This window comes from Pongo abelii, chromosome 7 (genome assembly GCF_028885655.2).
Source record: "Pongo abelii isolate AG06213 chromosome 7, NHGRI_mPonAbe1-v2.0_pri, whole genome shotgun sequence".
Lineage (NCBI taxonomy): Eukaryota > Metazoa > Chordata > Mammalia > Primates > Hominidae > Pongo > Pongo abelii.
In genome coordinates, this window is record NC_071992.2 from 55,467,296 (window position 1) to 55,539,384 (window position 72,089).

At 39.8% G+C, this 72,089-nt stretch overlaps 1 protein-coding gene across 1 annotated transcript; it reads left to right on the plus strand.

Annotated features, from left to right (window-relative positions):
• The first annotated feature begins 4,941 nt into the window (after positions 1 to 4,941).
• LOC134761850 (carbonic anhydrase 13-like) lies at positions 4,942 to 40,299 on the plus strand. Its single transcript, XM_063726454.1, has 7 exons — positions 4,942 to 4,978; positions 9,636 to 9,831; positions 18,250 to 18,370; positions 25,773 to 25,868; positions 27,069 to 27,131; positions 27,641 to 27,796; positions 39,933 to 40,299. Exons 1-7 carry the CDS (start codon positions 4,942 to 4,944, stop codon positions 40,050 to 40,052), a joined length of 789 nt encoding a protein of 262 aa, XP_063582524.1. The 3' UTR covers positions 40,053 to 40,299.
• Positions 40,300 to 72,089: the final 31,790 nt, after the last annotated feature.

Genomic DNA, 72,089 nt, shown 5'->3' on the forward strand with positions numbered 1-72,089 from the left:
CAGCCTAGGTGACAGAATAAGACCCTGTCTCAAAAAACCAACCAAACAAAAAATCTCCAGTCACTCATTTAGCTGGCTCTGTTGCAATTCCCCTGTCTTGATCAATAATTAGTTCTGCCTAGGCAATGGGCAAGATGAACCCATTGGGCAGTTTCAGTGTCTCATAGCAAGGGGTAGATTCAGATTTGTAGAGCCTGAAGCTACTATAATTTTGGGACTTTTTTTTTTTTAAAGAAAAGGAACGTAAAGTTACAAATATAAAATTAGTATATGGCTTTAGAAGTGGTTCCTCAGTGAAGGGCAATAGATTTTAAGGTTTATTAGCTTCATTATTATTGGGATATTATTGTTTTGGGGATCTTTCAGTGAAGAGAGTGTTCAAATGCAACACCACAGGTTTATTACTTAGCTTCTGTCATTTCCTATTTTTGTATAAACCAGAATGAAAATCATGCTTCCAGAGATTATCAATATATTTGTTCATTTGCTCTATCTTATGATTTTTACACAAGTGGTTTCCAGCCAGGCACAATGGCTCATGCCTGTAATCCCAGCACTTTGGGAGGCTGAAGTTGGTGGATCACTTGTCAGGAGTTCCAGACCAGCCTGGCCAACATGGTTAAGCCCCATCTCCACTAAAAACACAAAATTACCAGGGCAGGAGGGCGGGCGCCTGTAATCCCAGCTATTTGGGAGGCTGAGGCAGGAGAATCGCTTGAACTGGGAGGTGGAGTTTGCAGTGAGCCAAGGTCACACCATTGCACACCAGCCTGGGTGGCAGAGCGAAACAACATCTCAACAAACAAACAAACAAACCAATAAAAAATGGTTTCAGAAGCATAACACCAATATCCTACCAAAAATAAACCTACTAGTAATGTTCAAGATTTTCTTGCATTTCTTCTTAATATGTTATATGTCCTAGTAAGGATATACAGCAAAAGTACTATCTTCGAATGCTATTTAACTTTTTCTTTATGGTTACATTATCAATTCAATATACAATTGATTTTAATTGTTTCTGTTTGAATTCAATTTCAGGGTTTGATTTTTTATTCTCTTTGATTTAATTTTATTTTTTTAAAATGCAGAACAATGTTAAAAGAAAAATCTTAGCCAAATTAAATTGAAAAGAGTTTAATTGTGCAAAGAACAATTTGCAAATTGGGCAGCATCTCCAATCAGAATAGGTTCAGAGAGACTCCTGCCCTTCTGTGTGGTTAGATTGATGGACAGAGAAAGGAAAGTGATGGACAGAAAATGGAAGTCAGGTACAGACAGCTGGTTTGGTTACAGCTTAAAGTTTACCTCAGTTGAACAGGGTTTGAACAGTTGGCTGCCATTGATTAGCCAACACTCAGTGAATAGCACAAGAGTGGGCTGCAGTCTATTTACACATCTAGTTAGGTTAGAGTTCACTATATACAGAGAAAACTTTAAGCTGAACTAAAATATGTAAGGAGGCAGCTTTAGGCTAAAGTTAATTTAACAGCATTTATGATTAAAAGTCAAAAAGATACACTGAGAAGTTTCACTCATCCCTATCCCTCTGTTATTGGAAAGAGGTCCCAATCCAGACCCCAAGAGAGGGTTCTTGGATCTCATGCAAGAAAGAATTTGGGTCGATTCCAAAGAATAAAGTAAAGGCAGGTTTATTAGAGAAGTAAAGAAACAAAAGGGGCCGGTGGCTCACACCTGTAATCCCAGCATTTTGGGAGGCCGAGGTGGGCAGATCACAAGGTCAAGAGTTCGAGACCAGCCTGGCCAACATGGTGAAACCCCATCTCTACTAAAAATACAAAAATTAGCCGGGCGTGGTGGTGTGCACCTATAGTCCCAGCTACTCAGGAGGCTGAGGCAGAAAAATCGCTTGAACCTAGGAGGCGGAGGTTGCAGTGAGCTGAGATCATGCCACTCCTCTCCAGAGACTCCATCTCAAAAAAAAAAAAAAAAAGAAATAAAAGAATGGCTATTCCATCGACAGAGTGGCCCTAAGGGCAACTGGTTGTCTACTTTTATGGTTATTTCTTGATTACATGCTAAACAAGGGGTGGATTATTCATGAGTTTTCTGGGAAATGGGTGGGGATTTCCTAGAACTGAGGGCTCCTCCCACTTTTAGATCATATAGGGTAATTTCCAAATGTTGTCATGGTATTTGTAAACTGTCATAGGGCTGGTGGGAGTGTCTTTTAGCATGTGAATGCATTATAATTAGCATATAATAAGGTTTGAATGGAGTTGCTGTGGTTCCATTGCCTCTGACACTTCCAGTCCATTCACACTCATCCTCTACAAGGAACTATTTTTATTAATTTATGGCTTATTCTCTACTTTTTTGGTAAAAATCTGAAAATATGTGTGCAGGTTCTTATTTCTATTTTTTTCTTAAACATGCAGTCTATTATATACATTCTTTTGTTCTTTTGCTTCCCCCACCCCCACAACCTCAATACATCCCAGGACTCACTTTACATCTGCTCTGCTCATGGAGATCTTCATTCTTTTTATAAATGGACAATAGTGCGCACCGCTGGGTGCGGTGGCTCACATCTGTAATCCCAGCACTTTGGGAGGTCGAGGCCGGTGGATCACCTCAGGTCAGGAGTTGGAGACCAGCCTGACCAACATGGTGAAACCCCATCTCTACTAAAAATACAAAAATTAGCCAGGAGTAGTAATGCATGCTTGTAATCCCAGCTTCTCTGGAGGCTGAGGCAGGAGAATCGCTTGAACCCAGGAGGTGGAGGTTGCAGTAAGCCGAGATCGCACCATTGCACTCCAGCCTGGGCAACAAGAGTGAAATTCCATCTCAAAAAAAAAAAAAGAAGTCCATTGAATGATGGATGCTCTACAGGTGATCTGACTAGTTTCCTATGAAAGGTAATTTGATTGTGCCAATACTTACGTTGCTGTTTTAGAAAATTTTATAGACTGCGCTATGAATTTAAACAAGAAGGAACTTGAAACCACTACTGCAAAATTATAATTGAGACAGTGAAAGAGATCAGACCTAACCAATTCCATCTTATTTCTAACTTCCAAGCTGTCCTTATTCATTCCTAGGCATAGGCTGAACTAACTTTGAGGAGGAACATAGTTTATAGTTTAGAACAAAGACAATAACAGCCCTTTCCCAAAACAAACCTTCTTGCCAGGGGACTAGACCGCCTTTGTAGGACTAAAAATTTAGTCAAAAGATTAGAAATTATGGTTTAGGATTTACACAGCTGAAGGCTGTATGATTCTGACCCTCCCCAAATTGCTCCTGGGAATAACATCACTATTGTAAAGCCTAAGACCAGTGCTTGAGATATGTTGCAGACCCTGCACTTGATGGATCAGCAGGCACCACCCAGCTCGATAAACTGGCTCATCTGATCCCATGGCCCCCACCCAGGAACTGACTTAGTGCAAGACAGCTTTGACTCCCTGTGATTTCACCTCTGACCCAAACAATCAGGTCTCCTGACTTGCTAGCTCTCCCCCACCCACCAAATTGTCCTTAAAAACTTTGATCCCCAATGCTTGCAGAGACTGATTTGTGTAATAATAAAACTCCAGTCTTCTGCACAGCCGGCTCTACATGAATTACCCTTCATGTATTGCAATTCCCCTGTCTTGATAAATCAGCTGTGTCTTGACAGCAGGCAAGGTAAACCCATTGGGTGTTTACAAACTGTGTATCCAAGCAATAAAAGTAACAATTTGGGAAGTATTTGAAAACCACCGACCAAAATTTCTTTAACAATTTTGATCTATTCAGTCATTCATCCATTCATGTAACCACTATTATTGGGTATCGAGAACTAATATTTACTTAGAACGTTAAGAACATTATTCATCTTGACATACCAAATCATCCAAGTTACTGAAAATGGGTTTACTAGGTTCCTTACAAAGAGGTTGCTTGGATTTATAAAATATGAGGTAGTTGACCCGAGACAAGGAGGTAGAAAGTGGTTCATGTACCTGATTTTTATTTTTCACTTTGAACCCAGAACACTCACTACTCCAGGCCAGAAATTCAAGGCTCTGCGGCTAGTTCTGACTCCAGTCCTTGGGTAACAAGCCCACCAAGCATCCAGGAAAGATGTCCTGAAAACCTTTCTTGCGGGGTCAGGAAGGCAGCACAATTTTGGGACCAAATCTCAACAGCTGGTTTTGGTTTCCTCACTCACCAAGCCACAAGCCTGCAGAGTGAGAGGAAGAGGCAAGGAAAGGATGAATGGGTAATGGAGGCAGCCCAGGACGGGGAGCCGGTCCTCTCTAACAGCGACCCCGCCCGCTTTAGCTGTGCGACCTGGGGCAGGTTACCTAGTGTCTCTTAAGCCACGTGTTTCTCGAGGAAATGCTGAGAGGATCTAATGGGAAGACGTGGGTAAAAGTCTTAGCTAAGACCCTCGCCCACGATAAGCCCTTAATAAGTAGTTATTTTTCAATGGTGGTGATTACCATCGTCATTATTGTTTTGTACTTGTAATCACCACTGCCACGACCATCACCGACCTCGTCTGCGCCTCCACCGGGATCCCCACCTCCCAGCCTGGCAGTTCCAGGATCTGGTGACTCATTTACTTCCTGGAAGCCCTCTAGGCGACACTTTCCTCTCCCGAGTGACTCCTTCTCAGAAGGCAGGAGATTCCCCCCGGAAACCTTTCTCTCTCCGTCTCTCTCTCTAACTCAAATATCTCATTACCGAGTCCAAACTATGAACAACTCGCGCCCAGGACTCAGCCAGCGGCGCGGGCGCCTTCCCCGCACCCCTCTGCCTCCTGGAGGACGCAGGCGGGAGCGCCCCTGGCCGGGTTCACGGTCTCCCACTCCGGCCGCCGGCGCCCCGCTGTCCCGCCCCAGCAGGCTCCCTCCCGGGCCCCTCCCCGCTCCCTCCGCTCTCTCGCTGCTCAGTCACATCTTCCCCTGCCTTCCACCCCGAGGGACGATGTTGAGGCTCAGCTGGGGATACCGCGAGCACAACGGTGAGAGCCTTTTCCTGATCCAAGGCGGGCTTTGTGCGGGGGGCGAGAGGACTAGCGCGACGCCCCTGCGCTCGCCGACCACACACTGGGCTCGCACATTGAGAAACTTTTCGGTTCCTCTTTAAACTAAGCAGCACAACTCGGAGCCCAGTGCAGGCAGCGGAGAGCAGTCTTGTCAGGGTAGACGGGTTGTTGGTAGTGGATGTGAGCGATGGTGTGTGTTATCTCTATCAGGATTCCCCAAACTCCCAAGTGTTCATACGTGTGCGTTCACCTTCATCTGAAAAGCCAAGGACTTTGCCTAGTAACAGCCACTTATCAATTACAGGCTTGGAGATTAGAAGTCTGATGACACACTTTAATGAAATAAGGACAAGTTCGCTTTCAGTCTTTTAAGCTCACTATTCACTTAGGAGAAACAAATCATAGAAAATCTTTGAAAATATATTTAGGAAATCTTAGCTTGCATTGTGACACTGAAGATTAAGTTGGCTTCGTGGCAAACAAAATACTGCATGTTTCCTAATAGCTGTTACTGTAAATATTCCCACAGCAATTTGCAGTTGGCTGACTACTACTGGGGACTTTAGTAAGGGTTCAGGTTCTCGCTGGGAAATGAAGTTACATTGTGGGCTACTTCTCCACTCTTCCTCTCTTTCCACGCTCATCCTTGCAGGGTGAGCAAAGGATTACTGAAATTATAATTCATTGATAGAAATGTATTAATAGGATAAATAATAATGACATACACCTTTCTTCTTGTATATCACACATTATCAAAAGTAAAACATTTTTTCTTGTTCCTACGTTAAACTGAACTGATTGTTTAAATAATCATTATTTGAAATAATCGCAGTGACAATAATACTTTCCTTCTATTAGCATGTACATGATTAAACAGTATAGAATGGTCAAATTTTATAGAAAGTTTAATTTCACAAACTAACAGAAAAATTCCATTTCTAATTGTAGCCTGTTTAATTTCTAATTGTAGCCTGTTTTTAAACATGCTAGTTTAAAAATGGCAGCAGGTGACATTTATAACTTTAATAATAAAAGGTATATAGTCAGATTTCTTCTTGATTAAGGCCATAATTATAATCTTACATTTTGCTAATTTCCAGTGAATGTTTAGGGGGAAAATATGACAAATCTTTTTTCATTTCCCTCTCTGCTGAAGTCGTTTTTATTAGAGTTATTTAATAGTCATTGAGTCCCAACTGCGCCTTTATGGTAGTTAGGAAGAAGAAGGGTATTTCAATCAATGGATATTGATTACTCTTTAGTAGGTTAGAAATTATTCACCTGAATGAAGCTTATTTCAGGAATTTTAAAAATTCATCTTAGCAAAGCCATTAATAAGGAGTGATTTTGTATTTCTGTTAGGAATTGTTCTGTTAGGAATTAGCCATTCCCTTCTTTTAGATGCAATCTCTCTCTGAATACAACATCCTTACTAAAAGGTGTGGTCTTCACAGAAAGATTGGGAAAATCCTATTGGAAATGTATTATCTACTAACTAGGCAAGTTTTTTGTTTGTTTGTTTATTGTTTTTGAGACGAGTCTTGCCCTGTTGCCCAGGCTGGAGTGCAGTGGCACTATCTTGGCTCACTGCCATCTCCATCTCCTGGGTTCAAGCAATTCTCCAGCCTCAGCCCCACCAAGTAGCTGGGATTATAGGCACGAGCCACCATGCCTGGCTAATTTTTGACTTTTTAGTAGAGACAAGGTTTCGTCATGTTGGCCTGGCTGGTCTAGAACTCCAGACATCAAGTGATCCACCTGCCTTGGCCTCCCAAAGTACTGGAATTACAGGCATGAGCCACAAACATTGGTAAAACCGGTGACTGAGCAGATAAAAGGAAACTTAAGCTGGGAATAGCAACACTGATAAAATGAAACATCAAGACTTGAAGCCCTGAAAGGGTACTGCCTTCACAAATAACTTAGGATTCTTCCCCTAACCTTTGACTACTTTATTATGTTTAGTTTAGGGAATGTGACATCACTGAAAAGTGTATATCACTGTAGGTATTTAAAAGTTCCTAAATCAGTTGAGCAACCACCACATATCTCTAATTAAGAATTATGCTGGCCGGGTGCGGTGGCTCATACCTGTAATCCCAGCAATTTGGGAGGCCAAGGTGGGTGGATCACCTGAGATTGGAAGTTCAAGGCCAGCCTGACCAACATGGAGAAATCTCGTTTCTACTAAAAATACAAAATTAGCTGGGCGTGGTGGCGCATGCCTGTAATCCCAGCTACTTGGGGGGCTGAGGCAGGAGAATTGCTTGAACCTGGGAGGCAGAGGTTGCAGTGAGCCGAGATCACGCCATTGCGCTCCAGCCTGGGCAACAAGAGCGAAACTCCATCTCAAAAAAAAAATAAATAAATAAAAGAATTCTGGTGGCTTCCACCTGTAATCCTAGCTACCCAAAAGACTCAGATGGGAGGATTGCCTGAGGCCAGGAGTTCCAGACTAGCCTGCAGGGTCATGGGGGGGACAAGGAGGAGGAGGAGGAGGAGGAAATTTTTTTTGGAAAGATTGAAAAAGGGGACCTATTTAAGAGGCAGGGTACTGAACTGACTATGTTAGTTAGTAGATAATATTGGGAATGTGATACAAAGTATTATTACTTTTATTTTATTTTGGTTTGACTTCTTTTAAAAATAGTTCTGTTTATAAATGACTGGAAATAGGAGAGCAAAGCAATTAGGAGAAGAAAGCAACTCTATTGATTGGAAGAATGTCACCTGCATGTTGTGACACATGCATTGCGTATTTGAAATTGAATTTTTGTTAGGTTAACTCTTACTTGGTGGCAGTGAAATAGAAGGCTTTTTCTGAATTAAGGGGGAAAAAAGATCTAGGTTATATATAGAAAAAGTACTCAGAAAGATGGTAAAAGTATTGAATAAACAAGGCTTTTTCTGTAATACATTCTAAGCAAGGACTTTTGATGCTCAAGTGGCTTTGAAGTCCAGTTTGTCAGATGACATCTTTTAAGCTGAGTGTGTAGTTATATATTTATGCTATGACTTTTTGTGCCTGAAGGATATATGAAAGAATGTATGTATGTGTGAGTTCTCTTTTGCAAAAATGAGGCATAGTAAGCAGTATTAGATTTAGAGTTTGGGCCAGGCGTGGTGGCTCATGCCTGTAATCCCAACACTTCAGGAAGCTGAGACATGCAGGTCACTTGAGCCCATGAGTTTGAGACCAGCCTATAGTGAGACTTTCAACAAAAAAAGTTTTTTATAAAAGTAGCTGGGTGTGGTGGTGCACACCTGTACTCTTAGCTACTTGGGAGGCTGAGGTGGAAGGATTGTTTGAGTCTTTGAAGTTGAGGCTGCAGTGAGCTGAGATCACACCTCTGCATTCCAGCCTGGGCAACAGAGCAAGAACCTGTCTCAAAAAAAAATAAAAAACATTTAGAATTTTATGCTTTAAAGTTTGTTGATGATTGTGATATATTGCATTTCTTTAAATATCACTCTAAATTTTATCATTTTAAAATGTTTTTGGTTGTATTAGTAACATGTTTAATTAATTGTCATGCTATGATGTTTTAATTAGTACTTAATTTTTAGTGAAAGATTGGTTAGCAAAGTAGGTGGGTAAACCTTAGTCAGTAGCCCAGTGTAGGTGGTGATAGCTGTATAAATTTCAGGAATAGTAGAGAGAATAAGAACCTATAACCTATAAAGTGACTCACATCTATAGAATGACGTGGAACTTACATGAAACTACAGTTTTGCTGCTGATTTTGAGAGGCAAGACTTTATAGAGTCTTCCAAAGAAGTGAAGAGGATTGAAAAGGGAACTGTCAGCTGATTGGCTCGTTTCAATTTCCCTAACATGTCTGATTTGTGAAATTGATACGATTTTGACGTTTTGAATAGAGGACCAGGATGACACCTTTCTCTTGTGTTGAAATTCAAATGTAACATTGGCAAAATAACCATAGAAGAACCTTCTGAAATGAAGAAACAGAGAAATAAATTACAATCTGACTCCACTGCAGATAATCAACAATATTACATTTCCTGACACGGTGCAGCCATTTTATTTGGATTATCCTAGGTGAAAAATTTGTATGTTTCCTTGGTATGCCTGTTGCACATCACAAATAATTGAGTGGAGGCCTGAGTGACACTAGAAGATAGCACTGAGTGATAGAAGGAAGAATAAAGAAGTAAGCACAGCATCTTTAAGAATGACAACCTTTCTTTGCTTTATGGCTTTCCCAGATTTTTTTGACTCTTCCAGTCTGCAAACTTGAACTCTGGAGCAACAGCTCATTCTTGGAGCTGAGACTGAATGTCATTGTTTTCAATGATGAATTGTATTATTGTTTTTAGTTTGGTAGAAGGTTACCTTTGGAGAGTACTTTATAAAATTTACAGACTCTTTTGTCTACAAGCGTTACATTAATTCTGAACATGACTTAAGGCACACCAAGAGTTTCCCACATCTATAATAAAAACAACTAATCTTGTAAAAAAAACAATTAGATGCCAAGGTCCTGAAGACAAGAATCTCATTTTATTAATCTTTGTGTTTTCTTCAATTTCAAGCACAGTGTGTTATACTCAATGTATGTTTGTTGAAGAAATAACTAATTTAATCCTTTTCTTTTGGTCCTATGTATTTAAGGTCGTATTCACTGGAAGGAATTTTTCCCTATTGCTGATGGTGATCAGCAATCTCCGATTGAGACTAAAACCAAAGAAGTGAAATATGACTCTTCCCTCCGACCACTTAGTATCAAGTATGACCCAAGGTCAGCTAAAATCATCAGCAACAGCGGCCATTCCTTCAATATTGACTTTGATGACACAGAGAACAAATCAGGATGGCTTTTCTTTTTTGTGTGTGTGTGGTGGTGGGTGAAGGGTTTGAATGATTAGACTACACCGTTTTTTTTTTTTCTTTTTTTGAGACGGAGGCTCGCTCTGTCGCCAGGCTGAAGTGTAGTGGCGCGATCTCGGCTTATTGCAACCTCCGCCTCCTAAGTTCAAGCGATTCTCCTGCCTCAGCCTCCCGAGTAACTGGGATTACAGGCGCACGCCACTATACCCAGCTACTTTTTTTGTATTTTTAGTAGAGACAGGGTTTCACCATGTTGGCCAGGATGGTCTTGATCTCCTGACCTCGTGATCTGCCTGCCTCGGCCTCCCAAAGTGCTGGGATTACAGGCGTGAGCCACCGCGCCCAGAATACACTCTCTAATCTTTCATGTTTTGTTTTTGCTAGACCTGGAATTTGTCAAATTGAAGCATATTTTTTCTTCGTGTGAATTAAGATATCTTGTTATATATTTGAACCTTCAGATAATCTTACCTTAAAATAATAAAGAGTATTTGGAAAAGGATATGTTGCATGATAATTTAAAATTGACCTTAGCTTGTTATGATAACTTCACTTAGCATTTACCATTATAAAAATATTGAAGTTTAATAGTTTTTATAGATATTTCATGATTTGTTTCTGCAAAGTTTTAGCCATAATTATTTTAGCATTATTTGCAAACCTATAATGCCATTTAGTACATGCTTTAATAGAAAAAGGTTAGTTTAAAAAAAATCTTATTCTGTTACTTTAATTGCCAAAGTAATATCCACTCATAGTAAATAAAACAATATGGGAACATATGACAAATATTAATGTCTCTTTCTTCCCACAATCTCTCCTGAAGTAACTAATGTTATTTCTTCCATAATATTTCGGTGCTTAGTTATGTATACATACATGTGTATCATCCTTGTTTTGCATTTTCTTATTAAAAATACATTTGGAATAATGCTATATAACTCTGAAATTTTTTCCCGTTGAAAAATATTTTATAGACATCTTTCCAGATTAAAATATATCTTGTTTAAAAAGCTAAACTGCAGCCGGGTGTGGTGGCTCACATGTATAATCCCAGCACTTTGAGAGGCTGAGGTGGGAGGATTGCTTATGTCCAGGAGTTCAAGACCAGCTTGGGCAACATAGTGAGAACTTATCTCTACAAAAAATAAAACATTAATCAGGCATGGTGGGGTGTGCCTGTAGTCCCAGCTACTCTGGAGGCTGAGGCAGGAGGATTGCTTGACTTCAGAAGGTCAAGCCTGCAATGAGCCATGATAGCACCACTGGACTCAGCCTGGGTGACAGAGCAAGATCCTGTCTCCAAAGATAAAAATAAAAATAAAATAATTTTAAAAGTTGAATTGTATTAGCTATGCTTGTATCATAATTTATGTACCATTCTGCTAACAATGGACATTGAAGGGAGGGAAAGTAGAAGCTTAATTTTTTAAAAAAATAAATGCATGAAACTTTTTTACTGTATATTCCCTATTAGTACTTTTTTCTAGAACATGTAATCATTTCGTTTAATGATTAGTTCTTGGGATAGTGTCTTTCACACCATGAATAAATAATGGACTCATAGATTATTTCTTAATTTATTAAGTAAGTGATGAAAAAACATTTCCTTGATATGAATGTTTAATCCTTCTTCAGACTATCTACTGCCCAAGCAGAGATTCTGCCCAAGGTACCAAGTTTAAATGTAAGATGAGATAAAGTATTAGAGAGAATCATATTTGGAAACACTTTTTAGGGCCTCTGACAGATTGTTTTTATTTTTAATCTAAGATCAGGATGATGCTGTATTTGCTATATTAATGAAAAAATATAGTTAATTTTTAAAAATCCTTAATTGAAAGAAAGTTTTTACTTATTAATTGAACCTAGATTTAGATTAGTAGTAATATCTTGTATTTATGTAAAGCCTTATTGTTAGTAAAAATTATAAGCCCAACCACATTTCTTCTTCATATTTGTCAAATTCATAAAAGTGGTAAGATTTTTTTCTTTTTTTTTGAGATGGAGTTTCACTCTTGTTGCCCAGGCTGGAGTGCAATGGCACAATCTTGGCTCATCGCAACCTGTGCCTTCCGGGTTCAAGCAATTCTCCTGCCTCCGCCCCCCAAGTAGCTGGGATTACAGGCATGTGCCACCATGCCCAGCCAATTTTGTGTTTTTAGTAGAGACGTGGTTTCTCCATGTTAATCAGGCTGGTCTCGAACTCCTGACCTCAGGTGATTCGCCAGCCTCGGCCTCCCAAAGTGCTGGGATTACAGGTGTGAGCCACTGCGCCCGGCCTTTTTTTTCTTATTTATTTATTTTTTTTTTTTTGGGACAACGTCTCACTCTGCTGCCTAGGCTGGAGTGCAGTGGTGCAATCATGGCTCACTGCAGCCTTGACCTCCTGGGCTCAAGCAATCCTCCTGCCTCAGCCTCCTGAGTAGCTGGGACCACAGGCAAGTGCTCCCGTGCCCAGCTAATTTTTGTATTTTTCATAGAGAAAAGGTTTTGCCATATTGCCCAGGCTGATCTTGAACTCAGGGGCTCAACGGATCCGCCCGCCTCAGTCTCCCAAAGTGCTGGGAGCCACTACACTGGCCTAAGTAGTACATTTTCATCAAAGCATTGTAAAAAATGCATAAAGACAAATAAATAGATGGTATTTTCAACTTTTTGGAGGAAATGCCAAGTAAGGAGGGACCTGGCCTTTTATATACATGTTCAACTATATTTCTTTCAACCCCTCGGTTTTGTGAATCTATGTTAATAAAAGTGGTTAAGTCAGGCATGCTGACACACACTGGTAGACCCCACTACTGAGGAAGGAGGATGATTAGTTAGGCCCAGGAGTTTGAGGGCAGCTGGGCAACATAGGGAGACCCCATCTCTTGTGGTTAATGTAATAGATATATTGTAAAGGTGTCCAAGTCTTCTAAATACAAAGTTTATACCACCCATAAGTGTAGTTTGTTACTGTTTACAATATGTCAAACATTTAAAAAGTGAAGCTGTCTCAGAAAATAAAAAGATAAATAAATTAAAAAATAAGGCCTCGTGTGGTGGCTCACATCTGTAATCCCAGCACTTTCGGAGGCCGAGGTGGGCAGATCACCTGAGGTCAAGAGTTCGAGACCAGCCTGGCCAACATGGTGAAACCCTGTCTCTACTAAAATACAAAAATTAGCCAGGAGTGGTGACACACACCTGTAATCCCAGATACTCAGGAGGCTGAGGTAGGAGAATGGCTGGAACCCAGGAGGTGCAGATTGCAGTGAGCCAAGATCATGCCACTGCACTCCAGCCTGGGCAACAGAGCAAGATTCCATCTCAAAAAAAAAAAAGTAAAGCTACTCATTCCTCATTTTAGAATAAGAAATGATGACATTTTACTTCATCTAAAACTTTAAGTATATTTTTTATAAATGCAGACATTCATAGTGTAAAAATTTTCTACTCTACTTTGCTCTGTGAGAACCCAGGTTTCTCTCTCTCTCTTCTGTTTTTCTCTTCCTGTCATTTTCCTTCTACTTCGGGTTAATCAGTGAAATCAATTTATGTTTCCAGATTTGACACTTAGTCATCAGTAGTGTGTGCTCTTTCTTTTAAATGAAGATCCTTTTCCTATCTAGTTCACAATAAAATTACCAGGATTAATTGAAAATATCCATAAAGTACTTTGTAGTCCTCTGAGACAGTAGCTATGTAAATATGGGTCATGATTCTTATTCTTCTTTTCTCAAGATAAACCAAAAGAGATTGTTTCATGGTGACTTGGGAGATTAAATCAATTAAAAAGAAGAAATCACCATAGTTAAACAAGTTTTTGCTGGTTTTTTTTTTTTTTTTTATTTTTGGTAAACTATAAAAAACACAAAGATACTTTCTGTAGCAAACCACATTAATTTGAATAAAACAGTTTCCATTTTGTAAAGAAGCCATTTTTGACCAGGATTAACCCTGAATCCCACCTCAGGCATGTCAATAAACCACAGGCATGAAATCTTCCTCATAGTCCTTGGAGGGCGTGTTTGGCTGGACACATCCATGCTCCGTAGTTAAACCTTTAGAGTACTACCCAAAAATCCTTTCAAAAGGGAGCAAAAGGGAGGAGGTGGATGTGAAATTTTTCCCTTCCTTCCTCCTTCCCTCCTTCCTCCTCCTTCTGCTTCTCTCTCTCTCTCTTTCTTTTCTTCACTTGCTTTGTTCCCAGGCTGGAATGCAGCTGCCCAGCCATAACTCACTGAAGCCCAGAACTCCTGGGCTCCACTGCTTCTCCCCACTCGGTCGCACACTACCATGCCTAGCTCATGAATTTTTTTTTTTTTTTTTTTTTTTAAGACAAGGTCTCACTCTGTCACCCAGGCTAGAGTGCAGTGGTGCAATCTCAGCTCACTACAACCTCTGCCTCCTGGGTTCAAGTGATTCTCCCACCTCAGCCTCCTGAGTAGCTGGGATTACAGGCGCATGTCACCATGCCCAACTAATTTTTTGTATTTTTAGTAGAGACAGGGTTTCACCATGTTGGTCAAGCTGGTCTCGAACTCCTGGCATTTTTCGTAGAGACAGGGTTTCGCCATGTTGGTCAAGTTGGTCTGAAACTCCTGGCCTCAAGTAATCCACCTGCGTTGGCCTTCCAAAGTGCTGGGATTATAGGCATGAGTCACTGTGCCATGCCTGGATCATGAAATTCTTCAGGAAGACTTCCAGTTGGCTGTAATATACAGGGGAAATAGTAGTTTGAAGAAGAAAGACAAGGCTGTTCTCACCTGAGCTCCTGGTCTTCCTGGACTCAAACAGTATCTCGCTGCTTTGGGAACCTCACCTGATGCCCTAACACCCTTGCTATGGCTCCCAGGGCATCCTGGAGTTTTCCTAACACAGAACTCTCCACATTATGTTGTAACTGCTAGTTGGCTTCTCTGTCTTTCCATTTAGCTAAAGCTCTCTATGAGCAACAACTATGTCTTACTTACCTACCTAGCATGGTGCCTGGCACATGGTAGGTGCTCAATACATGTGTGTTTAAGTTACAAAAAAAAAAAAACAACACTTGTATGATGGAAAGACATGGAAAATACCATGACATAGCATTAGGGTACCTTAGCATACATAGATTAACTCTCAATAAAGTTACAAACCACCAGAAATCAATTAATATTTACCATTTACCACTTAAATAGTTAAGCATTATTCATTGTTGGAACCTTTATTTTTAAAAAATATGTGGTACTAATTTTTGTATTTTATAAATGAAATAGTTCTTGGATTATAGTAGGCGCTCAATAACAATGAGTAACTACTACTACTAACAATAATGGTGTGTGTTCTTTTTGTGGATAAAACACGTGTGCTGAAATTTTAAAAAGATATCAAAAAGAAAGTTGTATTCTGATTAAGAAAGTCCTGTTAGGAAGAGCAGTAACTTGATGAATTCAGTGATTGTTCTTTAATTTTTATCTCTAGAAAATGCCAATTTCTCAGTCATGCTTCCATTATCTAGTTCTAGGTAACTGCCTGAAGTCAAACAAATTATTCCCAAGATCTTACGCTATATATTCTTAAAACAAAAACAAAAACAAAAACAAACAACAAACAGAAAAAGATTTAGTAGGTGGACATACCATAGGTGTATAATCCCCCCAGGAGCCAAGATAGCTAGGAAATGAATTGGTAACCTATGACAATGTGACAATTATATAAAGCTCTATTATGATTATTTGTTTCCTTCACTAGACTAAGTTTCTTAAGGATAAGGAGAAACTTGTTTATCATTGAATATTTAGTATTGAATAATTGCTAGCCCATCGTAAGCTCTTAATAATTGTTGAATGAGAGAGTAGCTTGGTGTGTATATGCTCTGAGTAAAATAAGCCAGATTTAATGAAGGTTCTTCTGACTCCCTAAATAATACAAGGTCGTACTGAGTGGGAACATCTATGTCCTTTGGTTTCTCTCTCTCTCTCTCCCTCTCTGTCTTTCTCTCGGTGTAATCCTGGCAGATTTGTGCTCTTGGCTCTTGTTTCTCTAGATTCCAAGCAAATTGCAGATGTGCTGTTCATGTATCTTTACTTCAGAGAACAAGTTTACCATAAAGTGATTATTCTCAGGTTCACTAGTCCTAAGAACTTAGTTTTTAGTGATTCCCAGGTAACTTCAGTAGCATCCCTACAAACTAAAGTTTGTGGAAGAGTGCTTTAACAGGTGACGTCTCTTATTTTATCGTGGTAATATTAATTGATTCAAGTACTCTCTGGGCACTGGAGATACAGGGGACCAAAACAGTTTCTGCCTTAAAGGAATTTGTATCCTAATTGGCAGAGAGTAAATGCGTGAGCAAACAGATCCTGTTGCCAGCTTGCTTGTCATTCAAGACAGCTGACTACAGTGTAGTTTAGGAAAATGGCTAGGGTTAGCAAATTACCAAAATTTTTAAACAGTCAAATTTAAGGCTGGTATGGTGGCTCACACCTGTAATCCCAGCAATTTGCGAGGCTGAGGCAGGAGGATCACTTGAGACCAGGAGTTTGAGACCAGCCTGGGCAATATGATGAAACCCCATCACTGCAAAAAAAAAAAATACAACTAGCTGGACGTAGCTGTGTGCGCCTGTAGTCCCAGCCGCTAGGGAGGCTGATGTGGGAGGATTAATTGAGGCTGCGAGTTTGAGCCCCACTGTACTCCAGCCTGGGCAACAGAGAGAGACCTTGTCTCAAAAAAAAAAAATACCAAATCCCAAAACACTGCAACCTCTGCTTTCTGGGTTCAAGTGAGCACTTTTGGTTAATTTTTGTATTTTTTTTTTCTTTTTGTAGAGACAGGGTTTCACCGTGTTGGCCAGGCTGGTCTCAGACCCCTGACCTCAAGTGATCCACCTGCCTCAGCCTCCCAAAGTGCTGGGATTACAGGTGTGAACCACCACACCCAGCTAAAAAAAATATATATAATATTTCTATATACAGATATTAAATATCAAAGATATATATTTATATTAAATATATACATATTAAATGTATATAAATATAAATATATATTTAAATAATAAGATGGGGTCTTGCTATGTTGCCCAGGCTGGTCTTGAACTCCTGGGCTCAAGCGATCCTCCCTCCTTGGCTTCCCAAATTACTGGGATTACAGGTGTGAGCCACCATGCCAAGACTGTTCATGGAAATTTAATAATGCTTACGGTATATTTAGCTTCCAGTGCTTCCTGATTCTCCCATATGCTTTAAACATGCCCAATAAAGATTAATTAGGATGAGACAATTTAGGACTATGTTTTCTATTAAGAAGCTTTTCTATATACTTAAGATATGATTTATTGTCATAGTTTTAGAGATCATATTTACTGAGGAAATTACTCAAATGTACTTTGTCAAAGTGACAAAGATATGACAGATTTTTGAAAAATTATTTTTGTCCTATATTTCACATTTCCCCAAGAATATAGAATTTAAGGACAAAAGGTATGCTTGCTTTGCCTGTTTTTACAGTAAAAAAAACTGTGTTGATTGTGTTGACTGTGTGTCAGGTAGTAATAAGTGCTTTGTGTTCAATTTTTCTTCTGTTTTAATGACAGCATTAAGAGGAGATCCTATTACTATCTTGTTGTTACACTTGGAAGATAAAGCTTAGAAGTTAGGGTTTGTGGCCAGGTGTGGTAGCTCATGCCTGTAATCATAGCACTTTGGGAGGATCGCTTGAGGCCAGGAGTTTGAGACCAGCCTGGATAACATAGTGAGACCCTGTCTCTACAAAAAAAACTAAAAACAAAAACAAAAAAAAAATTAGCTGGGTGTAGTGGTGCACACCTGTAGTTCTAGCTACTCGGGAGGCTAAAGTGGGAGGACGAATTGAGCCCAGAAGTTAGAGGTTGCAATGAGCCGTGATTGCATCAGCTTGGGCAACAGGGCGAGACCTTGTCTCAAGAAAAAAAAAAAGAAGTTAGAGTTTGTTCAAGATCACATAATTAGGAAAAGGCAGCATGAGTGTAGGCCTTCTAATTGCTGAAGGCTGTGCCCTAACCACAATGCTGCACTGCTCTACCAAGCTCAAACTGGACCGTTCTGCATGTCACATCCTTATTCAGACAGGCTGATGTATCCTCAGGTAAACACAAGCATTCTTTACCTTTCAGAAGTCCTAATTTCTATGCCTTTCTAACCAGCATGTCTGTTATGATTTCCCAGGTGTTCCATAAAAATCTGTATTGTGGATGCTTTAAGCTTTTAAAAATGTTCTATTTTCAATCTACACATATTTAAAAGTGGTATTCTTGTCAGCAAAGCAAATGACACATTTGTAAAAAATTCCTTGGAGGACATGAATGTATGGAGTAATTCAGGGAGATGTTGTGGTTTGAGCAGCTTATTTAAATATTTTTTTCTTGCTAACAATGTAAAACATGTTGTTGTTTAGTTCTGCGTGGTGGTCCTCTCACTGGAAGCTACAGGTTACGGCAGTTTCACCTTCACTGTGGGTCTGCTGATGATCATGGCTCCGAGCACATAGTAGATGGAGTGAGCTATGCTGCAGAGGTAAGCCATCAGACATATCTGTGATTCACAGTTTTCCTACATGGTGGGATTTAAGGGGTACAGAGACAACTTTACTGATTCCAAATAGATCCTGAGCCAATTAGGTATCTTAGTGTCTGAAATTGCTTTAATCATTCAATATGAGAGTTTATGAATATGAGAGTTTCAAATGTTGCCCTCCTAAGCCTTAAACCAACCCTGAGAGCTTAGGGTTATATGTTCCCATTTTAGAAATGAGTAAACTGGTTGCTGGAGAGATTGAGTAATTTATCCAGCTAGGAAGCATTGAGACAGGTTTAAATCTAGATCTGTCTGATAGCAAATTACAAATTGCTTCTATCTACTGAAAGGCCAGTGAGAAGAGAGAGAAAGAAACATTTGTCTTATGTCCAAATGTGGTCATATTTCATCCAGATACAAATATCCACTAATATGTAAAGACCACATTAAATAGGTAATATTTAAATAGGTAAATGGCAAAGTTTCACTGAGGAAAAAAAAAAAAGACAAACTCTTCTAAACTCTATATTTACAGGTATAAAATAAAAATCTCTGTTATTCAGCTTATTGGTAAATCATAACACAACAAAGCATTCATTGAGTTGTTTCTACTCCTTTTTCCTTATAATTGTATTCACTAATAATACTCTGTGGAGGATCTGGATTAAAACAATGCTCTACTTCTTTTAATCCTCTGGTTAAAGAACAAAGCATAATAAGCTTCAAGTTTAATATGATTAAATATTACTAACACCTAATTTACCATGAGATGAAAGTGAATTATATGACTCAGTCAATACTATTCACGTGAAAATAATTTGGTTTCTGAGTTGCCTAGGCAAGACAGAGCTAAGTTATCAGGCAAGTGCAATTTTTCTTCATGTTCTCATGGTTACTGAGCTGTAGAGTTTAGATGCCCCGTAACGCCCTGCTGTTCAGAGAAATCCGACAATCAGAACTTTTTTCCAGTTTCACTCTTCCATTGACATGTACCTCTGCCCTTTAAGGTTATCATCCAAAACATTTGCTTTGCCACTAAATCACTTGTGTTTGAAGCCAAGTAGCTTTAGGGTATGGAACCTTCTCTGTCCTCAGGGTAGAGAAATAAAATGTACATACAAAGTTTTTTTTTTTTGAATATATATTATTTTTAATTAGTTAACAAATTTATCTTAGAAAAAAGTAGGAGTTCTAGTTGTAAGAGCCATTTTTTGAGTTTAGGACAATCACTTTAATTGTCTTGACTTCAGTTTCTTCATCCAAATAATGAGGACATTACCAAATGATCTGCAAATCCAGCGCCCACTCCCCCACACCCACTCTAATACTACAGTCCCATACTCTTTTGAAATGAGTCAAGATAATAAAACTGTTAATTATATGTACAATTATGTGACAAAGTTTTTTATGATGGTGGACAAACTATGTCAAGAAGGTTGAAAGTGGGACTGCTGAATTTGTATAAAGTTTTATGTTTTGAATATAACATGTTCTAAATGTCAAAAGTGCCCTCGGGACTAATTACTGGTTGCTTTGGATCACTGGTCTCTCATTTTCCTTAGCAACTCAGGAAAATTGGTCAAAATGCTGTGTGTGGTTACACCTTGTACTTTAATAAACTTGAAAGTACTACATCCTCAGAGAGGCTTAGGTTTTCTGCCAGCTGGCAAGTCGTTTCCTGAAAAGGGTCCTCCTGACATATATCAGAGGCTCAGAATCCTTACCTGTAGATCAAGGGCCATTTTTGTAGATAAAGACTTTTTGTTGTTGTTGTTATGCAATAAATCATTATCTTTTTTTTTTTATTTATTTTAAAGCAAACCAGTGAAGGAAAGGACCAAAACCTTTGGTTCACTTATGTATTTATGAATAGAAAAAATTTGTAATGCAAATTTCACTTATTAAAAAACTTAGGTACAACTTACAACATTCCAGATAATTATTTTCCCTTCTTTTGTTTCACATGGAGACCTTGGAGACTCAATTCATGTTAAGACACCTAAGTATGAGTCCTCCAGGTAAATATTACACAAATCAGAAGTACCTTGGAATTTTTAAGTATATTTCAAGACATATATTTTTATACATGCTTTAAACAAACAGTATTTTTTTTTTTTTTAAGACACGAGTTTTGCTCTTGTTGCACAGGCTACAGTGCGATGGTGTGATCTCAGCTCACTGCAACCTCCGCCTCCTTGGTTCAAGTGCTTCTCCTGCCTCAGCCTCCCGAGTAGCAGGGATTACAGGCATGCGCCAACATGCCTGGCTAATTTTGTATTTTTAGTAGAGACAGGGTTTCTCCATGTTGGTCAGGCTGGTCTTGAACTCCCAACCTCAGGTGATCTGTCTGCCTCGGACTCCCAAAGTGCTCAGATTACAGGCATGAGCCACCGTGCCCGGACAGTATATATATATATATATATTATATATATATATATATATTTTTTTTTTATATGAGAGAATCTAACAAAGAAACTATGACCAGCGCCAGCATTGAAAGATAAAGCTTTGTGGATAAAGCTTGGAATAGATTTTCTTTTCTCTTTCTTTTTCTTTGAGATAGGCTGTCGATCTGTTGCCCAGGCTAGAGTGCCACAGTACAAACATGGCTCACTGTAGCTTTGACCTCCTGGGTTCAAGGGATCCTCCCACCTTAGCCTCCAGAGCAACTGGGACCACAGGTGGGCACCACCACATCTGGGTAATTATTTTTTATTTTTTGTAGAGACAGAGTCTGGCCATCTTGCCTAGGCTGGTCTGAAACTCCTTGAATGCATATTAAAGAACAGTATACAATTCCAAGGGTGGGTGCAGTGGCTCATGCCTGTAATCCCAGCCCAGGAGTTTCAGACCAGCCTAGGCAAGATGGCCAGACTCTGTCAATGAAATAAGAAATAGCCTTGAATGCATGTTAAGGAACAGTGTACAATTCCAAGGTTGGGTGCAGTGACTCGTGCCTGTAATCACAGCACTTCAGGAGGCCAAGGAGGGATGATTGCTTCTTATTTCATTGGCTTATATATTCATTCATTCTTTCACTCAGTAAGAATTCATTGAGAATCAACCATGCTCCTAATCTTTACACAGCTTACTGATGCTTACCCTGAAAGGAGTGCAGCCTCACACATATTTGAGGTCAGAAAATGCTGTCCTGTGGGATAGGCATCCGTTTTAAGTTAAACCTGGTTTAACTTAAAACCTGGTTTGGATGAAGGGGAGGGAACCAGGTCAAGTGGGGAGACAGCAGTGGTTTTGCATAAAATCATGTGTGAGGACGTGGGTTGGGAAGGAGGATCACACATTTGAAAAACAGTATGGCCTTTAACAGTGTAGTTAGAGCATGGAGAATGAAGGGGAGAGTTGTCAGAGGCAAAGTTGGAGAGGCTGGGAAGGGCCTGATCTTACTGAGGTAAGTCCTGGTAAGATTTATGAAGGTGATTCTAAGTGCAATGGGAAGCCACTGAAAGGCTTTGCATTGGAAAGTGGTGATATTTGCATTTCAAAAATAATTCAACTAGTGTTTGAGAATAGATTGGATGGAAGCAGGAGTGGCTAAGGGGAGCTTTGGAGGAAACTTTTGGGGAAAGTTCCAGGCAATAAATGAGAGTGCAGGTGGAGGCTGGCTGGCTGGCAGTGGCAGCTTTAGTGGCATTTGTCATTTGGTGGGTTTGAGAGTGAGGGAGGGCAGGATCCATGTTTCTGGGTTGAGATAGGAAATGCAGATAGAGAAAGTCTGGGTCAAACCTCAGGGTTGGTGGGGTGGGAGAGGTAGACAATAAACAAATAAATAAATGGTGCATGGTAAGTTCTTTGATGGGAACAATACCATGTGATTTGGTAGAGGGGCTGAGGGCTTAGGAAAAGCTTCTTTGAGGTGATACATGAATTGAGACTGAATGATAAGAAGAAAGCACTATGAGAAAAATCTAGAGAGAGCATTCCAGGAAGTGGAGCAGCAAGCACAAGTGCTCTAAGGCAGGGAGTGAGGCTGGCATGTTCAAGAGGAGAAAGTCATTGGCCTATTAGGATTGGAGTTAATGAGAAAGGAAAAGTTATGTGCTCTGTCCCAGAGAGGCAGACAGGGACCATGCCACATCGGGTGCTGTTGGGGATTGTAAGCAGTCTGAAGTTTATCTGTAATGCAGTGGGAGGAAGACAATGGAAGGTTTTGATCGGGGAATGACATGTTCTGCTTTATATTTTACAAAATATAACTAGCTGCTGGGTGGAGAGGAGGCTGTTGTCAGGCAAATGTTGATGTAGGGAGAAAAACTAGAAGGTTATGGAAGTCATTCAAGTGAGCAGTGACAGTAATTTGGACTCTGGGGGTGGTGGAGACGAAGAGAGCTGGACAAATCTATGATGTTTGGGAGATAAAGTCAATAGGGTTTGCTGATGAAAAGGATGTCATGATTGAAGGAAGGAAAAAGAGGAGTTTAGAAACACTCTTAAGGTTTCGGTGTAAGCATATCAGAGGCTGGTGGTGCCATTTACTGAAATGTGCAAGTCTGGGAAGGAGAAGGTTGCAGAGAGGAATTCACTCTCTGTTTTAGACAGGTTAAGTTTGAGATGTCTGTTAGGCATTCTAGGCTCATGTTCAAGTAGGCTATTGGATAAAAACTTCCAGTTTAAGAAAAGGTCAAGGCTGGAGATGGGGGCATTTGGGAGTCCTTGCATTTGGTTTCACATTCAAAAGAACCCCTTTGTGCTCGGCTCCGTGATTCCAAAGAGTTGATTAGTTTTTCCAGCCACTTTTGTACGAAGTTCATGATCATCATCAAGTTATGTTCCCTTGTGAGTAAAAAGAAGAAGTGAAAGAAAGAAAAAAGACATTTAAAGTTGCAACATATACAACTTTAATTTTAGGCCTAATATGATGGTTTATAATATTACAGAGAGATTAAAGTGATCTAAATCAAGAAAAGTTTAATCCCAAACGTTAGGCATCTACAAAACTAGGCTAATCGTCCATTCTGTGTTTGGAACTTTATCTAATGAAAGTTTAGGCAGACTATATAGCAAGCATTTTAAATATGCAGCTAATAATGAAACTGATTTCAACATTCATCATGGATTTTTGACATAGTATTTGGCAGTATATTCTGCATACCACTAATATGCAATTTGAAGCTGCTAAATTTTAATATTATTATTTAGAAATTAGTTGCCAGTAGGGAAGAATCTAATTTTCATTTTTGTAGTGGTTACAATTTCTTGTCATTCAGCTCAAATCACTGCTCTAGTTATTGTTAGTCAGGAAATGTGAGTTTGCTATTTTTTTAATGTTTTAATTACAATATAAATGCTAATAGAAGTGGTATCAGTTCCTCTGTGAAGGTATTGTTGCCAGTTAAGGTGTGTAGGAGAGAAAGAAAAATATTTTCTTGGCCTAGTTTCACATCATAGTTTAAATAGTTGTACTTTTATCTAGCAGAATGGATATATATATATATATCCATTCATCTCTCTTTAGTTACACATTCATTTTTTGATCAGTTCTGGTTGCGATCCTAACGAAGTCATTCTATATCTTTCTCTCTCTGGTCTCATCTCTTACTGAGAGAACTGGTGCATTGGCACGGAGCCACTTAAAACAATTTTAACATCCTTATCAGCCCTTCCCTGACAGTGAATGTCATCTGTCTCATGTGAGCCAAATGAATTCTGTTTCATCACTTGGTGTTTTCAGGTTTCTTTCCTCCCCCAACTATCTCACACCAACTTGGAACATGGCACTACAGGAATCCACTTTTATATTACTAGCCTGATATTGCACAGTCTTCCTTGATCGTTTGTGGATGGTGCACTGTTTTATAGTTGACTGTTTATGATAATTGTTATCTATCCAGAAATTATCTCCTATAAATTGCCTGTAAGACATAGAGTTATATTTAAAGGATGGGATAAACATGTATTTGAATATGCTAAATCCTCTCTGTAACAGTCAGCTAGAAAGATGATTTGGGCATGAAGGCTCACATAAGAATTTCCTCCCTGATAAACAAAAGGGATTCATTAGAAGGAGATCTTGTCTGAAGCATTCCCTCATATCAGGTCCTTGGACACCATGGCTTGATCACCATTTATGATCGTAGCTAAATCTTTTGGGCATGTCGCATTGCCCTTTGGCTTCTATCTCAGTTTGTCCTTTTGGGGAAGACTCCCCAAAAGTGTTTTCTCCTTTATCATTATTCTGAAATCTTTCACCCTTGTGGGTGTGTTCGAGATACTGTATTGCTTGCAATGGTAAAACATTTAGGATACCTTTTGGTATTGCATAAGGCCACTTGCATATGAGTAGAGTTGTAAGGGGTGGGTGAAGTCTGTTTTCCAGAGTTCCAGGCCCCCCACCTCTTTCCCTTCCCCCTTGTTTTATCCCCCTCCTTAGTAGCACCAGCTACCCTCCCGTTTTCTACCTCTTTTTCCCCCATTGAAACTTGCTCTCAGCAAAGTATCTAAACATATTCATAGAACGTGGTAAATGTATCAAAATGATAAGCATTTTTATGTGTGAGATGACAAATATGTTAATTAGTTTGATTTAATCATTCCACATTTACACATATATTAAAACATTACATTGTGCCCCATAAATGTATACAGTTATGATTTGCCAATTTAAAATGCTCTTAATAAAAAAGTTTGAATGCTACTTAAGAAGAAAAGGAGACTTTGTGTTTTCAAGCCATAAATAGTCTTAAAATGACAGGTAGTAAACATTTAACTGGGCAGTTTTAGAAACAGCCTCACTGTCCTTGGTAGCGGGATTGTCCTGGAAAACCTACCGTGTAGGAGGTTGACTTCTGCACCCACCTGTGAGCTCAGGCCTCTTCCATGGACTTTACTGCCAGCTGGGATCTGATCTGAGGCTCTTCCATTGCAGTCTCATCTGTGGAAGACATGGAGGAGTCTCCAGTTACTTGGGAGCAATGGCTGGAGTTTGTTAGGGCTGGAGGGGCTGTGAAGGATGTTCAAGGCTTTTTAAAAAATTTATTTATTTTCTGAGACGAAGTCTCGCTCTGTCACTCAGGCTGGAGTGCAGTGGCACAATCTCAGCTCACTGCAACCTCCACCTCCTGGGTTCAAGTGATTCTCCTGCCTCAGCCTCCTAAGTAGCTTGGACTACAGTCATGTACTACCATGTCCGGCTAGGATGCTCAAGGCATTCTATATAGTCTTTAATATAGTGCACCACAGGCTAGTTAAGTGACTGTGATCCTTCACTGCATGAACTTTCACTTTTGGACAAAAATAAATAAGAGGATTCTGCCCAAGATTCTTGTGATAAATACATTATACATAAGTGTACAGCACCAGAAAATTTGTAAATGTTTTATTTGCATTTATGTTTTTCAGGATGTCTAACACAACATTCCTACTATGTTGTATATCTCCCTTTCAGCTCCATGTTGTTCATTGGAATTCAGACAAATACCCCAGCTTTGTTGAGGCAGCTCATGAACCAGATGGACTGGCTGTCTTGGGAGTGTTTTTACAGGTAAGAATCTACTGTTTTCATTTTAAATGATCAGCCTTGTTGAATAAAGAGCTTCAGTCACGATGTAGACATTCAACCATCTTATTTAATAGTAAATTCATTTTAGGTGTAGCATTTTCCTTTTGAAATGAATATTTAAAAATTATATATTCATTTAGGAGCATTGTCTTATAAGTCTTCTTATTGTCCATTGATCATTTTTATGTGAATAACAATACCAGCATCAACATCAAGAATAGCAGCAGAAATAACAACTGAGATACTGGAAGAAAACATTTATTCTGGGCTCTTCCTAATTGTATACTATTGAGGACAGAATAAAGTTCAAGCTCCTGATTCTTGAAACACTCATCTCAACACAATGACATATTGTCCCAATGTGCTCACTGGTTTTTAAAAAAATTTTATTGTATTTCCTTTAATCTAATATTCACGTGTGGTTAGACAATTATTGTCATCATACCTGGGAACAGGTTGGGCTTCTCACCTCCCTCTGCCTCCACATTCTTGTAGGCGTGCCCCTTTGTCACACCCCATACTCTCCATGTGTTGTAACTCATGAACAGAGAATGCTTCATGGATGGCAACAATTCCTTGCCTTTGGACACCAAGTAGGGGTGGTTGCGGCAGGATCCGCGTGCTTTAAAACCTGCAGGTAGATTCAGAATATCTGTAATAATGAAAAGAGGGTCATTTGTGTATCTATAATTTATGATGAGTTTGCTTATGATGATATATTCCCTTGATTTGGGACCTCAAATCATTTTAGGCTGCAAGTGTGACATGTTTGCATCTAGTATTTTGATGCCACCATTGTCCATTTGAATTGAGGGGCTGACTGTTACATCTAGCTTAGTAGTACAGGTTATTTGTTAGACTGTCTTATGCAAAGTTTCTCTCAAGTTAACCTACATCTTAAACACTGATAAAACTTAACAAATATTAAGCTGTTACTATTAGTTTTGGGACTAAGCTGAAAGTTCAGTACAGGAACCCTGTAATATTATCTTGTTGTTCAGATCCTTCTGGCATGATACGGCCTGCAGGTAAAAGAGAAGCTTTGTTATAGAACAATCACTGTATGTTCTGTGCTGGATAAGGTTTTTTTTAAAAAAATAATTTTAAAATAGTGGCTGAAATTGAGTGATTCAGACTTGATCTGCTACAGTAACCATTTCCTTTGAAATTTCATGTTTTTAGATTGGTGAACCTAATTCCCGACTGCAAAAGATTACTGACATTTTGGATTCCATTAAAGAAAAGGTAAAATGAATTACTATTTGTTAATAATTAACATATTTCTTTTCTCTTCCACAGTCTCTTAGCTCCCTTGAAAGACTTAGACATACGCTGCCTGCTTTGACGTTTGCAACATACTTGATGAAAAAAAGCAGAAGTAACCTATTACCATTTATCTTTTGAATGTAAAGGTCTTAAATTACCTAAAATAAACATGAATAAATATACTTATGCACAATTAGTCTCTGGTATTATATTAGAGTAAGACTTTAATTGTAACACATTTAAGGGACCACTTATATTAAAACAAACCTTATGCTTCTTAAATAAATCTATATGTTACTTTATCTAAAATTTTTAAGATGAGGATAGATGCTTTTTTAAAGATACTAAAGGAAGATATTAGATAATTCTAGATGCAGATATTCTATATTGTTGATGGAATTATAATGGATGTGCATGGATGTATGTTTTTTGAAGTCTATGTAAAGCTATCCCATTGTAATTTGTGGGAATTCTGTATGTTCCCCCAGGGTAAACAAACTCGATTCACAAATTTTGACCCATTATCTCTGCTTCCACCATCCTGGGACTACTGGACATATCCTGGTTCTCTTACAGTTCCACCTCTTCTTGAGAGTGTCACATGGATTGTTTTAAAGCAACCTATAAACATCAGCTCTCAACAGGTACATCATCTCTTCCAGGTTGATACTGATTCCCTCAGAGGAAACTGGGCTTTTTTTTTTTTTTTTTTCAACCCTGCCCTTAATTTCTGCTGTGTTTTGAAGTCTGTGTTTTCCCTTTATTCATCAGATGGGTGGTTGGGCTAGATGAGATCTATGTCCCTTTCGTATTTGACCTGTGATTAGATGATTTATTTGCCACTTCTTAGAAATGTACATAGCAACACTGATGAAAGTGAAGCATCATTTTGAGCACTATAATCATTTGCTTTTGTTTTGTTGCTGTTTGTTTGATATGGGGATATAAACAGGCTGAGATAACAAACAAAAAATGGGGATATAAACAGGCTGAGATACAAACAAAAAAATCAGAGAGAGGCTACTTATAGAAGGTGACATTTTTCTTTCTGACCTTAGTCCCCACACCTGCTTCTACAAATTTCCAAGTGAAACTTGAGGACAGTGATTGGTGCAGTGCCCTAAGAAATGTGTGCCTGCTAAGTGTAAGAAGATGTTGTTTTGTACGCTTAAAAGCTAGTTAAGTGGGTAGGCTGGGCACAGTGGATCCTGCCTGTAATCTCAGCACTTTGGGAGGCTGAGGTGGGTGGATCGCTTGAGTCCTGGAGTTCGAGACCAGCCTGGGTAAAACCCTGTCTCTACGAAAAATATAAAAAGTAGCCAGGTGTGGTGATGCGTGCCTATAGTCCCAGCTACTCAAGGGGTTGAGGTGAGAGGATTGCTCGAACCCAAGAGGTGGATGCTGCAGTGAGTCAGGATCATGCTGCTGCATTCCAGAGCAAGACTTTGTCTCAAAAAATTTTTTTTTGTTAAGAGGGTGGATCGCATTTAAATGTTCTTACTATAATTATAAGAAGAGGAAAGAGAGAGAAAGGGGAGGGGAATGAGAGGGAGAGAAGGAATTGTTGATCTTTTGGCATTTGTTGACAAAAACTTTTGTTGGGTTGTCTGAGGGGCTTAATGCTTAAGCGTTTGCAGAGAGGCTGTGGGGAGGCTCTTTCTGTGTAGACATCTACTCACTCATTCTTCTGTTAAAAACTTATGGAGCTTCCCCTGTAGGCCAAGAGTCTGCTAGACTCAGGATACCCAGTTTGTCAGCCATGCTGGTGTGGAGTCGGTGCAACCATACCTCACCCCAACCTTGAACTCCTGGGCTCAAGCCATTCGTCTTCCTGCCTCAGCCTCCCACGTAGCTTGAACTACAGGTGCATGCCACCATGCCTGGCTTATTTTTTTTGATAAATTTTGTGTAGACAGGGTCTTGCATTATTGCTCTGATTGGTCTTGAAGTGATCCACTTCTGGCCTCAAATGATCCTTCTGCTTCGGCCTCCCAAAGTGCTAGGACTACAGGCATGAGCCACTGCACCTAGCCAGGATATCCAGTCTTTAATGTTCAGAAACTGTGCTTGGAGCGCTGAACCATGGGGCTGGCCAATCTGATGGGTGGATGCTGTGTGTTCTTGGATGCTGTGCTTCTTCACTGGTTTTGTTTTTGTTGTTCTTTTTGAATTAGGTGCAGTATCTTAGCATGAACATAGTCTAGTAATTTTTGCAGCTAATAAAGTACACATGTACTGGGCTTGCCCACCTGCCTACCTGTTTATTTTTCCTCCTAATGATACCAGAGCTGGCCCACCTTTACCGAGATCATTTCAGGCAGCATTTCCCCTTGGGACACTGAACACATCCTTCCTTTTGTTGGGTGTTTCTCCTTGTTGACTTTGTCTCTAGGATTAAAGGCAAATAATAACCTAGTGCATACATTTTTAAAACATTTTACAAAGGTCTGTATAGAAATCCAGAGCTTGACTGACATGAAAACTCCTGTGAATTTTTTCTATCATTGTATCATGAGAAAAATGACCTGTTACTGATTCAGAGTCCTTAATAAGGAAATTCATTTTTCTCCCTGTCACATGCTAAATGGTTTACTTTTATATTTCTTTATTAAATTTGAACTGAATAATATTAAGAATGAATAAACTATAGCATCAAGGTAGTTAATAAGGGAATCATGTTTTCCCTCTATCTCAAGGATGCTGTTATTTCTTAAAGCCACTTGGAAAATAACATTTTGTTTAGTTTTGTTTTTTGTTTTCAATCCACCAGTGATTTGGAAGAGAATATATCAAAATATATAGTTTAGTTCCTTAAAAATAATAAAGTTAACCTTATTAAAAATATCTACCTGCAAGTTTAGGAATTGTGAGTGCCTAGCTGAGGATTCACTACTTTGTCTTATCTGAGGCTCAATGGATTACTATTATCAATGTGGCTTTTATGCAGAGCAGTATATAAAATAATAGCTCTGTTTTAGAGCTCTGAAGTGATTGTTAATTCACTTTGGAGCATTGACTTAAATCTCCTATAGTAGGAACACTTTCACGTATTTTAGTTTTTAACCAAATTGAGAAAGTTATTTGAGTAACAATTCAATTTATTAAAATCTGATATTGTGGTAGTTTTAAAAGTTAAAGAATAAAGCAAAAGAAAAAAAATTCAGTCCCAGTCTAACCATGAAAAAATACCAGGCAAAACCCAGTCAGGGGACATTCTATAAAATAGTCAGTATTCTCAAGGTCGTTAAAACTGCCAAGGTCATCAAAAACAAGGTAAGTCTGAGATACTGTCACAATCAAGAAATGCCTAAGGAGATATGAATACTAAGTGTAGTGTTTTCCGGATTTTTTCCTAGGGTTTTCTCCACAATTTCTTGCCAAGTCACAGTTTGACCTAAGGGGCAAATCAGATGTTTTTCATTTTCTTTTTCTTGATTTAAGTCCATTTTTCTCTCTCCGAGTCACTCATTGAGGACTAAATTCTTAACTGCCATGCCAGTGAGTGATAAATGTACTATTTTCTGATCCTTTTGAAGACAAGTCTGTCATTTTCTCTGGAGGGACAGCTTCTCTTGCCAAGTCTCTTTGGGTTATCCTAAATCATCAAAATTGGGTTACTTAGCTGAAATTCAATGTGCAAAATACTTGGCTTTGTTTCTACTCTCCTTTTAAAGAAAAACAACCCTCTTTTGTTTATTATGATATTATTTGCATGCAGTGAAACTCATGAATTTTAAGTGTGTGGTTGCTGATTTTGGTAACTGTATATAGACATGCTACAACTACTACAATCAAGATACAGTTCTCAACCACCGCGGTGGCTCACAGCTCTAATCCTAGCATTTTGGGAGGCCAAGGCGGGTGGATCACCTAAGGTCTGGAGTTCGAGACCAGCCTGGGGAACATGGTAAAACCCCATCTCTACTAAAAATACAAAAATTAGCCATGCATGGTGGTGCGTGCCTGTAATCCCAGCTACTCAGGAGGCCGAGGCAGGAGAATCGCTTGAACCTGGGAGGCAAGGTTGAAGTGAGCCCAGATTGTGCCGCTGTACTCCAGCCTGGGTAACAGAGCAAGACTATATCTCAAAATAAATAAATAAAAGATAGAGATCTCAGCCAAAAATTTTCTGGTGCTCTTTTGCAGTCCTTTACCTTCTTCACCATAGTCCTAGGCAACTACTGATGTGCTGTCACTAGAATTTAAATGAGTCATACAGTAGATTTTTGTGTTTGAGTTCTTTTACTGGTATAATCTTTTTAAGATTCACCCATTTTATTTTATTTTTTTCCTGAGACAGAGTCTGGCTCTGTTGCCCAGGCTGGAGTGGAGTGGCGAGATCTTGGCTCACTGCAACCTCTGCCTCCCATGTTCAAGTGATTCTGCTGCCTCAGCCTCCTGAGTAGCTGGAACTGCAGGCATGCATCACCACGCCCGGCCAATTTTTGTATTTTTAGTAGAGATGGGGTTTCACCATGTTGGCTGGGCTGGTCTTGGACTCCTGGCCTCAAGTGATCTACCCATCTCGGCCTCCCAAAGTGCTGGGATTACAGGTGTGACCCATGGTACCTGACCCATTTCATTAATTTTTATTACTGTGTAATATTCCATGGTATGGATATATTATATTTTTAAAAAATATATTTCACAGTTGATGGACATTTGGCTTGCTTTCAATTTTTGGCCATTATGAATAATAGCAATCCATATATGCATATTAGGAGTAATTTGCTCACTTTTGTGTGGACACATTTGTATATGTCTTGTGTCAATACCTAGGACTGGAATTACTAGGTCATGTTTGTTTAATTTTGTAAAGTACTATTATATTGTTTTCTTTTCCTTTTTTTTTCTGAAGGAGTCTCGCTTTGTTGCCCAGGCTGGAGTGCAGTGGTGTGATCTTGGTTCACTGTAACCACCACCTCCCGGGTTTAAGAGATTGTCCTACCTCAGGCTCCTGAGTAGCTGGGATTACAGGCACTCGCCACCACACCCAGCTAATTTTTGTATTTTTAGTAGAGACAGGATTTCATCATGTTAGCCATGCTGGTCTCAAACTCCCGACTTCAAGTGATTTGCCCACCTTGGCCCCCCAAAATGCTGGAATTACAGGCATGAGCCACTGTGCCCAGCTGAGTAAATTACTACTATATTGTTTTCTAAAGTGGCTGTGTCATATTAAATTCCCACCAACAACATATGAGATTTCTAGTTGCTTCATACCCCTGCAAGCATTTGGCATTGTCAGTTTTTCTAACTTTAGGTATTCTAGTGGGTATGTGTGTGATTTTAATTTGCATTTATCTAGTGACCAATGATTTTGAACATTTTTTATATGCTTATTGGCTATGTATGTATCTCCTTTTGTTAAGTATCTGTTCAGATTATCTGTCCATTTTTACATTGGGTTGTGTGCAAGAGTTCTTTATATAGTCTGGATAACAGCTCTTTCTCAGGCTGGGCGCAGTGGCTCACTCCTGTAATCCCACTGAAAGAATCTCCCCGGGGCCTGAAAGCTTAAGGGAATGAATAACTTTTCCCTCCTCAGGCCCAGTCCCAAGGCCCAAGGCCACTTGCTCCAGCAGCGTGTGTCAGCAAGATAGCAGAAGCAGGAAGAGAGCTGGCGGGAAGACACATACCCCCTGAAGATCTACAGGGAGGCAGTCTGGGTACTATGTAGCAGTCAGATCAGACTGGGACACTTCCTGTTTACAGAGAACTGCAAAACTCCTGCCCCGTCCTCACTTGGGACTGACGCCATAGGCCTCAGCCCATCTGCACCCAGGGATGCAAGGCTCTTGTATTGTTTCAAACCCCAAGAGCGCGCCAACAGACAACACGAGGTGGTGTGGAGCAACCGGCTGTTTTAATGAATGCCTGGGTGCAGACGGGCTGAGGTCTAAAATGGCGTCAGCCCCAAGTGAGGACAGGGCAGGCAGGGGTTTTATAGTCTCCTGTAAACAAGAAGTGTCTCAGTCTGATGTAACTGCTGCGTAGTACCTGGACGGCCTCCGTCTCGGTCTTCAGAGGGTATGTGTCTTCCGGCCAGCTCTCTTCCTGCTTCTGCTATCTTGCTGATGCACACTGCTGGCACCAGTGGCCTTGTGCCTTGGGACTGAGCCAAAGGAGGGAGGAGTTATTCACCCCCTGCCCAGCTTTCAGGACCCAGGGAGAATCTTTCATTCCTGTCTATTTGGTTATAGAAAAAAGGAAAAGCGATGACTTTCTCAATAACTACTTCAGGCATGACATAGGGGTGGCATGAGCACCTTGGAAAAAGAAAAACTTAATTTTTGGGGTATTCTTGAGAGAAGGGTTCGTATCCATCATGTCGCTGTAGCAGGAGCATCATCTGGATTGTTTGGTGGCTAGTGGGATAACACAGGGGAGAAACAAGAGGAACCCAGTGATGAAGATTACTGTCCCTACCAGTATTTTAAATCCTCCTAAATTAGAGAACCACCCTCCTAGAAGGTTTGTTGGGTCCCATCCCTTCCAGGTTTGGACTGATACATGGGCTACTTTTCTGATGTTTGAAGCGATTTCTAGAACCGCTTTTCCGTTATCATCTATGTTAAGACAGCAATTAGAGATATTAAACTTACCATAGACCCCACCTTCTTCTGCTAGTAAGTAGTCTAGTGGTAGCCTGTTTTGTTACGAGAGCATTTCTAGGGCTGAGGTGGTTTGGTTAGTGATTATCTTTAGAACAGCTGGTAGTCTAATTGTTCTATTTAGCATATATATGGAAGTGCAATAACCCCCATGAACCATCCTCAGCCCAAGTGGCAGGACCGTAATATTCCATGATCCGTTGCGGAGGCCACTCGTCCTCTTGCCATCTTTGGCTCCCTTCTACCTCCAAGGATTGTTTTTCTCTGGCTAGGTTATACACAGGGACTCCGAGGATGTTGCCCGCCTGCTTTGAAAGTAAAAAGAATCCAGGTTTAATTGTGCCTAGGAAGCAAGTACCTTGCTAGGGATAAGGTAGCCATGAGTATGCCTGGGTTCCACATATCCAAAGGAATCCGTCAGAGGCAATCCATTGGAGGCTGGTGTTCATAGGATTGTCCCACAGTGCACTTAGGCTGGGGTATGCCTCATAAGGGTTGTGGTGTTTGTACAGTATCAGGCCTTTTTTGACAAGACATAATTGAGGTAGCTTAAGTTAGAAGGAGACCAAGCTCCGTGGGGTAATTTTGGCCACCCCTCTGCTGTGGAGGCGTTGACTGTTAGGGTTTGGTGACAGGGGCTTTCACCTATGGCATGATGAGTTTTATCATTCCACTTGCGGGATATGCACACCGTCCCTGTTACTGGAAGTGTCCAGGACTGTGCGCATTCCTGAGGAGTGAAAGTGAGGCTGGAGTTTTGGGATGCTAGTAAGTAAGGGGGATTGTCTATCCCATACCATGGCCACTGTTGACTCATACGGGCTTCCCTGCATACCTAGCAATTGGACACATTCATGGTAAGGACGGTGCGTTCCCCTAGATCTACAAACAAGTTTTTTCCTGCCTTGGGAAGTGATACGTCTGCTTGTAGTTTTGTATAAAGGGATGGAAATGCCACGGGTGATTTTGGAGAGGAGTTGTTGGCTTTTGTTTTGGCTATAATCTGTTCTCTCCTTGTATCCTCTAGCACTTGAGTTTTTACTCCCCATTGTCCATTTGTGGTGAAGCAAAGCCACTGCTTACCTTTTGGACAAATAGTCCCATTACGACTGCCAGATACTCCTAAATTTTTTACTTTATATTAACTTTTCCCTGATTCAACACATTCCTTGATTAACATTCCATAACAGGATTTTTCTATATAAGTATAGTAAGTAAAGGATTGTCGTATTTTTCCTCCATAGTGGAAAGACTGATAATGAGAGGTGACAGTGTGCTGGCAGTCCTCGCAGCCCCTGCTCGCTCTACGCGCCTCCTCTGCCTGGGCTCCCACTTTGGCGGCACTTGAGGAGCCCTTCAGCATGTGGCTGCACTGTGGGGGCCCCTTTCTGGGCTGGCCAAGGCCGGAGCTGGCTCCCTCAGCTTGCTGGGAGGTGTGGAGTGAGAGGCGTGGGCAGCAACTGGGGCTGCCGGCGGTGCTTGTGTTCCAGCGCCAGTTGCGGGTGGGCGTGGACTCGGTGGGCCCCGCAGCGGTGGGCATGCCCGCCTACCCCGGGCAGTGAGGGGCTTAGCACCTGGGCCAGCAGCTGCTGTGCTCAATTTTTCACCGGGCCTTAGCTGCCTTCCCGCGGGGCAGGGCTCGGGACCTGCAGCCTGCCATGCCTGAGCCTCCCCCCAACCTCCGTGGGCTCCTGTGCGGCCGAGCCTCCCCGAGAAGCACCGCCCCCTGCTCCACGGTGCCCGGTCCCATCGACCACCCAGGGGCTGAGGAGTGCTGGCTCATGGCTCTGGGACTGGCAGGGAGCTCCACCTGCGGCCCTGGTGCAGCATCCACTGGGTGAAGCCAGCTGGGCTCCTGAGTCTGGTGGGGACTTGGAGAGCATTTATGTCTAGCTAAGGGATTGTAAATACACCAATTGGCACTCTGTATCTAGCTCAAGGTTTGTAAACACACCAATGAGCACCCTGTGTCTAGCTCACGGTTTGTGAATGCACAAATCAGCACTCTGTATCTAGCTACTCTGGTGGGGACTTGGAGAACCTTTGTGTCTAGCTCAGGGATTGTAAAGGCACCAATCAGTGCCCTGTCAAAATAGACCACTCGGCTCTCTGTAAAATGGACCAATCAGCAGGATGTGGGTGGGGCCAGATAAGAGAATAAAAGCAGGCTGCTGGAGCCCACAATGGCAACCCCGCTGGGGTCCCCTTCCACACTGTGAAAGCTTTGTTCTTTTGCTCTTTGCAATAAATCTTGCTGCTGCTCACTCTTTGGGTCCACACTGCCTTTATGAGCTGTAACACTCACCGCAAAGGTCTGTAGCTTCACTCCTGAAGCCAGCGAGACCACAAACCCACCAGAAGGAAGAAACTCCGAGCACATCCAAACATCACACGCTGCGTTTAGGAACTGTAACACTCAGGGCGAGGGTCCGCAGCTTCATTCTTGAAGTCAGTGAGACCAAGAACCCGCCAATTCCAGACACAGTAACACTCACAGCAGCTCAGAGGGGCTGCTGTGGACAGTAGGGCGGGTACTGATACCAGATGCAAGGCTCTTGTATCACTTCGAACCCCAAGAGCACGCCAACAGAACACGAGGTGGTGTGGAGCAACACGAGGTTTTATTGAGCGCCGTGGTGCAGACGGGCTGAGGCCTAAAATGGCATCAGCCCCAAGTGAGGATGGGGCAGAGGTTTTATAGTCCTCTGTAAACAGAAGTGTCCCAGTCTGACGTGACTGCTGCATAGTACACGGACAGCCTCCCTCTCAGTCTTCAGAGGGTATGTGTCTCCCAGCCAGCTCTCTTCCTGCTTCTGCTATCTTGGTGATGCACACTGCTGGAGCAAGTGGCCTTGCACCTTGGGACTGGGCCTGAGGAGGGAGAAGTTATTCATTCCCTTAAACTTTCAGGCCCTGGGGAGAATCTTTCACCCAGCAGTTTGAAAGGCTGAGGCGGGAGGATCACTTGAGGCCAGGAGTTCAAGACCAGTCTGGCCAACATAGCGCAACCCTGTCTCCACTTAAAAAAAAAAAAATTAGCTGGGCGTGGTGTCGCCTGCCTGTAACCTCAGCTACTCCAGACGCTGAGGCATGAGAATCGCTTGAACCCAGGAGGCGGAGGTTGCAGTGAGTCGAGATTATGCCACTGCAATCCAGCCTGGGTGACAGAGCGAGACTCTATCTCAAAAAAAAAAAAAGTGATTCCTTGGGCCTTATTAGAAATTCCAGTTCACAAGTTTGGGGTAGGGTCCAGGGATCTGAATTTTTAAGAATGAACTCAAAAGTATTTTCATTCAGATGCTTTGGGACCACCCCTCCCAAAACTGGCTTAGAGTGAGACATGCGTGTTCACGTAATAGATCCATCTAGGAAGGTTAGTTAGAACTGCGTGGGCAAGGGGCTTGGAAGCCATGCTGACACATTTGTTTTGGGTGCCTACAAAAATGTTAGAACTGTGATGTATTATAGGGATGTATTTGGAAATGTTTACACTAAAATGAGACGATGTTTGGAATTTGCTTAAAAATAGCCTAGTTTGGGTAGGATGGCAAATGGAAAAAGAGCTTTGGTGGGAGAACGGATGGAAAAATTGGCTGTGTGTTGAAGCTAGGTCGTGGATTCCTGGTGATTTATGATGTTGCTTTTTCTACCTTTGTGTACTTTTGAACATTTACATAATAAAAAGTAAATTAAAAGGATAGGGGAAAATAAGGAAACAGAAAACAAGTTTCTCTGTGGTTAGTGCATGGCTTGTCAAGATGGCTTATTTATTGAAACTTCTCAGCTACCTCTCAAGTTTCTCATCTGTAAAAGGGGATAATTATATATTATTGACAGGGGTATTTTGACTGAGGTAATGTAAAGCACTTAACACAGTGCCCAGTCCATTATGTTCCATAACAGCACTTATTTTTATTATTACTCAATTTTGGCAGGCAGTGGAGTGCTATCAAAGAGGTTTGAGCATGAGAGTGGCATAAAGCTATTTACAGAACCATAGAAGAGTATTTTAGCTTATTGGAGTTGCTACACAATGAAATTACAATTTCAGCATTAGAGTCAAGGAAACCAGCAAAACAGGTCATACCTGCTTCAGCCTCAAGGCTGAACTGGGAACATTTCTACTGGGAACCTGTAGGTACTGAGTCAGCTTTAGTGACAGAGGTGCAGCTTTGCTGCCTGAATAAGGCCTGGAACCACATAAGGGGACAAGACTGGTGGGAACCAGCCAGAGATGTGCATTTTAAGGCCAGGGCAGTATTGGAGGACACCCAGAGCCAACAGAAGCAAATCTGAATGGGGACTGGCAAATACAGGGTCGACCTAACTGGGCTAAATGATTGTGAGACCCAGTTATAAGGGGAAGGGGTTTGGCGAGATATCAGGACAGGTCTAGGGACTCTTACCAAAATACACAGGCTGGTCAGAGAAGGAGCTGAAGACAGATCCAATTCTAGACTGGTGAGCTGAAAGTGCTACTGGGACAGGGAGCCATGATCAACTTTCAGAGGGGTTGAACTCCCAGAGGGGCAGGAGCTAGGGTTGTGGGAGAAAAATAAAGCCAACATCTTCAGAAGACTCAGAGGTATCACTGTGGAGGCAGGTTGCTTGATGAGGCCTGTGGACTCATGCTTTAATTCAGGACTCAGAATTCCTGCGCAGCCACCTGGAATGACCACTCCAGACAGACCTGGATTGTTATGATCTGCAGAAGGCTAGGTATCTTTCCTATGGTCTCAGAGGTTAGATTTTATTAGCCTCTGCTATTTGACTTGACCAGAGATTCTCTTCAGCCTCATGTGGTTTTAGCTATGATGATCTGGTCTAATGAAACATGAGTAATAGTACGTTGTAAACACTTGTCTCCTTCCCATATCTGTACTTAAAAAAAAAAACCTCAAAATGGCCGGGTGCGGTGGCTCCCGCCTGTAATCCCATCACTTTGGGAGGCTGAGGAGGGCGGATCATGAGGTCAAGAGATCGAGAGCATCCTGGCCAACATGGTGAAACCCCATCTCTACTAAAAATACAAAAATTAGCTGGGCATGGTGGCACGTGCCTGTAGTCAGTCCCAGCTACTTGGGAGGCTGAGGCAGGAGAATTGCTTGAACCTGGGAGGTGGAGGTTGCAGTGAGCTGAGATCCTGCCATTGCACTCCAGCCTGGTGACACAGCGAGACTCTGTCTCAAAAAACAAACAAACAAACAAAACCCTCAAAATACCACATGTGGAAAACATGGTTGCTTGTATATATGGTGGTTGATCCTATTGCCATAGAGCATGGTTATAAACTGTTGCCTATTTCTTATAAAGGACCTCTCTCTCCTCTGCCCCTGTCCTGGTTAGTACTGTACAAACATTTTAGGCATCAGGTATTTGATGAAAACCTAAAGGATGTGAATTTGCTTGACTCTGAGATTAGATGGTTAACAAAATTTAGAGAATGTAGGTTCTCATTCCTAATAATTTGTCTTCATCAAAATAAAACAAACACCAAAGATTTTCTTTTATTAATTGACAGTATAATTTTGGTGCATATTTTTGAGAAGATAAAATTAGTTTTAGTTTTTCCAACTTCACTTTAGACCTGTACTAAATCTTAATAAATAATATTAAGCCACCAAGGGATTGTTAAAAATTTATAAAACTTATTTATAATAGAAAAGTTTTCAGCAACAAAAAATAGTGATGTAGGTTGATATGTATTGGCATGCAAAGATGGCTAGGATATATACTAAGTGAAAAAATTAGGTTTCAAAACAGCATATATAGTTGAGTTCATTTTTGTCATAAAATGTATGTATGTGTGTGTGTTTATAGATTGAAAAACATTGAAAAACTTTCTCTGATTTCTAAATATTTCCTCTTAGGAATAAGAAAATAAGAAAATAAGAAATAAACCACACTCTAGATGTTTCCTCTTGTTGGCCAGGCTGGTCTTAAATTAAAAATGCTTATACATTTAATTTTGGAACCCGTAGGTATTTGTACAGTGATGAGAATTTAGCAAAAGAGTTGTTTTATTATATATGACATGTAACAGAAAATTTTCATTGCAGTATTTTTTGTTCCTGGTTATAGATATATCTTAATTCTTTATGCAGGGTAATTCGTTAATATTGGTGGGAATTTCTATGCTGAAGCTAACTCTTTTCTTCTTCTACAGCTGGCCAAATTTCGCAGTCTCCTGTACACAGCAGAGGGTGAAGCAGCAGCTTTTCTAGTGAGCAATCACCGCCCACCACAGCCTCTGAAGGGCCGCAAAGTGAGAGCCTCTTTCCATTAAAAATTGTCACCAGTGAACTCCCCCAAACATGGCTGTGGAGAGACAATGAAACAAATCAAAGCACAAAAGTATCTGCCAACATCTCCTTTGTGGAATTCTAATTTATAGGAAACATTTTACTATGAGCCTCAGTGTCACAAAGAAAACCAGATCTGTCTCTCTCTCTCTTTAATTTTTTTTTATTTTTTTAGTGATAGAGTCTCACTCTGTCACCTAGGCTGGATTGCAGTGGTACAATCTTGGCTAATTGCAGCCTCCATCTCCTGGACTCAAGTGATCCTCCCATCTCAGCCTCCAGAGTACATAGGACCACAGGCATGCACCAGCATGCCTGGCTAATTTTAATTAATTTATTTTTTTTAAGAAATGCTGTCTTGCTATGTTGCCCAGGCTGGTCTCAAGCTCCTGCCCTAAACTAGGCCTCCTGCCTTGGCGTCTCAAAGTGCTGGGATTTCAGGCATGGGCCATCAAGCCCAGCTGACCCAGATCTCTTTGCTAACTTATCTGTCTCTTATTTGCACTCATGGATATTCACAGTAAGCATTGTTTGACATATATTAAAACCCATGAAATATGCCAACTTCAACCTGTGTGAAAATATAGTTAACATTGCAAACTTTAGAACGTATTAAAAATTTTACCTTGCCATAGAGACTGAATTAGTCACAGCTCTCAATGATGTTAGGTGGAAACTTATATCTCAAATGATAGGATTGTGATGCTTTTTTTGTAACAAGTGATTCTGCTTAATATTTTGTTATTCCAATTCATAAAAAGTAGGTTATGTTTTCCTATAAGGATAATTTTTGCAGTGATTATATTGCTAACTCTCATTGCATGATACCTTTAATAAAATGAACAATATAAGAGTTAAGGGCAATGGGATAAAACTACTTAATGGGTCTCCTCCACTGATCAACAATATTCCATATAGTCTTGGTGAGGAATTTCCCAGGATATAAATGGCTATTTACACTGTAATGAATTATACCATATATAATATTCACTCAGTAATGTTAATAATGAACTGGCTAATAATTGACAAGATGCAATGCCTGCCAGTTTATGACATTAACATGGTTTGAAACTAACATATGACATAGTACCAGTGCAGTCAGAGCTGCCCTCAGACATGAAGAACATGTTGCCCATTTTTGCCTGGTGTTTTGGCAGCAAAGCAGGAAGCAATTTTGTGTGGGTCATTGTTCTGTCAATTTGTGGAAAAAATTACTTCAGTCTCATATAAGTATATAATGGGTCCGTAAACCCTTCAACCCATTTCCATGGCAAAACTCACTTTTCTTTTTATACATGTCCCTCAGTCTCTTAATTTTATCAGGTGGAGCTTGATCTTAATTTTAACCTATTATCTTTTATTTTTGTTTGTTTTTGGTGGGGGATAAGAGTGGTGTTTCTTTTGCCCTTTCTGTTACAATCGGAGGGACACTAAGCATTAACTTAATAACCACATTTAAGACTTGAACACATGCTACACTTTTGTCATCTCCTGACATAACTTTACCTGAGTTTCCTTGATTTTGATGATTTGTTTCTTACATCTCTCTTCCTCTGGATGTAGTTTTTTTTTTTTGGATGGAGTCTTACACTGTCACCAAGGCTGGAGTACAGTGGCATGGTCGTGGCTCACTGCAACCTCCACCTCCCGGGTTCAAAGGATTCTCCTGCCTCAGCCTCTTGAGTGGTTGGGATTACAGGCACATGCCACCATACTTGGCTAATTTTTGTATTTTTAGTAGAGATGGGATTTTGCAATGTTGGCCAGGCTGGTCTCAAACTCCTGACCTCAAGTGATCTGCCTGCCTCAGCCTCTCAAATTGCTGGAATTGCAGGCGTGAGCCACCACGCCTGGCTTGAATGTAGATTTTAATAATTGAACTTATTCTGTAATGTTGATAGAATAACTGAGTATCAGCAAATTGTGTAACAGTGATGGACACTGTTGCATAAGGTGAGCTCCTGAAGAGTGAAGATAATACTTTGGTCAATGTTCTTTACCCCTCAGTGTGTAGTTTAAGGCTTTTAGAAGATTGATCTGTAGCAATTATTTAATGAATTAAATATTTAAAAAAATTTTATTTGATGTCTTTAGTAATTATCTCTCTGCTTGAAATCAAATGCACTTTAAGTTAATATAACATGTAAAATACATTATCTTTTGAAAATAGTTTCTTTTTAAAGGAATGCTAATTAGTTGTAACTTGTAAACCCAAAAGTTCTAATGGTTTTTAAAAACCAGGGTTGAGTGGAAAAGTGTTTGTTTAGTTTGGAAAGACCTGTGAATTTCCTAGTCAGGGAAAGAACCTGTTTTCTGGAAGAATGTAAGTTGCTATATCTGGAGAGGCATGTAGGACAGGGGTTCTAATTACTGTCTGTGAGAGTTACTACTTTGTAACTTATGGTTTCTGCTTCAGTATTTTGTCAGTTCTGTATTATAAATTGCACCTTAATAGACCAAAAATATCTATACAGCACTGATTTCCTTGAATATTGTGTGTTAATTGATATATCTCCTAGAGGCAAAAGGTTTAAATGTGTGTTAAAAAGGTTATATTACCTCCTTTTTAAACAAATTAAAGAGTTGTAAATACTAGTATAGATCTCTTTTGTTTACCACAGCATATATTGATTTTATGATTGTTAAGCATTTCATATTTTAATTTAAATTGGATTAAACCACAATAAAGAAAATGAGACAAGCTTTCAACTGTATCAGGGCCGTGTATGCGCATTACGTACAATGAGATTGCATTTTACACTTCTTTTTTACTTTTCTTTTGAGACAGGGTCTCCCTCTGTCACCCAGGCTGGAATGCAGTGGTGACAGGCTGCTCACTGCAGCCTTGATCTTCTGGGCTCAAACAGTCCTCCCAACTGAGCCTCCCTAGTTGCTGGGACTACAGGTGTGAGCCACTACTCCCGGCTAATTTTTGTATTTTTTGTAGAGACAAAGGCTCTCACTATGTTGCTCAGGCTGGCCTTGAACTTCTGGCTCAATTGATTCTCTTGCCGCAGCCTCCCAAAGTGCTGGGAGGACAGTGTAAGCCACTACACCCGGCCACATTTTACACTTTTAATTTAGAAAATAATTTCAAACTCACAGAAAAAATACACAGCGCAAAAAAACTGTTTTTCCCATTGAATTGTTTGAAAGTAATTTGCCAGTCTGATTCCTCGTCATTTCACAAACTTTAGTGTGTATTTCCTACAAGCTAGGGCATTGTCCTACATAATCATAATACAGCTGAAACAACCACGAGATTAGCATGGCTTTATTATTAACCACCCAATCCATTCAAGAATAACTCGTCCATTTAGTTTGCATGTTTCCTTCAGTTAGGACCTGTTTCCCAGTCTTTCCTTGGTTTTTGTGAGCTTGACACTTTTGAAGATTATAGGTCAGCTATTTTATAGAATGTTTCCATTTTGAGTTTGTTCAGTGTTTTGTGATTAGACTCAGATTTAGTGTTGCTGGCAGGAATATCACAAAAGTGGTGCTGTGCACTTCTCCTTGCATCCATCCAATCAGGCACCCAACTTTGATCTGGCTCTTATGGAGTATGTTCATTTTGCCATTTGATTAAGATGGTGCATTAGTCTACTTTCCCACTGCTGATAAAGACATACTTGAGACTGAGTAATTTCTAAAGAAAAAAAGGTTTAATGGACTCACAGTTCCACGTAACTGGAGAGGCCTCACAATCATGGCAGAAGGCAAAAGGCACATCTTACCTGGTGGCAGGCAAGAGAGAGAATGAAAATCAAGCAAAAGCGGTTTCCCCTTATGAAACCATGAGATCTCCTAAGACTTATTCACTACCGTGAGAACACTATGGGGGAAACCGCCCTCATGATTCAATTACCTCCCACTGGGTCTCTCCCATAACACGTGGGAATCATGGGAGCTACAATTCAAGATGAGGTTTGGGTGGGGACATAGCCAAACTATATCAGATGATGTCTGCTAGATGTCTCTGTTGTAAAGTTATTTTGTCCTTTGTAAATGTTTGTTGGGAAGGGATTCTTTTCAGAGCATGTAAATATTCTGTTCCTCATTATACCTGTAATTTATTCATTTATTTCCAGCATAGATTTAGAGATACCTGTTTTATTTAACAGGCTGTAATCTGTTATTATCATTATTTATTCTGATACTCAAATTTTTTGTTGATTTGCCAAGCAGGAGCACCTTCAAGCTGACTTGTGTGTCCTTTTGTCGTGTCCCTATGTCCTTACTTTCTGGCAGATATCCTATGTTCCTGGCTCATTCTATGCCTTTCTTTCCCCAGCCCTAGAACCAAGGAGCCCTGGTTTCTTTTAGTAGAAAATAGTATTGAGGAAACCAAGATTTGGGCGAGCTCATTGCTATTGGAACATTGCTACTCTGAGGCCCTCTTGATAAACAGTGGTTGAGAATGTATACGCACAAATAAACATCTACATGTCTATACTTATCTATATTAAAACATGATTTCACACTCATATCTCTAATTCTAATCCAAGACTGCAGGGTTCATTCTAGTTTTCTCCATTTCTATATTTGTAATTTCCTTCTCCAACAGTGAGAAACCTGGCTTCCATTATCCCCAACATAGTTTCTGATTTGGCTCATTCTTCTGTGTGTAGCAAATACCTCATTACTACTTCACCTCTTACCCTCACACTGCACATATGCCTGTCTCACTCAGCTTGGGTTCTGGTGTCCTGGGCTAGGCTGCCTTGTCCTTCCTGTCATCCTGCAGTGTCCACCTTGCTTGGCTCTATCTTATAGATATCAGACTAAATTTTCGGGAAGGGTAGGGGAGGGGAGGGGAGGGGAGGAGAAGAGGGGGGAAGAGGGGAGGGGAGGGGTAGGGGAGGGAAGGGGAGGTTGGGGTAAGAGTAAGATTATGCTTTGAAATATTTCCTTTTTTGTTTTTCTAACAAGGTTACTGAGAATCTAGCTTTACTTATACACATTCTATCAAAAATGGTATTGCAATGAGATATTTTGTGAAAGGCTTTCAGTACCTTGTGAGTGGGGCTACAGAAAATATAGGTCAAGAAATAGTGGTCTTATTTGAGACGATGGGAAGGCATCCTGGCCCTCAGATAACTACCTCACCAAGCACTTTCACATTTTACTGAAGAAGACTAAATCCTTTATGTTAAGGTTTCAATACCCATTGAAATGCAAACTCCACTCAGGATAATTTTCCAGGTTACCAGCAGTGATTTGCACTTGAGTGTAACTGATCTTCATATGTCAAGTTTTGGTAGGACCGAAGACTCTGACAGAAGGAAAGTTAGCTTGATACAAGAGTGAATGATCTGAGTGTTTGGATAATCAAGGTGAACTTGAACCACTTCAAAGTTTTGCCTATGTGCTTACTGTACCGTAATACCTTACACCATGACTGATGTATAGTAAATACTCAATTTTGGTGAATAGAAATCATTCTTTTTTGAGTCAAATTAATTGGCGATTTCTCTGGTGTGGCTAGAAACCTGCCTTTTCCTTCCTAAAGAGAAATTATACCAACCAAGTACCCCCATCTCTGTCGTGGGCTGAGAGCAGTCTTCCTGCCTGAAGATCTTCAGCATTTTCTTGCTTCACCACTTCTGCCAGAATAAGTTACCCAGCAGAAGAAAGTGGGTACATTAAACTTCCTTGTTTCAAGTGAATTTGCTTCCAATATAGCTCTTCTAGGTGAAGAGAATGGTCAGTTTATCTTAGCTGTGCTCAAAGAGTGAGAGTTGCAGAAACTGTGTGGGTTTGATGAACCATAACTCAGCCGTAAGTTATTTATGGAAGGCATGACTTAGGAAAAATATGTTACACAAAGATTTTGTATTTTAACAAGGACTCCTGGAAATAACTGTGTTATGAAGGAGACACATAACTGTATTATGTGTCTAAAGGCTCCAGACACAAACACATAATGAAATGATACTGGCATTAAAAAAAAATAGATGACATAGTATCAGTCAGCTTCCAAAAAGAAGACAGAAACCACTCAGTATTCCAAACAGAGGGTGTAAATACTTCGGATTAATTATACAAGTGATGAAAGATGCTGAGAAACCAAACAGAGGACAGTGAGGCAACCAAGAGATTAGCAAGAGCAGTAGGCTCCTGCCTTCCATAGGAGGAGGTAGTGTTCCTAGAGCCTAGGAGCTGTGGAACAGCTAATATGAAATGAAAGTATGCCTGAGTAGTAGGATCTGGTTATTTTTTTAAAGACACAGTTATTATCCAAGATCTTACTTGAGGCAGAAAGGAGGGGAGAAATACTCTGGATTCTCCCTTTGTTGTATCCACTAAATTTCCATTAGTACCTATGGATGGAACCTTGCCAGAAGCCAGATACATGAAAGGCCATCCCCTTTGTGATACAGAACAGATGAGTGGAAAAGTCTAGGATTGAATCTGAGAACATATGGGCTTAAAACCAGACAAGACACCAGTGCTGGGAACCTCCATTATTAGGTCAAACAAAAGACTGTGATGCTGGGGTGGAAGTCTCCAGAGAGAGAAAATCAATGTTATACTTCTCTCCCACTCTGTAAATTTTATTTGACCACCATTAATTGGACATGTTAGATGCTAAATATAATGCTAGGGGTTAGATATATAAAGATGATTAAGATGTTATTCCTGCTCTTAAACAGCTGAAAACGTCCAAGGCAAGTATAAAAACAAAATGCCTCAATACAAAATATTAGTTTTCTTAATTTTAAGCATCTATAGAGTGCTGTGGGAACATGAAGAAAGTGAAGAAATTATTAGTTCTGGAAAAAATAACAAAGGCATGAAGATTTCCAAGTGTGCTATATTTAGAAATTGAGTTCTTTGGTTCCCTGTATGGTTTTGTACCTAGTGTCTGGGGACAGGGACATGTATCAGTGAGGACTCTTTTGTTTGAGCATAATAGGAACTCAGCTCAAAATAGCTAAAACAAATAATATAATTTATTTATTTATTCATTTAGAGAAAGGTCTTGCTCTGTCACCCAAGCTGGAGTGCAGTGACTCAAACATGGCTCCCTGCAGCCTCAGATTCCTGGGCTCAGGTGATCCTCCCACTCAGCCTCCCAAGTAGCTGGGACTATAGATGTATACCACCATGTCTGGCTAATTTTTTTTCTGATAGAGGTGGGGTCTTGCTATGTTATCTAGACTGGTCTTGAACTCCTGGCCTCAAGCAGTCTTCCTGAATTGGCCTCCCAAAATGCTGGGATTACAGGTGTGAGCCACCATGCCCAACCAATTAATTATACAAGTGATGAAAGATGCTGAGAAACCAAACAGAGGACATTGAGGCAACCAAGAGATTAGCAAGAGCAGGAGGCTCCCGCCTCAATTTATTGATTCACACAACTGAAAAGTCCAGAGGTAAAGCTGGCGTTCATCATGGCAAAGCCAGGGCCTACAATCAGGTCTCAGTCTCTCTACTCCTTGGCTGACCCCCAACTTCTGTGGGCTCCATTAGCAGTGAGACTTCCCCCTCATGTTGTTAGATGGATGCCTGTACCTCTGTACATATACCACCTTCTATAAGACACCTTATAGAAGGTAAAGGAGGGCTTTTATGTCTGAAAACTTCAAAAAATGTCTGGCTTGAATTCTCACTGGCCGGGATGGAGTCACATGCCCATCCTCCATCAAGTCCTCGTGGTCAATGGAGAGAACATTGGCTCAGGGCAGCAGGAGGAGTCAGCTTCTTTAAACACTGAGCAGACTAAGAGTGGTGGGGTTGAGAGAGACACTGCAGTGGAAGAAAATGGGGGCCAGGACCCAAAGATTGGGAAAATATTCTGCACGGCAAAAGCAACAAATATCTATTTAGGCCTGAAAAAGTGGCTTGAAATAGGCCAGAAAAGAATAAAATTCATAAGATAATTCAGAGTTTCCAGGAAATAACTGTCATTCGATTAAGGGATGTTTCTCAAGCCAAAAGTAGAGTCAGCATTTCAATAAGGCACAAGATTTAATGTTTTTTTCCTGCTAATGCTTTGATAAAGTGATTAACTGGCATGAGGGAGAATAGGGATTGTCAGACCTAGGAGCTAAACCTGGAATTGCAAACTTGGCATTTCAGCAGGACAGAGCTACTGGATGACCCAATCCTGTTGGTGTCCCATGTGGGACTCACATGTGGACACTGGGTTCTGAGCATTGTGGCCTGTCTCCTGCTGGCCTCTCTCAAGTTCCAAGATGGTAGAGACACATCTGTTAGATTTCATCCTCATCTCTCTTAGCCTTCTTTGAACTTGTCTAGCAACCAGCACAGAATGATCATGCTTGCTATTCACAGTACCTTGTACTTGCAGGTGGTTCAGGAAGTATTTGTTGAAAACCCTGATGAATGAACACATGGATAAGCACTCTGATCACATGTAAAATGAGCATATTCTGCAACCTATCTGCCTCAATAAATAGCAAGTGTCCATAGATTATTCATCTAAAAACTCAAGCAATTCATTCCCTCAGGACGTGCCAGTTTATCAATTGTGAAATTAATCCAAGATGTGGCAGGGTAGATTGCATTGTGACTAAATAGGTAACCTCTCTCCCCAGGATGATCTCGGTTTTTTTTGTTTTTTTTTTTTGAGAAAGGTTCTCACTCTGTCACCCAGGCTGGAGTGCAATGCCACAATTCAGCTTACAGCAACCTCTGCACCCCAGGTTCAATTAACTGGAACTACAGGCATGCATCACCACACCCAGCTAATTTTTGTATTTTTAGTAGAGATGGGGTTTCACCATGTTGGCAAGGCTGGTCTTGAACTCCTGACCTCAGGTGATCCACCTGCCTCAGCCTCCTGTTGGGATTACAGAAGTGAGGCATGGCACCCATCCTCCCCAGGATTTCTAACCAAGTGTTGCCCTTTTTTGTTCTGGCTAAGGTTATCGCATCTCTCCTCTGAGTAAAATCTTCTGCTGCCATCATCTGGACAACTAGGACAATTTCTTTCACAGCCAGTGCAGTAGACCAGCAGTTCTCAAAGTAGGATTGGCAAACTCCTAGGGGTCCTTAAGACACTTTCACGGAGTCAGTGAGGTCAACACTATTTTATAATAGTACCAAGTGTTATTTGCATTTTTTAATAACTGTTTTGGCATTTGCACTGCTGGTACAAAAGGGTTGATGGTTTCTTACATAAATCAAGGCTGTGGCAGTAAACAATACTAGTAGTCATTATTGTCTTCACCACTGTCCAATCGCAGTCTTAAAATGTTAGTTTCTTTCAAGAATGTTCTTGTTCCTAAGTAAAAATTACTAATTTCATTAAATCCCAACCCTGAGTCTACATTCTTTTAATATTTGGTGTCAAGAAATGGAAAACCCATATGAAGAACTTCTGCTGCATATTGAAGTATAACGATTACCTTTAGGGAAGCACTTCTGTGATTGTCTGAATAGCAAACTGAATTAGCCATTTTTTTTTTTTTTTTTTTGGAGAGCACCCTTTTTATTTGACAGAAAAACTGACAAACTATGGATATTCAGACTTGGGTAACTGGTAAATATTTTCTTGGAAATGAACAAAGTGAGGTTGTCACTTCAAGAAAAACAAGCTAAAGTATTTGTGGGCAGTAGTAAAATAAGATTTTTCAAGAGAAAATTTGGATTTTGGAAACTTTGTATCTGCCTCTGTCAGCTTGCCTGCTTTTCAAGGAATAGAGACATTTCTAATTAGACCACTGGTTATTTGAATCAATGTGATCTCTGGGAGATATTTTATAATGTATTGTGTTAGTATTTTGAAGATATGGCCAACTGGGTGGACTGATATTTTCTAAATGACCAGTGCATGATGTTACAAAGGCATGCACAGAAAAATCTATCTATCCAAAATTCAATATAGAACAACAGATTTTACTGGAGCAAGTATGAAAACTTTATTCCTGTGGTTTATTCATAAAGTTTATTCATATGGTTTTAAGAAACCATCACTTGTGGCCGGGCACTGTGGCTCACGCCTGTAATCCCAGCGCTTTGGGAGGCTGAGGCAGATGGATCACCTGAGGTCAAGAGTTTGAGACCAGCCTGGCCAACATGGTGAAACCCTGTCTCTACTAAAATTACAAAAATTAGCTGGGTATAGTGGCGGACAGCTGTAATCCCAGCTACTTGGGAGGCTGAGGCAGGAGAATTGCTTGAACCCGGGCGGCGGAGGTTGTAGTGAGCCGTGATCGCGTCATTGCACTCCAGCCTGGGTGACAAGAGCTGAGACTCCTTCTCAAAAAAAAAATAAACCGCTACTTGTTAGGTTTTGGTGTAGTACTGAAGACAAATATACACAATTATCTGAAAAAGCTACTAACTTCCTCCTCCATTTTTCAAGCTACATATCTGTGTGAGTCTGGATTTCCTTCATGCAGTGAAACAAAAGAGCCTATCACAGCAGATTGAATGCAGAAACAGCTATAAAAATCCAGCTGTCTTCTATCTAGCCAGACATTAAGGGATTTATAAAAAATGTAAATATCTCTTTTTATAATACCTTTTCTGGTAAAATATTATTTACACAAAATTTGTTGTTTATGCTAATTTATTATTCATTATATGAATTTATTACCTTTAAATGAATTAATAAAGAAATACTTTAAATCTTCTGTTTAAATTTCCAATTCAGTAAATATCAACAGATATAATCCACATAAACAAAAGCTCTTTGGGATCTTCAGTAACTCTTAAGAGTGAAAAGGGTCCTGAGACCAGAAGGATTAAGAACTACTCCCATGGCCAGTCACCGTGGCTCACATCTGTAATCCCAGCACTTTGAGAGGCCAAGGCGGGTGGATCACTTGAGGTCAAGAGTTCGAGACCAGTCTGGCTAACATGGTGAGACCCCATCTCTACTAAAAATACAACAACAACAAAAATTAGCTGGGTGTGGTGGTATGCGCCTGTAATCCCAGCTACTTTTGAGGCTGAGACAGGATAATCGCTTGAACCTGGGAGGCAGAGGTTGCAGTGAGCCAAGATTGTGCCACTGCACTCCAGCCTGGACGACAGAGCAAGACTCCATGTCAAAAAAAAAAAAAAGCAGCACTCCTGTAAAGCAAGCCCCATGATTCAGTGTCCTACCACTTGTTCTTCCCAGCACTCCTTTCCTCTAAAGTAGTGATCAATTCTACTGAGCAGAGTGGCATATGCTGTAATAACACCATGTACACATACACAAATATATTACCCAGATACCAAAAGGTAATAATATTCACACTGTCTCACACTATTAGACACAGCACTCGTCACCCTATTCCAGGCACTCCTAGGTTCTCTCTTCCTTTATGGCCCTTCCTCACTTTTACTGTTATCCCTTCCTTGCCCCTTTACTTCCTCCCATCAAGTCTAAAGCCAAGGGATCTATGTTAATTCCTGTTTAGATGCTGAAGGGACAATATAATTTTCATTGTGTTTGAGTTAATTCCTTGAATTCAAGTCTCAACAACTTATTGTATAGTCTCTTAAGGCCCTGGCCAAGCAGTTCCCTGGGTTCTATCCACAAAAATTCCCTATCTGGTTTTCTTCCTGACAAACTGCCACCCCTCCCATTCTAAGCATTTGGTTTTGAAAACCTGTCCCTAGTGCCTTCTATTTTCTTGCGTATTTCTAAATGATTCTGACCACGAACTTCAAGTTTCTTTGCCACGCTCTTTCCCAGTCTCAACTTTTACACGTATTGGCCTCCCACTTCTTCTCATGCCTTCTCTTCTACCTGTAGGCATTTACATCTCCAAGGCCCTACCTTGCAGTTCTTTCCTCTTCTCTTGGAAAAGAGCAGGAATCTATCTTGACAGATTTGTTACACTTTAGGTTTTTTTTTTTTTTTTTTTTTTTTTTTTTGCTGGATTATAGCACTGCAATAGGCATATGTGTCCAGGAGTAGACCAGATGGCTATTTCCCTAGGGAGTCTCAGGAGTTTGATGAAGTCCTCTAGGTATAGAGTCAAGCCCTCAGCTCTGCAAAATCAGAAACCTAATTTGTCAGCACGATGTCCCTTTCTCATGGGCAGACATACCATAAGTGAGTTCACAAGTCTGAAATATAAGATAAAAAGTCAAGTTATTAATTTATAATGAGTGATATGAGTCTTACATTAGCTGGAACACTAATCAGACATGAACATTCATTCAAAGAATATTTCTTGAGCACCACTAGGAAGTCCACCATACACAGGAAACCAAATTATATAAGACGTTTACTTGGTGAGTATGGATCTCAGAAAAAATAAGACAAATAGGAGAAAGAAATTGTCTGAAACATCCAACCTGTCTAAAGAATGATTTTCAAAGTGGGACATAATAATAGAATTTTGTTGGCTGTACTTCCCAGCATTTTCTCCAAAATATGCATAGTTTTGCTGAAAGGACTAAAATACTTGGCCTGTTGACTAATGTTTTCTTAAACACTGGAATATATTTGGATAAACTAGCAATATGTGCTTCTGTGGTTTTCAGTTTTCTATTGTGTGATAAATCCACCATTTCCCTAGTTGGCACATCCTTATATTGGACATATTAACACATGCACTCAAGTAAGATTTTCAAATCTGAAGCCACTCTGACCTTTGAGGAGTGTGTTTATATTTTGGTTCTTATTCATAAGGTATATATTGCAAAGTCCAACTCTGAGAGAGCAAAAATGTAATATAAAATTTTAAGCTCATTTTACTTATTCTTAAGTTCTTGTGGGAAAGTCTCGGTATAGCCCCCAAGGACTACATAATGATATTTGTTTTTGTGTGTGTGTGTGTGTGATGGAGTCTCGTTCTGTCACCCAGGCTGGAGTGCAGGGACGGGATCTCGGCTCACTGCAAGCTCTGCCTCCCAGGTTCATGCCATTCTCCTGCCTCAGCCTCCTGAGTAGCTGGGACTACAGGTGCCCACCACCACGCCCGGCTAATTTTTTTGTATTTTTAGTACAGACAGGGTTTCAACATGTTAGCCAGGAAGGTCTCGATCTCCTGATCTCGTGATCTGCCCACCTTAGCCTCCCAAAGTGCTGGGATTACAGGCATGAGCCACCGCGCCCAGCCACAATGATGTTGTTTAAAACTACTTATTGAATATATAAAAAGAAAACAAAGTGTTGTAATTAAAGACGATGAGACAGCATAGCCCCCAAAACTCAATATAATCTGTTTATTTTATCTGGTTTTATTTTTATAGGAATTTTCTTCTAGGAAACCTGTGTTAGCATTTGACACAGGTAGATGCAATGTTTTCTCAGCCAGCTAGGATGAAAAGCAAAAAGAGAAATACAGCGATGCAGACAGAAGGCACTGACTGAGATAAATATAAGTAAGACTAATCATAGTTTTGTCACTAAGTAGAAGTTTTACAGGTATAATGACTTTTAAAGACAATTTTCAGGGTTATTGTATAACAAAAATCTTTGGGATCCATGAAACTCCGGCAGCCCTGGTCCCAAGGGGCCACCCAAATACTGTGTGTCTAGCAGTGCCTCTTTCTCTTGGCATAAAGACTATGCTATGCTGGGTTATTCCATCTGTCACTCAGACATCCTGAGATCAAGTAAAACAACAATTCCTACACCCTCATCTATTTCCTTCTCTTATTTCCTGTATAGTGGATATACTTTCTGTGTTTTTCCTCTTAGAGATTGGAGCCTGGATAAACACAAGCTTGAAATGCTCCTTCCCCAGATAATGAAAGGTTCTGTTGTGCTTTGCAGCCATCCAGAAGCATCGAGAAGCTGATCATCCAATGATCAGCTGAGCTTGCTCACTCATCACAAGAATTCGAAATTTGAGCTCCAAATATTCTTTTATGTAAATGAGTTTATTAAGAAAAAGCAAATCCAAATCTGGCTTCTCAACCAACATTAAGGAAGAGAAGAAGAGAGCTCTGTTTGTTTTATTTGTTATGAGAACATGCTTCATTTGTATTCAAGCAAAGACTTTTTGTCATATGTAATGAAAGTGTATGCTTGTTAAAAATCAGTAAGATTGAAAAGGCTAGGAGGACATATTTCATTTTAACCTTTTTTTAAGATAAAGATCTCAGCTATATCTATTTCAGTATGCTTGAATGAGTCTATAGACGGTTCATATTTCTTGTGAATGTGTCAGCTTATCATTAGGTCAGGTAGCATCTTTCAAAGGGTGAAACTTAATTACATACTCTTGTTCTGTAGTAATTTCATGTAGGTAAGCTTACATATGAAATACTTTGTAACTAAGTTATAAATCAAAACAAAAATTTATCTATGCTTTTTCACCCTTGCCCATTTCCATTCCTCTTCAGTGCTTGACACAGAATCAGAGAAATAGTGAATGCCTAATCATGAATTTAATTATTTACTAGACATGGATGTATGTCATGTTTCTATCTCTTCACTTGCCTTCTGAGATGAATGTCCTGGTTTCCTCCCTCCTCACCAGCTGTTCCTTTCCGGTCTGTTCTCTCTCTACTTCACTCACTTCCTGGGTAATTTTTTTTTCTAGCCCCATGACTTTAAATGACATTTAAAAACATGCTTGATATATATATGTGTGTGTGTGTGTGTGTATATGTATATCATATATATGTATATATATATATTCAGATATATATACTATATATCATATATGTGTATGTATTCATATACATGTATATATTCAAATATATATACTATATATATGTGTGTGTGTGTGCGTATCAGCGTATGTCAGATATATATATCCATTCCCAATCTTTCCCCTGAACTTGGAACTCATATACCCAACTGCCTATAAGACTGCTCCATGGAATGTCTGACAGACACGTCAACATTAGCATGTCCAGATCCCCCATTTCTGCTTCCCATCCCCTTGTTGTGTCTGCAAACTTCCCTTCCCAAGGATGCTCCATCTCAGTAAATGGCACCACTAGCTACACAAAACTCACAGTCATCTCCATACTCTCTTTTGCTCACACCCAGATTGAATCTGCTAGCAAGTCCTGTGGATGCTACTCTTAAAATATGGCTCTCAACTGGTCTCTCTGCTCCACTCTTTACCCCCTACATTGTTCACACAGCAGCCAGGGTGATTCTTTGAAAAAGCAGGTCAGAGTGCTTCAGTCCATTGAGCTCCACACTGCAGTGACTTCCCATGACTCAGAACAAAATCTGCTGTGCCTATGATGGCATATAGAGTACTCTGTGATCTGTGCTCTTGCGGCTCCTGCCCCCATTCTCTCCCGCTGTCCCACCCACCACTCTTCAGTCTTGACACCCTCCTTGTTCTTCCTCTGCCAGGCCTGTTCAAGTCTTTACAGTGGATATTCTCTTTGCCTGCAATGATCTTCCTCAGATACTCACGTGAATCACTTGCTCATTCATTCAAATGTCACCTCTTCAAAGAGCCCTTCCCTGACCATACTTTCTAAGTAGCAGCCCTGTTACTTTCTTTCTCCTTACTCTGATTTATTATTTTTCATGGCATTTACAACATCATTAACATAATATTATTTATTTTTAAACATCAGTCTCTCTTAGAAGAATGTAAACTCCTTAAGGTTGTGGTATTCATTTTCTTAATCAGAGTTTCTAGCAACTAAACCATGTTTGATTCATGATAGACATCAATAGGTGTTTATTTAATTAACCAATAAATATTTTTTCATGCACATTTGAACTAACATATACATTGACAATATAATCCTTAATTTTCCGGATAAGTTGTGTGCATCTATAGAAGATTGGGTGTAAATCTATAATTATATGTCAGCTTTCATGTTATATTGAGTTCATGGGTGTTCCTTAAAAAAACGCTTAAAAGATATTGCAGTTTTTAAGACGTTAATGCACCTATGCACATGCATATATTCACAAACTGTTTTCAGTAGTACTTTGAAATCTTCCTAAAAGTTTTCATGCAATGTTCAACAATATAAATCTTACTTTCAAGTAACTGATTCATAGTGAAGATCCTTACTCACAATATGATAGATGCCATATTTCCCAATACTCAGGTAGTCTCTTCATTATGGGCATCTTATCTTCCAGAACAACATGCTAGGTTGAGAAACAGAGAAAGGGAGTGAGGGAGAGGATGGAGAGAATAAAATAAAATGTTCTTGCAGTAACTAGTCAGTACTTGAAAGGGAGAATATGCAGTAAAGGAGAAGGAGTATTTAACAGGAATTAAAGAAGACTTAAGAGGAAACAATTATGTGAGCATTAATCTCTCTAAAAAGGAAAAAGGAAGGTGCAGAGACAGTAGTGACTTGTACCTCATCTTAACCACCAGGTGGTGGTGTCGCATCAGAAAGGCTGATTTGCACTACCTGGTAGTGGATGAGGCAATGGGGCACCATGACCATTACTTTACTCCCACCTGCTAGTGCAAGATTTCAGCCTCTTCCGAAGTCTCCTTCTCCTAATTATTTCTAAATATTCCCAAAGAGTGTCTCATTTGTGGTGATGAGTGAGTCAAGTCAGTTTGCAGTTGGTGTCTCATAATTTCTTCTCTTTTGTCCTCACCTCCCTCTCTCCTCCTCCTACCTTCCAGGTGCATCACTTGGCCACCATTCCCTGTGGGAGCAACTCTGCCACCTGCTCTGGGCACTCTTAATCCTCTGGGTCCCAAACTGAATCCACTGGGCCTTGCTTTTGCTGCTGCTAGGGAAGAGAAGGCAGAGAAGTATTCATTAGCAGTAAACATTTGATGTGCTCAGCCCTTTGCAGTCTACCTCTGCTAGGCATAAAATAAGAAGTGGCCTCGGGTGAAAGCAGGTGTGGATTAAAATTTCCTAATGCCAAGGCTGCTTGAACATTGGATTACTCTTCACCTATACTTCTATAAATGTGTAATCTTGTTCTAAGTTTTCCACAAGTGGCATAGAGTCTCTTCTGTGAACACTGTTCTTCTGTGCAGGTGGGATGGACTAGATCAAGGGTCTTCAGCAGTTTTGATCAGCCAGTGGATTTCAAAGACCCATTAATTAAAAGCTTTTTAATCAAAAGCTTTCTTACAAAGGGTCCCTGTGTTAATCTTACCTCCCTGACTTTCTCTTTGGCATGCTCCATTCTTGTCGAGATTCCCAGTGAAGTTGGGATTCTTTGAAGTTTAGCTCGTGTTCTTTCTTCATTCCTTATTCAACTCCAGGTTTTCTGCTGCGTCAAGGCCACATCCCTGCCTTGAAGCCTCAAAGATTTCATTAAAAGCAATCTACAACCTTGCCCAGTCTAGCTTTTTCCCCTGTGGTACCTTATCTACCCAGTCATCCATACACAAGACTCCATTCTTCAGAGGATATTCCTAGCATTAGAGAAAGTAAAACACTTATTTTGTTCATGAAAAGTTATGGGAATGTGATTAGAATTTTCTAGCCTTGAGTTTCTAGAGAACTCAGGTTATTGCTTTTTCATATAAGAAAAAATTTGGATACACCTTTGGGATTGCTGGCCCTACCCACCCACAACTGAATCACCTAAGGCCCAATATGAGCATGACTTTCCACATATTTTTAGATTTAGATTAAGGACAGTGGCCATGAGGGAAGTACTAATTCTCACCTGAATGACAGAGGATAAAGTGCGATGGCTTGTTAGAATGGAAAAGTTTCTTCTTTTCCTTTCCTTTTTTTTTTTTTTTTTTTTTTATAAGGTCTTGCTCTGTCACCCAGGCAGGAGTGCAGTGGCACAACCTTGGCTCATTGCAGCCTCGACCTGCTAGGCTCAAGTGATCCTCCCACATCAGTCTCCCGAGCAGCTGGGACCACAGGTGCCCACCGCTACACTAGACTAATTGTTTTTTGAAGTGACAGGGTTTTGCCATGTTGCCCAGGCTGGAGGGTAAGTTTCTTAACATCTTGAGGTCTTGCTTATCTAACTCATAAAAACGAGAATAATAATAGTATCCATATAATAAATTTGTTGTGCATCTTATACAGGATGAGACACCTAAAGGAATTATCGTAGTGGCTGGCACACTCAATAAGTGTTAGCTGCTATTGTTTGAATGTGCATAATCTATCAACAGGGGAGATATAAGTAAGAACAATCTAGTAGTTCCAGATTCCTTTTCTCGGTCCAGACACTAGGTGTCACTGCTGATGTTTAGTACTTTTCAAACAGAGGGTAGAAAAAGTTCTAGCAGTTGCAACAAAAGCAAAAATTGACAACTGGGATCTAACTGAACTAAAGAGCTTCTGCACAGCAAAAGAAACTATCATCAGAGCGAACAGACAACCTACAGAATGGGAGAAAATTTTTGCAATCTATCCGTCTTACAAAGGTCGAATATCCAGAATCTACAAGGAACTTAAACAAATTTGCAAGGAAAAAACAACCCCATTAAAAAGTGGACAAAGAACATGAACAGATACTTCTCTAAAGAAGACATTTATGCAGCCAGCAAACATATGAGGAAAAGCTCAACATCACTGATCATTAGGTAAATGCAAATCAAAACTACAATGAGATACCATCTCACGCCAGTCAGAATGGCAATTATTAAAAAGCCAAGAAACAACAGATGCTGGTGAGGTTGCAGAGAAATAGGAACGCTTTTACACTGTTGGTGGGAATGTAAATTAGTTCAACCATTGCGGAAGAAGGTGTGGTAATTCCTCAAAGACCTAGAACCAGAAATACCATTTGGCCCAGCAATCCCATTATATACCCATTTGGGTATATAGCCAAAGGAATAGAAATCATTCTGTTACAAAGATACATGCACACATATGTTCATTGCAGCACTATTCACAATAGCAAAGACATGGAATCAACCCAAATGCCCATCAGTGATAGACTGGATAAAGAAAATATATGGTACATATACATCATGGAATACTACGCAGCCATAAAAAGGAACGAGATCCTGTCCTTTGGAGGGATGTGGATGGAGCTGGAAGCCATCATCCTCAGCAAACTAATACAGGAACAGAAAACCAAACACTGCATGTTCTCACTTATAAGTGGGAGCTGAATGATGAGAACACATGGACACAGGGAAGGGAACAACACACTTTGGGGCCTGTCAGTGGGGGATGGGGTAGGGGGAGGGAGAGCATTAGGAAAAATAGCTAATGCAAGCTGGGCTTAATACCTAGGTGATGGGTTGACAGTTGCAGCAAACCACCATGGCACACATTTACCTATGTAACAAACCTGCACATCCTGCACATATACCCTGGAACTTAAAATTAAATTTTAAAAAAAGTTCTAATAAAAACAAGGTGGTGGGGGTGGGAGAAAAAGGGAAAGTAGAGATTACCTTCTTAAGAACACAAGCCTTGATGCATTTCTTTAAATGTTATATTAAAAGTGAGTTAACCTTAGAGAAATTGTAAGGCTTAAATCAATGTACTTAGACATCAATTAAGCCAGTATGATCTGCCGATTTAACCAATTAAAGTTGATACAAAAATAAGTAGTGATATTATATTTAAAAAGATTCTGCTTCTGCTGTAAGGCTGAAACAATGGAGTCAGCCCAGAAATTAGAGTATGGAGGAGGAGATGGAAAAGGGTTGTTAACCAACAGCTAAATAACAGGAGGAAGAAAAACAGTAAGAGACAAAACAGCCTACAGATCTTGTGTTCACATGACGGATAACATTAGGTAAATATGGATCTTTTTCCTCCCATGAAATATTTAGTCAGTTTATTCAAATGTTGAAGCCTTCTTTGAAATATTTCCCCCAGTCTCTATGTGTATAGAACATCAGATTAATAAAAATATATAGCTAAAAGTCAAAATTCCCATATTCAGCATATATGCAGGAGAAATGCAATTTCAAATTTTACTGATTTTGTTAATTGCATTAGAAGTTTGAGACGAGAAATACTACTTTTTATCAAGTATTGAAAAGAGAGGTGATGGTGGGGATTTAGAAGCACACATACTCGCCATTCACCGTAGTTGATTGACTGCTGCAGAGAGTCTTAGCCCAGGAGCAGGGCAGGCATTTACTTTGCTGAGCAAAAAGAGTAAAGAGATGGGCAGCTAAATAAATCTAAATTTTTCTCTTGTTTCCCCACTTTACTTCAAACATTTGCAAGTGAGTGTAAGACAATGATCATGTTACTAATGACAGCTAAAATTTGTGGAGGCACTCTTTTAAGCACTGTTCACAAATCAATTCATTTGAGGCTCACTATAACCCCATGATACAGGTACTACAGTTATTCCCATTTTACAGATGAGAATGCTGACGAAGGCCAGGTTAATTACCTAAAGCATTTGGGCTAGTTAGTAGGTTTGATAAAACTAGTTTTCATTAAGTAGAGTGATATGTTTCTAAAACAACATAGTAAGATAAGGCTAATTATGTTCATCTAGCCAATGTCTTTCTGATCTTCTTAATTATGCATATTTTATATAGTTTTATGTATGTATAGTACACATGTTCCACTCTTCTCATTTAGCATAACTTTATGAATGTTGTCTTGTAAATACTTTTTTAATGTGACTGAACACTTATTTTTAGTGACAACAGGAATTATGTTGTGCTCCACAGTGCCCTCAGAATTCTCAGAGCTGGTTTGGAGCCAGGAGGGATACAGGTCAAGAGCACAAACAGGCCAGTCTTGGTTCTTAACCCTACCCTCTTGCTTTGTCTAGAGCAATTGCTCTTTAAACAATAAAGTAGTTAAAATCAATTTGCATATTTAGTGTATGCATACTATTCATTAAAGAAAGGATCCCATCATCAAAATAGTTTAAATATCATGAGTTAGACTGTAATTTAGAATTATTTTAATGAACCATTAGGTTAGTTCCATTTTTTATTGTTATGGAAAATATCTCTATGGGCAGCTTCGTACTCACACTATTTTTGTTTCTCCTTTCAATTGTTTCCTTACTTTAAATTTCCGGGCACTGATTTAGGCCCAGAGAGTATGAACATTTATAAGCATGTTAAGCAGCATTGACAAATCGCCCTGGCTAAGTCAATTTACAATTGCAATGCACGTGTATTTGCTGTTTATCGCAACCCAACAGTGATGGCTTTGAAAAAACAAACCAAAAAACCCTACACAAATAAAAGACAAAAAATAAAACAATATAAAACCTAGCAGTGTAAATTAGTGTATTTGGATCATCCTAATTTAAAGGTAGCTTGTCTACCGTGTTCCAGGTGAGGCTGACTGGCCAAGCCCAATTGTTGGCACCAAATTTTAGCTCACAGAATGTGCTATAGTAGGTGGCTGGAAAATTAGTGAGAAAAAAAGGTTAGTTGTGAATGAGAAGCCTGTCAAGATAAAAACAAACAAACAAACAAACAAAAACAAAAAACTTCAAGAGCCAATTTAAAAAGCTATTCAGGGATCACAGAAAAGGGAAGAGACACTGGTCCTCTTGGAATCTTGAGAGCCATCCTTGAGGGGCTGCAATTTGGGGAACTAGACTTTTTCAGAGGATTTCTTCACTCTGAAATTTAAATAGGGCAGAATTTAATTAGTGCTGCTTATTCACAAGGCTGTGTTGGAGGAAATGGTAATGTATTTATTTTCTGCAGGTAATGGTTTTAAAATATCACATTACCAAGCACAAAGAAAAAACGAAAGAGAAAAAAACTCACTCATATTTTCACCCTTTACCAGCAATAACTCTTACTATTTTGCCTTTTGGAAATTAAAAGAAATTAGTCTCTAATGGATGTTGCTCTAATACAATTTTGGTAATTAGTATCACTTTTTATAAGTTGGATAATGCATTAGTAAATTGTGCTTGTAAATCTCAGATATGTGTAATTTTTTTTTTTTTTTTTTTTTTTTTTTTTTTTTTTTTTTGGTGATGGGGTCTTGCTCTGTCACCCAGGCTGGAGTGCAGTGGCGGAATCTTGGTTCACTGCAACCTCTGCTGCCCAGGTTCAAGCGATTCTCCTGCCTCGGCCTCCCAAGTAGCTGGGATTACAGGCGCCTGCCACCACGCCTGGCTAATTTTTACAGTTTTAGTAGAGATAGGGTTCACCACCTTGGCGAGACTGGTCTTGAACTCCTAACCTCGTGATCCACCTGCCTTGGCCTCCCAAAGTGATGGGATTACAGGCGTGAGCCACTGCGCCTGGCCAGATTTGAGTAATTTATAATGTCCTTTATATTATGAAGGCTAAGGCTACTTTCTATCCAAAAGTGCTAGTTTGCTTAGTCAAACATATAAACCCGCCTGCAAGCTCAGCAGAGAGGACAAGGAGCAATTGTACAAATTTCTCACCTCCACATGACATCACCCATGGCAGGGTGGTGGCGAATGGTTGAAGGATGTCACACACTGCCCTGCTAGTGCTAATCTCTCTTCTCATGAAGCAGAGACATTCAGTCTATGGTGTCACATGGATGCCAACATTAAGGTTGGAGCAAACAAGGTCAGAATACGTCTGTCTTTATTAAATATGGGTTCAAGAAGACACTAGGATTTTAACTGTTAAAAGTCATAGTTTACCTTTTAGCACAGAAAAGTTGGCTTTTAGGCCTGGCTCTATAGTCAGTAGGGATTGGATTAATGAGGCCATAGGATACCCTGAATTCACACATTCACACTCAGGTCCTATGAAGGAACCTGGAAATTGTCTATGCGATATGAGGGTCTCTTTGGAAGAAGAAACTCTTCTTCACACCCATCACCCTAGTTCAGGCCTTTATTGTCATAACCTTCCCACTCTCTTGCTTCATTCAGTCTGACTCCCTCATCACTATACTCATCATTGCTAGAACGCAGAGCTGGTGGTATTTTTCCCTGGCCACATGCCTTTGATGAGGGTTACATTGACAACAGAGCAGAGTCCAAACCCTTTACTCCTGCCTTCAAGAGCTTTCTTTCACTCTCTAGCTCCAACCCCATTTTCCACCTCATTTCTTCCCATTCCCTGGCCAGCCCCCTTTGCTCTGATCTCTCCAGACAACCTTGCCATTCTCTAAGCCAGCTCTGTTTTTCTCTTCCTTTGCTCTTGTGCATGCTTTCTTCCCTTCTATGAAATTCCCTTTCCTGAAAGAAAGCAGATTGCTCTCTCCTTTAAGGACCAGCATAAAGATAGCATCTGAATCTTCTTTGGCCATCTCTCCATTGAGCAGAACGAAGAGCTTTTTCAACTCTGCTCTGTTGTGTTTTGTTCATAGCACTGCCCACCTTGTTATGCAGTTCTTTGTATTTGCGTCCCCCATTGCTGGTAGACCGGGGTTCCTTAGAACAAGGGTGTGTCTATTACATGTTTGTATCCCCAGAAATAGCAGTGCCAGACACATAAGAGATGCTTGTTTAATACTTTGGAATAAACTCATTCATTTATAAATGGATATGGTCACTGTTAAATTAATAAAAAAAGTAAATAATAGTTGCTTCACCATATTTGTTATTTATTTATTCGACCACCCTTTACTGAGTTCCTACTACACACAAGACACTGTTATGAGCACTGGTATCGAAGATGAATAAGACATTGTCCGTGACTTGAAGCGGCCCACAGTCTCGTGAGGGAGATAGATATATAGTATGGAAATATTCATCAATTTATTTTATAAAATAGAAAACTATGCTTACATTTGGATTTCTTTCTGCATGAAATTAAGGTGGAGAGTGGTATTTTAAAAGCAAAAGTAGAAAAACATATAAAGTATATCTAATTTCTGGTTTGTACTATTCAGAAAAAATAGGTTTAAGAATAAGTCATCTTTCCTCTACTGCAAGGGTATAAATCCTGGGTGTTTCTGATAGATGTGTTGGAATTTAGACTTTTTTTTTCTACCAGAGACAGCCACCCCCACAGTAGACTGCACTGCCAGGGAAAAGAACAGTGGGCTAGGAATACACATAAACGCAGAGAAGCTGCTCCCTTTCCTGCCAGAACTCGGCTGAGATTCTCTGCTATTCCAGGAATCCACAGTACTAGCAGCAAAGCAATGGTATCTCCATAAACATCCTTGGCCTTCTGATAAAGTGAGAAGATAAAGAAGAGTTTGGCAAGATAACCAAGAAAGAGTTTTGTATCAATCTTTGATTTCAGGCTTGGAGTGAGTGCTTGCTAGAGCCTTCCTCTAGTCTGGCCAAGTGAGACAAGGACTCCCAGTTATTAATGAACCATGACATGTAAAGAGAAAACCTGAGGTAGTCAACTGACATTTTATAAAGGTCAGAGGTTACTGTAAAAGAATGTGTGCAGAGACAACAATCATTCTTCTATTATACAAGGAGGAAAATGCAGATGCAAAGAATGGTAAGACTAGAGGAGACATCAAGAGGTCAGGTAGTTCAGCCCTTGCCTCCAGGCAGGAAGACATTCAACCATCCAGAAAAAAAAAAAAAAAAAAAGAAAAGAAAAAAGCCGAGAGGAAATAAAATGAATTCAACTCAAAACACTGGATCCTATTTTGGAAATCAAATGTTTTTCTAACAAATGGCATCAGTTAACACCTGCATTCTGTAGAGCTGATGCTCTAAAATAGCATGGAACCTGGAGACATTTTAGAATTTTTAAAATCTGTATTATTAGTTTTCTTTACTCATTTCTTGAGAGTGAGTTATTTTTAAGATTATGAAGATAATACAGCATTGAATTTAATGAATAATGATGTATCCTGTAAGATGGGTGGCCTTCAAGATATCATGGAAACAAATGTCAGCCCTATGATAGGAGAAGGTGTGCTATTTGTCTCTTTTGGGATATGAGAGTGAGTATTGACTCCAGTTATAGAAATGCAAAACTACTAGATACATGATGTAGTGGAGAATCAGAGGAGTTTCTTATGAATATTTTTAGCAAAGCAATGATGAGCTATTCAAAGCATAAAAATAGTATTTATCAATATATCAGTCCTCCTATGATATTAATTTGAACCATTTAAATTAATGTATTATCTCTCTTCTCTTTCCTCTCAGCTTTCCAGAAGTTCAGTACAACTTCTGGAAAAAAATCTGATGCCTTTTGCTATCATTTAGCACAGAAGAGTAATAGGCACATTGAAAAATTAGTCTGTTCATCTATGATGTACATGTCTATAGAAGTTGACCTGAGTAATGACAATAAAGATAAGTTTTGGCTTGATAATTAAAGACTGTGACTTACACTAAGAGTTATATAAACTAGGTGTTATGTCTGAGATGAGAGAGCTTTTTGGAATGGATATAGGACAAAGGCCCCAAGAAACACGCTCAGAATGGGCATTGCACAAAGGTGGATATCCTCCCTTTTATAAAAGATCTTTGAACTGTTTGAAATTGTGGGGGACAGAATAATGGCCCTGAAAGATGCTGACATTCGAATCCCCAGAACCTGTGACTATATTACCTAACATGGCAACAGGAACTTCAGAGATGTGAATAAAGGTATAGACTTAGAGATGGGAGATTATCCTGGATCATCCAGGCAGACTCAATGTAATCACATACATCTTTAAATGCAGAGAATCTTTCCTGGCTGGGATTGGAGAAAGGAATGGTGATAACACAAGTGAGGTCACAGAGAGTGTGCACTTTGAAGATGGAAGAAGTGGGCCATGACCCAAATAATGTGAGTGGTCTTTCTAAAGCTGAAAAAGTCAGAGAAACAGATTTGATCTCAGAGCCACCTTTTTGGTGGCAGGACCTGAGCCCTGCTGACAGTTGCTTTTCATGCAGTAAGAGCCAAGCCATGTAGAACTTCTCACCTAGGGAACTATAAGATAATAAAGTTGTGTTGTTTTAAGCCACTAAGTTTGTAGTAAACTGTTATGGAAGCAATAGAAAACATACAACAATGCATTGTGATAATAATTAAAAAGCCCTGACCAGACATCTTGAGTCTAACTTATGGAACAAGGATGCAATGAACAGCTGGTTGTGGCTCTTCATGGGAATGATCTATTTGTAGGCAACTCCCATTCAGTAGTGGGCCTTAATAGAAGGGAATTAATAGTTCTTCTGGAATAAGGAGAAAATAAAATCTTCAGCCTCTCCCTGGAAAATCTTGAAAAGATCACACAAATTCTCATGGTGGAAGTTGATTCGCACTGTTTCACTTAATTGCTTAGAATTAACATTTACTGATCACTTTATGAAATATTTCAGTTAATCTTCACACCAATCCTGATTTGTATTCTCTCATTTTACATAAGAAAAACTGCAGGTAAGAAGTTAAGGCAACTACAGGTAAGAAGTTAAGAAACATTTTTACAACTCCAAACAGAAACTCCGTAATCATTTAGCAGTTATTCCCCATTCCACCCTTCCTTCAGCCCATGGTAACCTCTAATCTACTTTTTGCCTTTATGAATTTCTCTATTTTAGATATTTCATATACGTGGAGTCATACAATATTTGTCCTTTTGTGTTTGGCTTGTTTATTTGGTTTGTTTTCAAGGTCCATCCACGTTGTAGCTAGCATGTGCCAGAACTTCCTTCCTTTTTATGGCTGTATTATGATATTCCTTTGTATGCACATACCGTATTTTGTTTATCCATTCATCTGTTAATGGACCCGTAGGGTTTTTTCCCCGTTTTGGCTATTGTGAATAATGCTGCTTTCAATTCTTTGACTAGCTAGGAGTGGAATTGCCGAGTCATATGGTAGTGTTTACTTTTTGAGGGACTACCAAACCATTTTCCTATGGCTGCATTATTTTTAATTCCCACCAGCAACGTATGAGGGTTCCACTTTCTCCACATCCTTCCCAACACCATCATACTAGTTGTTAATATCTAATGGTATCTTATTGTGGTTTTGTGTAAATGAACTTACACATTTATAGCAGTTGCTGAGAATTTCGGTTACAATGAATAAAAACCATTCACATCATCTTTCTATAACATTGAAGTTGGACCCTTTCTATCTTTTAATTTTCCCTAGTTTTGTGCATGTAAAATCACTTTTGGATGTTTACTACCACTCCCCAATCACTAGTGTTCTAGCTCTTGTCCTAGTTTAGATAGCCAGGTCATCTAGGAAGAGACTCAGGAACAGGGAAGAAACTATAGATGGAGAAATTTTGTGCAATAGGGAAATGCATGTGGTATATAAAAGAAGGCAAGATAGCAGTGTACATAAGGAGTTATATGGCTATAAAGGAATGTAAAAATTATGTAAGGGAAAGAAAACATGGGCGTATGGATGGAAAAGTAATGGAGGAAATGATAGCAGCAAAGCAGGTACACTCTGAATATCAGCCAAGACTGGAGGAGCAATGCTTCAAAGTCATCATATCTCTGTCTTGTGGCCTCATTATCGAGAGAAAATAGATTTGGATTCCCTAAACCCCATTTGAGGTAGGGTGATCATGCCCCCTCTTTTTTTCTCTAGGGCAGAGAGGTAGCTCCTGCAACCCTGATAAGGATGGGAAATCCACTTCCCCAGCCCGCCTTGAACTGCCACAGTAGATCAGACATAATTACACAGTACATTGGCCCAGTGGATCTGGTAAAACTAGCCTGTGAGATTTAGGAAACCTGAAGTTCCACTCAAAAAGAAAAAAAAATCGTGTTTTTTTTCCCAAGGAGATGCTCTTTATTAAAATCTTAGATCCTATATTTGATTGGTTATCCCTGAGCAACAGCAAAAGTGACCCCATGATGGGAGAGCATACTTCACTGTCTCTGTGACACCAGATTTAACTTTCAAAAGAAATTATGCACCAGAAGCTTGACAATATGCATGCCATTTCACCTTCTGTAATTTATGTCAAGAGAAAAAATCAAAGCAATGTGCCAATATTTATGTGCACATTATGCAAGATGATTACTATGAAGTTGTCTATCAAAAAAATTGACAACCATCTAAATGTCCAACAGAAAGAGATTTGTTAAATAAATTATGGCTTACCCTTTTACTAGAATACTATTTTCTCATTAAATTGTAAATTTAATGTAAGTAAAAATTTTCATTACATTGTAGAAATTATTAATTCACATGAAAGAATATTCACAAATTATTGACAAAAGAAATGAATTACAGAAGAATAAGGTCTCAATTTGTAATTATCTATCTATATATTTTTATCAATCTGTATATCTCTCTATATATCTATCTGTATCTATATATCTACCTCTGTATCTTCAACTGTCTCTCTATCTCTATCTATACATCCATACATATATGTCTGGAAGATTATATATCAATATCTCAGTAGTGGTCTTTGGACAGAAGGATTGAGGGAGATCTTTATTCATTCTTAAGCATTATTTGTATTTTCTAATTTTCATACAATAAACTCACATTCTTCACCCACACTTCCTGGAAAATATCAGATGGTGGCAACTTCACAATTCTGGTAATAAAGAGGGCTCCTTCCCTTGTACAAATGCAGAATCATACCCCCTATCTTCACATTTTCAGAACAGTAACATGACATTCTGGGAGTCCTTTAAAAAAAAGTATTCTAAATTCTCCTTAGAGAAGACCAGCAAGATACAATTCTATGAGGCAGCAAATGCTGATGTGAGACTAGAGATGAAGATGGTTCAGCAATGACACATCTTACTGGTTTGGTCACAGAGAGGATCATGTTGGCAGTTCCCGCCGTCGGGATGCCTTTTGTGTTCTGGGTCTTTTTTTTAGCTCGGGGATTATCAGGGCAGTGTTTCCATGCCAGAGCATTCAATGCAACAATGACCACCTAAATTCAGAGCTCAGTGTGATTACTACCAGCTTTTAACAACTTTGCTAGATAAGAATTTATCTCTTGCCAACAGAATTTGTTCTTATGGATGACTTATTCATTCAGGAAGTAAGCAAATAATGCTACGGTGACTTTAATGCACTACAAAAGCATTTGCTCGGTGTTAATTTGAGTAGGGTATAATCTTTCAGTTGCTTTGTCAATAAAACATCCAAATTTTATTTTCCACACTGACACTTTACATACTTGGCTCCCATAGTCTATAGGCATCATGGGGACTCACAGGAGCAGATGACTAACACCAATTATGCCGTCAATAATGCTCTGTGGTAAGGATGGAACTCAATATTCCTTAGTTCATCTATACATTCATTTTTAAGATATAAATAAAATAATAATACTGTATTTTCAAATTGTTATACTACAGAGTGAAATACAGATTTTTAAAAATCAACGAATTTCTTTTAGAGATGGAATCTTGCTATGGCACCCATGGTGGAGTGCAGTAGCTATTCACAGGCATGTTCATGCCTCAGTACAGCCTCAAACTCCTGGGACCAAGTGATCCTCCTGCCTTAGCCTCCTGAGTAGCTGGGACTACAGCCGCACACCACCATGCCTGGATCAAAAGTTAATTTTTGAAGTTACTTCTGAAACATCATCCCATGACAGGCAAGGCTGAGCAGTTGTTCCACCCCTAAGTCTGTTTCTCTGGAGACTCCCACTAACAAGATCCTGAAAGAAATTAGAACAGATCTAAAAAGCATTGGGTCACAGATTGAGAAATATGTTTAAAAATTGAAACCACAGGCCAGGCCAGATGGCTCACATCTGTAATCTCAGCACTTTGGGAGGCCGAGGCAGGCAGATTACCTGAGGTCAGGAGTTTCAGACCAGCCTGACAAACATGGTGAAACCCCATCTCTACTAAAAATACAAAAAATTTGCTGGGCATGGTGGTGGGCACCTGTAATCCCAAACTTGGGAGGCTGAGGCAGGAGAATCACTTGAACCCAGGAGGCAGACGTTGCAGTGAGCCAAGACGGCGCCATTGCACTCCAGCCTGGGCAACAAGTGTGAAACTCTGTCTCAAAATAAATAAATACAAGTGAAAAATTGAAACCATGCACAAAGAATTGGGTTGTTTACTCAGTCAGGTTAAGAGTATGCAAGAATATCTTCAACCCAGTAAATAGAAAATCAATTGAACTACTTTTTTCAGGTAGAGGGATTTGGGAAATCCCTTAGCAATATCTTTTAAGTGGGTTCTTGAAGTTTCCTATACCCTAGTTCTCATCTAAACCTGAAACAACTTTCTCGTTTTCTCTTAAAAGTACCTCTTCTAAAAGACAATATTTTTTTCTTTTCTTTCCTTCTTTCTTTCTTTTTCTTTCTTTCTCTCTTTCTTTCTTTTTTTTTTTTTTTTTTTTGATGGAGTCTCGTTCTGTTGCCCATGCTGAAGTACAGTGGCATGGTCTTGGCTCACTGCAACCTCTGCATTCCGGGTTCAAGTGATTCTCTTGCCTCAGCCTCCCGAGTAGCTGTTACTACAGGTGTGCACCACCACTACCTGGCTGATTTTTGTATTTTTCGTAGAGACAAGGTTTCACCATGTTGGCCAGGCTGGTCTCAAACTCCTGACCTCAAGTGATCCACCTGTCTCGGCCTTCTAAAATGCTGGGATTACAGTCATGAGTCACTGTGCCTGGCCAGACAATATTTCTATTTAATAGATTCAACAAACATTTGTTGGATATGAACTCTGCATCTGGTCTTTTATATGTGGTCCCTCAAAATATTCTGTAAAAAACAATGTTGCTCCAGAATACTTCAAAAAGTATCACCAATTTGCACATAGGAAAATGATGTTCAGAACGCACTAACCTTTAAAACTGGTCAGCCTTTGCACTAACCAGTTTTTCCTCCTCCCATCTTGTCCAACTCTTATCTATCCTTTTCTTTGCTGGTCATGTTACTTTAAGTGGACTTGTTCCACAAATACTGGTTAGGAAGTGGAAGATTTTATAAGTTAATAATAATAAAAAATCCAGTGCATTGTCTATGTAAGCCTTGCATTCTGATTTTATAATTCTGGTTGACATTGTTTATATTATTCTCATAAGTCTGCTTCTTTTTCCTTCCTCTAAGAACAACAAAATTTCACTCAGAACAAAAACAAAACAAGCTTGTCTTATTGACAAATGAATTGTCTGTATGAGTGAACAAATGTTTATTGAGTAGCTACTATATGTAAAGCAGTTAGAATATGATAATAAAATGATGAAGTCCCTGACCTCATGGGAATCTCAAACATCAATTAGTAATTATTAGTGTTATACATGCTGGGAAGCAGAGTAACATAGGAACATCTATTGCTTTCTTTTTTTCTTTTTCTTTTTAATAGCTCACCCTAAAAGTTAATGTTTCTATTTGTGCTTATGTGCATCAAATGAATTATTAAGAACTATATAATGCATTTATATAAAGAGTACAAAGTATGTGCAGAGAATACAAAGGCAACAGCTTGAGGCAGGAAGAATATATTACATTTCAGGAACTGTGATCTTGGAATCTCTCTGTCCATGTTATCTATTCTTTCAATGCTAGCAGCCCGTTGCCTGTTTAATTTTTTTCTTTTCTTTTCTTTTTCTTTCTTTTTTTTTTTTTGGAACAGAGTTTGGCTCTTGTTGCCTAAGCTAGAGTGTAATGGCCTGATCTTGGCTCACTCCAACGTCTGCCTCCTGAGTTCAAGCGATTCTGCTGCCTCAGCCTCCTGAGTAGCTGGAATTACTGGCGCCCACCAGCATGCCCAGCTAATTTTTGTATTTTTAGTAGAGACGGGGTTTTACCATGTTGGCCAGGCTGGTCTCGAACTCCTGACCTCAGGTGATCTGCTCGCCTTGGCCTTCCAAAGTGCTGGGATTACAGGAGTGAGCCACCACACCTGGCCTTGTTTCATTTTTTCCTGTTGGTTAATTATCTCTGTATGGATTTAGTAGAGATCTATGACATTTCTAGTATGACATTGCCGTCTTGATCAAATTTACTTATAAGTACTGTTCTTGCTTCAGCAGAGCAAGAGATTTACCATCTTTCTTTACATGCTGATTCCTCCATTACCATTTAATCTATTTCTTAGTATGTTTTTCTGACTATACTGTCGAGTTTAAGCTGCCTAGGTAAACACAGAATTACACAACATCCCGAGGTTTGTAAACTTAAATCTCTGTCATTTCTGGCCTTGTTAACAGTGTGGCTTATGAAACTGTGCTTGTTAATTTTATTTTATTAGATTACACAGTTCTTGAAGGTAGAGATCATCTCATGAAACATTGATAAACTTGATAACATAAAATACAGTGGAAATACCCTCAAGTCCTGTGAAGTCATTTAGTAATATTTTGTTCCAGGAAGAAAGAATTATTATTGTTTCTGCTCCAAAAATGACCAGAGATAAGTGATTTAATTTCAATATTTAAAATCAGGCAGGTATCTATAATTCTCATGTA

Bases quoted from the DNA above. Each gene is read 5' to 3' on its own strand.
- LOC134761850 (XM_063726454.1), top strand. From the start codon at position 4,942: ATGTTGAGGCTCAGCTGGGGATACCGCGAGCACAACG. The intron at 18,371-25,772 runs GTAAGCCATCAG...TCTCCCTTTCAG, and splicing joins GAGTGAGCTATGCTGCAGAG to CTCCATGTTGTTCATTGGAA. The intron at 25,869-27,068 runs GTAAGAATCTAC...TCATGTTTTTAG, and splicing joins TCTTGGGAGTGTTTTTACAG to ATTGGTGAACCTAATTCCCG.